Here is a 72089-nt window from a genome sequence, read left to right as displayed (position 1 = left end):
CACATGGGTCACAGAACATCTTGACGCCAATGCAGTCTCATTTGGTATTGATCTAGTGCAAATACCATTGTTCTTTTTTTTTTTTTTTTTTGGCAGTACTCATCTTTATTTAACAGAGCAGAACCAGAAAAAAAGTTTCTGGGGTGCTCAGCTTTAAACATCACATAGGCTTTTTAATTACAAATGAGTTGTGACAGGTCTGCTGGGTAGCAACCTGTCCCATTTTAAGCGTGATGCTAGCTGACAGCTCGGCGCTGTTCTCAGAGCGCCGCAACATGTGGAAGAAATTGGTCTTTTACATTTCACAGCTTGTCACTTCCTCTCTGCCGTGAACTTTGACCTCCCACTGTGCTCCTAACACCCCACATGGGAAGTGTCCCCATGCTATGGCACTCTGGGAGAGTTGTGTTCTGCTTTCTATACATGCCAAAAAAAGGGAGGAAGGAAAGAATAGCATGAAAAAGAAGCAGGTATCGGACAAACAGAGGAAAACTCAATCTGACTCGAATAAGTGATCAAAAGGTGTCCCTCACTGGACATCACATCGTCAAACCGCTGAGCAGAGATGACGTTAGCATAAGGATCAGTTCAGGTTGCATTACCGCTACACACTCTTATGATATTCAGATGGAGGTTTCCCATCAAGCGAGAGAGCGGGATTGGACTGACAACCTCACATTACTCTGAAATGAAAATCAAATTCAGTGAGGAAAAACTGCAAATAGAGAACATCCAACTTTGGCTAACCACAGACTAACGTTTTTTTTTTTTAACTATGGTAGATTTATCTGGCACCTTTATTGAGATGTGTTTTTTGGAGGTGGTGGGCACTAATATTGTTCTATATAATTGAATTATATAATATTGTTTGATAGTTTTATGTTTAAAATTATTATTTGTTTTAGCTTGACTTTAGTAAGTACCTTCCCCAATATTTCTTTTCATATTTTTTGTGTGTGTGTGTGTGTTCAGACATTTATAACAATAATAACAACAGCAATACTAATAATAACACACTATATATCTATGTCTCAGTTCATTCCAGTCTTTTTCTTTCCAAAAATCAGCTGAGAATACAGGTATATTCCTTGTCATTTTTGGGTATTATTGTAATGCTCAGTCATGTCAAATAGGAGCACTGACAGCTAATATTATTTTCCCTCATTTCTATGTTCATTGCAACATATGACGTAGCTGCAGGCGTTATGAGTTAACTGACCTTTCACATTAAGTGAATGATCCAGTTACACTAGGTCTGTTTGAATTCAAATGACTAATTAAATTAGACCTTTCTGCTTTGATCACCCTTAGTGGATCTGTAACTGCATGCAGTGGGGCTTTTGGAAGCTGTGTTTGATTGCATCCTGCCCCTTAAGTAAATGCATCGTAGTACACTCGGCCCTTCAGCACAATGACAATTTCCAAGATTTGCTCTTGGAGTGTTTCTGGAACACAGCCGTGCTCTTTTATATCATTGTCCCTGAGGGGCCAGTCCCGGTCACTGCAGATAACCCTAATACAGGATCATACTCACTAAATCACACTGCATTTTTAACCCAATTAATTTACCACTGCTCGTCTTTAAATGGATGAATTAACCTTGCTTACATCAAACTCGGTTTTTAGTTGATGAGAAAACATAGCCTCATGTGGTGAGTGTGATAGAGTCGGACAGACATTCCCAAAGGCTGCTTAGCTTATGTGAAGAAAAACAAACTGTTCTGAAGTGACAAGCTTTGCATAATGCAGATTTTTAAACATGATATCATTGTAAATGCGCAGATACTTGCTAAGTTTCAAATATTTGAAAAAGCTCACAATTCCCACAGTCATGAAACCTGGGAATGACTGTAAAATAATGCTTATGTAAGTCTATAATAATTAAAGTATAATATAATGTCATGTTATATAAAATGCTCTTTAATAATTAGAACATTATTTTTAAATAAATGATATGATGATGATAAATTTATACACTGTAACAAAAAAAATAAATAGTTGAGCCAACTTAAAGGCTAAGGCTATGAGGCAGAACTAAGGCTACGAGTTCTCAGATTCTCAACTTTTTGTTGTATAAACTTAAAACAACAAGTTGAAAATATTCAAAAATCTGCTGAAGCTGGTTGCCTTAAAATTTTAAGTTGGCTCAACTTTTTTTCTTTTTTTTTTTTACAGTGTAGTTCTAAATTATTTAGTACATTATTTTAATTTATATGTAATTTGGTATTATATAAATACACACACACACGCACACGCACGCACACACACACACTTTTGCACAAAAAATGTTCAATCGACCAAAAGTTGCTCCTTGTTAGAGCAATATTTTTAAAAAACCTTATATATTAAAAATGGTATTTTTCATAATTTATTTACAAAAACAAATGTCTCTACTTTATTTGCCTTTGTTTTGATTATTCCTATTACATCGGGCAATTATGAGAGTCATGGATTATGGTCATGGGTAATCAATAATTCACTGACCTTTGATTTTCGGCAACTCTGGATCCGACATCAGGGCAATTAGAAACTTAGGTGAGCGCACAGGTCCCCGCCGGTCACCCAACCCTTCAGGCCCGGTTCCTACTCTCTGTGCGTTCATGGTAAGCAGAGGATAACAAGCCTCTCTTATTCACCCTGGGAGAACATGGGTTGTGGCTGCATCACTCCAAGTTCATGGACATAGCCTACAGCTGTAAACGCTGCACTAATTCAGACCCAACACCATCTGAGCATCAGGCTGGAGGAAGGATAATTAAAGGCAAAGTTGCAAAGTTGTGTTGGCTGGCCCATTAAAACATGCATGATCGTGGTGCAAAGGCAGGCAGAGTGCTCTGCTGACAGGGATTACAGTCTCTGGACGCAGAACAGAGGTGGAGGGCAGGCTTTTGCTCCACATCGCTGCAGGCCGTAGATTGTAACAGGCTAAACCTTAGATAAAAATTCATCCACTGCACACGGCAGAGATAGGGGTCTTTGGTTTATGTAAGGCTAATGTCTTTATTACTGTGTCAGTATCTTTTTTTTTATTCTGATGATGCATGTCGAAAGTATCATTGTTGGGAAAAAAATCCATTTGAAGGCAAATTGTTACATTCTTTTCTTGATTTAAGTGATATATAACCTGAAAACTGCATTGCTGTATGGTGCTAAACTTTTGCTAAACTTGTCAGTCTTCGTATTGGTTACCTTTTACCTTGGAGATGTAACACCATTGTTGAAACTAATTAATGCATCGCTGCCGTCCGTACTCTTTAATGAGCAACATGTTGGACAAAATAATAATATAGTGCAGGAAGTTTAAACATTGAAAAGAAAATAGGCTATTAACTCCCCTGGTACAGAACTGGAACAAACTGTTGTAAGCAACCATGTGAAGAAATTATTACAAAACCACTATGAACCAAACACACCAATATTGAATGGCAGAGAGCCATTGGGGCCGGTCTCATAATGTGAAGGTTTTGAATAAACCTTTTTTACATATAACTCCATATGGTTTCGTGGGTCATTAACTGTGTCTCTTCCAAGAGAAAACAGACTGACATATCTGTAGAAGACAAATTTCCCCTCCAACACTTTTTGACTTTTTCAAGCTTCAGCAGTAGAAAATGACTGCAATTTGTTTCCATGTCTACGGTATTTCTTAAGGCTTGTCACTACAGTGAAAAAACAGTGCATCAGAGGTAAGCCATGCAATTGAACGTGATTATGCATTCATTATAATGAAATAACCACCCATATTTATGTTAAGATAGGGCAGATGTTATGCTTTCACCTGTAGGCATCTCAAATGTTTACTGGTATAACTTGTAATTAAAACCTACATCTGCGTTCAGATTAAATGTAATATCAGTTCAAAAACAGCACTGAGGACATACCAGCCCTGAACGCTCCTGCTATTAAAACCTATTTGAGTCTTCTGAAGCCTTCCTGATACGTTGCCTATATTTAAAAGTTATTATTACTGATATATTTAATCCCGCAGCAAGAGAAAAATTATATCATCTGGGAAGTTTCCATATTTATTATATAGATGTGACTGGCTGAGGCGAAGAGAAAAACGCAATGAAAAAAGTTTCTCATGGTAAAATTTTTACATGCATCAAGCTAAGGTTTACTTAATTGGAAGCTCCAGGCAATGCAGGAACCCTCTTTTTAAATTCTGTGAATGTTAATATGCTAAATAATGCAAAGCTCCTGCACTTCAAGCATGAGACACACATCTGGCAGCTTACCATTTAAATTACAGACGGAGAGCGAGAGAAAACACTTCAAAAGTAATTTTCCAAAGGAAGGAAGAATGGCAAAATGTATTACAACTAAATTTAATTTTTTTGGGGATTTTTCATCATGTCTAATTGTGTGCATTAGAGCAATGAAAAAAAAAAGAGAGAAGAGGTTGGGCTCAGAGATGTTGATGATGTGTGTGAGGGAGAGAAATAACAGAATATATGTGAAGAGAAAGTTTCATCACTTTTTCTTTAGCTGTACATTTCATTGTTGTTGAAAGCCTACAGGCATTTAACGTTCTGTGTTAAATTTATATATATATAATTTTGTTTTTCACTTATTTCATTTATTTTAAAATATGCTGAAATTATGTACATTTGCTTAATTTATTTTATTGTATTATATTCAGGGTTTCTGCGGGGTCTTAAAAAGTCTTAAATTTAGTTGTATCAAATTTAAGGCCTTTAAAATCTTAAATTGTACAAGAAAGTCTTAATTATTGATTACAAATGTGATTTTGATTTTATGCGACAGTTCAATAAACAAGAAGTTACAATTAAGAGACTTACCTTTTAGACACCATATTTCCTGCTTTTGTTCTATTTCTCCAACAAAAATAATTCCAAACAAATGACGGGGATTCGTTCCTGAATGAATCAACCTTTTAAACGATTCAGTTCAATCGCAATGACTCACTTGTTAACAGTGACTCGCTGCCTCCTGCTGGCGGTTTTAATTTCACATTTAAACTATCTAGTGCTCTCTCCACCCTCAATACCACGACTGAGGTGCCCTTGAGCAAGGCACCGAACCCCCAATTGCTCCCCGGGCGCCGCAGCATGGCTGCCCACTGCTCCGGGTGTGTGTTCACGGTGTGTGTGTGTGTGCATTTGTTCACTACTCACTGCTGTGTGTGTGCACTTGGATGGGTTAAACGCAGAGCACCAATTTCGAGTATGGGTCACCATCACGACTTTACTTTACTTTACTTTACTTTATCTACATTTTTAAAAATAATTTCCAATTTCAGTTTTCAACGTTTTATGTTTCAAATATCAAAACATTATGTATGCATTTGTAACTGCAGGTTAACATTCTGTGTCCCTCTGAACTGCATTAAAGTGTGTGCAAATACATTTAAATGCCACTTCAGATGCATTGCAAAGATACATTTTGTTGATACTGATTTCATTTGCTTGGTAATAGCCCAAATGCAAGAATTTGACTCAAAAGATGATGCAGATTAATTTCAAAAGATTAATTTCTATCGCTGCTGTGAACTGACCTCACAGAATATGAATAATATAAAAAAATTCAAGAGTCAGCTGTGCATGGTAATCTTTAAGATACCAGCACAATAACACACTCAGCAAAATATCGTCTAATTATTGTTATCGATACAATCCCAGAAAATATAAAGATAGCATTTTTTGTCAATTTTGCACAGCCCTAATTCATGTTATTTCATTTTTATGATAATTGATAATAATTAAAATCAATGTAATTAAAATAAAATATAATCTAAATCTATATGTAAAATATAATTAATACTTTTGACTTATCCATTTTCTTAAAAATGGTTTAAAGGTTGAAATGTAAAGTTTATCATTTTATAAAACTTTTTGTTTTTGTGAAAACTTGATGCTTTTGACAGTCGTTTTACAGTTTAATATGGTACTACAGACATTGCCCTACCCTGCTCATATGGTATTAATTTTATTTGAGCAGGTCTTAAAAAGTCTTAAATTTGAGCTTAAAAATCCTGCAGAAACCCTGATATTATATTTAATTTTATTTTAGCATTATTTTATTTTACCTTACGTTATAGGTGAACTATACCAAAGTTTCTGGTTTCGTGCTTCATCTGTGAAGTTGGAGATTATGCAATCCTCATTTAATTAATTAAACCATAAATCACTGATCATAAGTTATTGTCTGCCTTACAAGAACAAAGGTTCATTTGTAATGTCATTGCAGGTAAGAGCCCCAGTGGAGCTGTGTCAGCCTCTGAGCCCAGCAACCAGACAAACTGCCCCATCGCTGAGAAAACCAAGGCCGAAATTCATAGCAAGGTAACTTGAATGAGGAAACGTTCTGACCTTGAAGATGGGCCCCCTCTCTCTCTCTCACTTCTCCTCAGAGGCACCATGCCCATTCAAACATTTGGAAGATTAAAAGCGTGCAAGCTTAAAAGAGTGGGGAAAAAAAGAAAATAGAAAGAAAAAAAAAAGTCGATAATATTATTTTGTAATAATAAGTAGGTAAAAAGTGTTTGAATTATTACACATTCTACTGTACTATCATACTATTATTGCCATTGGTATGCATAGCGTGCAAAAAAAAAAAAAAAAAAATCTGTGCATGGAATCTCATAAAACTCATATGACTTTTTTCAAAAAGAAAAAAAAAACACTTTACTAGCAAGTATACTATAGTACTTGTTTAATTGTAATTGGATTCACACACACACACATAGTTTTTATCTTAGGTAATCATGTGACATGTTTATTTCTTTAGTCATGTCTTATACAGCCCAAGGCACACAGTGAGCCAGGACCGCCACTGATGCCCCCTTTACAAAAAAAAATTAAAAAATGTGCATGAGGCCCCTGCTGCTCCTCCCTTTTACCTCCCTACTCCCCTTATTATCTGAGATTTGTCAAAATACATTTCACACTAACAGGTATTTTTCAGGCTTCAAAGCTAGTTTTGATGTGCTCGACAAGCCAAAACAGCTCAGATTCTGTGAAATCAGCAGTGCCAGCTCTCTCTCTCTCTAAACTGCTCTCAACATGCCTTTTCCTGCGCTCCACATGACTTAAGCTAAATTAATCAAAGCTACGTCGTTACCTGCCACACTTTGAAGTGGTAATTGCAAAACGACTTCTCTGTGCTGATTTGGTGCTGCTGTCTTTTGTGTGTTCTCTCATGCCACTTTTGTCTTTGTTGTTACTGTTGTCATGGGATGCCAGGAACATGCAAACTCACTGCTATTTACATGCATCTGCAGATTAATCACAGGAATGGAATTGTGCACATTGTATTAGAAATTATCCTCATTATCCATATTACATCACTATCCACAATTAAATCTGTTTATTGAGATTGTGTTGTTTGAGTTGAGTATTGAGTTGTAATGCAGACGTCATGGGTTTGATTTTCAGGGAAAGCTAATCAAGTCCACGTTGATGTTGTTTGTCAATTGTATACATGGCTAAAATTTTATTTAGATTTATTTTACAAAATATATTATTTGTGTCTTCAGGCCATGCTTCAACATACCTTTACCATTTTTATACTTCTCCCCTTTAAAGTAACTATTCTATGATATATAAATGACTTTGTCATATTGACAATATCATCCTTTCAAGTGAAATCTTCAAATCAATGTAAATTTGAAGGGGATGATCTTAAAATGAAAACTCTTGATACACAACTGATAATAATAATAATAAAAACTTAAATTATTAAATTTGAAGAACATATTGCTTAAATACTTTGGTCCCACGTTTTTTTACTATGTACTTACATTTAAATTAATCATTTAGGACAATGCAATGATTGCGTATGTACTGTACATGTTTTTACATTGTACTTATATTTAAAAAAAATATCTATATAAAATTACATCTGTAATTCATTTTTGTAATTACATTTATAATTACACTATTCACCCATGCCTTACACCTACAGGCCACCAAACCTGTCCCTAACCTTACTCTTATCCCACCTCAATAGCAGCAATAGTGTTTTACAATACAATATGAACACAATAAGTACATTGTACTTATTTTTTGATGTAAGTGCATAGTAGTTAAGGCCACCTAATATAAAGTGTGACCAATACTTTTTCTGGACTATATTTAAAATTTGATGGTATATTTATATTCCTGCCTGTCTTTGGCTTCTACTTCAGCTATTGTTCACCAGTAGTCTAGTGATGACATGAACAATGTCATACCTGCCTAAACCTGGAAGCCAGCCATAAAATTCAACATAAAGGCATATATATCCTGTTTTTTCTCCTTCTTATTCTTTTTCTCTAGCTATAATGTTCTTCTCTGTTGTGTTGTTCTTCTCTGTAGTTTGCTGTATGTGGTCCAATGTGTTTTTCTTTTCTGGATTGGTGACAGTGATCTTTCATACGGGGGAACTCATTGACATGTAGATGCAGGCAGTATCTGTGCTGCAGCAGCGCGTCTGAGCTCACCCAAGGGCGTAGTGCATCAGACTGAATGCCAGACTAACAATATCAGCACCCAGTGTTTCTCTCTGCTACAGCTCAAAATGACTTCTGAACTCTAATGGACTCCAATTATGACAGGACTGCTCTAATACACTGCTGTATGCTTGAGCTATGCGGGGTCAGAATTGGACCACTGTTTTCGCCTTGTTTTGCTCTATCTACCCCTGTTCTTGACTCAAATTCTCTTGGTGGTGTTGATTTTATTTTTGGTTTAAAAGGTTTGAATGTGGTTCATTATGAGGGGATGTCTGGCTAGTTCTAGCTACCTCTGTTTCTGTGTCTACAAAGCCACAGTATTTTAGAGGAACTGTGAAGAATTATTGTATTGCCAAACTACTGCTACATTACTAGTACTTAGTGTGTCTGGATGAGGGGGATCTTCAAGAAAAATTTGCTCCAGCCCTGTGAAGTTAAGCTACTACCCTGAAAGAGGAAAAAACATAGAATATGAGTATAGGTATGAAATACATTACATGAATCATGTAAATGATAAAGGCAATTCAATTCAAAAAGCAAAATAGGACAAAACAGCTGAACACATTGCATCTCTGGATTTAATTGTCTGTCATTTAATTTTTAAACACCAAATGCTTACGTACTTACCTCTTTTAAAACTTAATTCTGAAGCTTCACGCTTCAAGTTTGACTTCTGTAAAGCTCTTCTTTTTTATTTGATTGGCCATCTGCCAATGTTAGACCTCTGCCAGACCACCGTAAAATTTAATTTAAAAAATGTCATCCTAACATTAAACTGAGCGGTCTGTATTTGGCCATGTCTGGAATATTGGGAGAGTCCTTTAAAAAAATTATAAATAATAAATAATATTTGAAAACATGCACACATTCACTCTTATTTATAGTATGTTGAAAATGGAAAACGTTTCTTGTCTAGTCACATTCAGTTAGGAATTACATGAATCACATAGATAATAGCTAATTTACAATTTTTGAGAAAAAATTAGTAGTTTGTATCGCTGGAGATTACTGTCTATCATTCTATCAGTCATGTTGGTCTATCATAAAACAATTGTCAAATGTTAAGTCGTGGCCTAATGGTTAGAGAGTCAGACTCGTAATCCAAAGGTTGTGGGTTCGAGTCTCGGGCCGGCAGGGATTGTAGGTGGGGGGAGTGAGTGTCCAGCGCTCTCTCCACCCTCAATACCACGACTGAGGTGCCCTTGAGCAAGGCACCGAACCCCCAACTGCTCACCGGGCACCGCAGCATAAATGGCTGCCCACTGCTCCGGGTGTGTGTTCACGGTGTGTGTGTGTTCACTGCTGTGTGTGTGCACGTTGGATGGGTTAAATGCAGAGCACGAATTCCGAGTATGGGTCACCATACTTGGAAGTATGTCACTTCACTTAAACGCTTTGCTCTTACCTGTCTGTCCTTCATTGATAAAACTGATACTGGAATTTATGCATTGATCCGCCTACTTTGATTCTAATTATTGTCCCCCTCACTGTATGTGGTGGCTACAGCTCTGGGCTCTGGTGGTGGTGTTGATTTTATTGTTGATTTAAAAAGCTTGAATGTGGTTCATTACGAGAGGATATCTGGCTAATTCTGCCGATAACGTTTCTGACTGGTGTTCACAATGACTGGAGTTTTAATGGATAACTGGGTAAAATTGATTTATATTTTATATACAATTATTTTAAATCACTGAATTTCCTTTTTATTGCGTATGACTCTTCTGTACTTTAAGTGATTTCAGCCGTTTGGCTAACTTCTGCTATTTTTCTAATCCCAACCACATGTTCCTCAAAACACCCTTCAAAAGCATACAGTATATGCAAAATAATTGACAGGCAGAGACTTTCTGATTTGGCTTGTTCCTCTGACTCACAGAAACACCTGACACCGATTTTGTTCATATTTGTCAAATATTGGCAAGATTTTATGTGGTTAAAAAAAAATAAAATAAAAAAACTATAAACAGCTTTCATATTGTCATCCTCAGGTTTCCAACAGGCCAGTCAAAAGAGGTTCTGTGGCAGAATATGTTGTCGGATACAGTAGTACAGTATAGAGTATATAATTTTTTTGGTCCCACTTTATATTAGGTGGCCTTAACTACTATGTACTTACATTGAAATTAATCATTTGGTACGATGCACTTATTGTGTGCATACATGTTCTTACATTGTACTTATATTTTTAAAAATGCCTATATGTAGTTACATCTAAAACTAATTTCTGTAATTACATTTATAATTACACTTTTAACCCATCCCTTACACCTTAACCCACCCTTAAACCTACCCATACCACCAAACCTGTCCCTAACCTTACCCGTATCCCACCTCAATAGCAGCAATAGTGTGTTGCAATACAATATGAGCACAATAAGTACATTGTACTTATTTTTTTATTTAAGTACATAGTAGTTAAGGCCACCTAATATAAAGTGTGACCATTTTTTTTTACAGAAGAAAAACGTGTTTGTTGCCAGTTCATATTTCACATTTATTCTTTGGATATATTGCTTTGATTTCATTGCATGCAGTAATTCTTGTGACTGTAGGGCAGCCCTTCATAAATGACATATAAATGATATGAACTGTCTTCCAAATTCTACTCAGCACCCAAACATGCTCTGTTCAACAACCTAGAGAGCTACCTACATTTTAAGTCAAATGGAAGTTCATAAATGGCACAAATTAGGAAAAGTGTACACTTTACCATGGGAGACTCAACTCAAGTGAATAACTTTGCTGTTAACATGTTGCTAAGTTATCAACACCATACTCTAATAAGCAAAAAATACATAAAATAAAACACTTAAGTATTGTATAAAATATACTGATTTAGACTGGTTTAATTGTATTGAACTGGTTTTGCTGCTACAAACTGTTTTTGCTGCTACTTTTCGGCATTGAATGAAGTACTGTTTATAATCATCATCTTTTGCAAGAAATGGGCAAAATAATATATCTGGAGAAAGCATTAATATGATGCTTCTCTTTTGGAATATCCTTTGAGTTGGAAACACACTTCTGGTGTTTTTTACATAGATTCATGACTCGTGACTTCATGATTAATGATTTTATACAGTTGAATTCAGTATGCCAGGTGTGTTGTTTTAAACATATAATTTCTTGTTTTTGTCTAATTTGTTGTGACTGCCTTTCTTTTCATTTCATCCAATCTCTGTCTTTCCGACAACTTTGATTAGATGTTGTCTGTAATGTGAATGTCATTCGTTTCCTGTACTGGTTGTTTTGTGTGTGTGTGTGTGTGTGTGTGTTTGAGAGATGATGTCAGGGTGAAGTGTGCCGCTGTCATTGTATTCCCAAGATAAATCACTGCAACTGTTTCCTGCTATGATTACAAACGACATGCACATGTGTCTCTCCGAACAGAGCGGCAAGCAGAAGAAGATAATCGAGAGAAACAGTGAGGCGCTCAAACCTCTCCCTAAAGATCAGCAAGACCAGTTCACCTTCTCTGTGAGGTAAGTGTCATTTCTCAAGGCCAGTTTCATGTCTATGGGTATATATGGTTATGTTCAGAATGAATACAAGCATACTTACTCCATAATGCACAAGCAGGCATTATGCCAATATAAATATTTTAAGCAGAAATACATTTGTTGTCTGATAGCGTTTATGATTGACCTGATTGCAACATGACATGACCTGATTGCGACTGTGTTTAAGTTACCATTTTAAAAATACTGTGCAGTGTGTGTGTGTGTGTGTGTGTGTGTGTGCGTGTATGTGTATATATATATATATATATATATATATATATATATATATATATATATATATAAAATGAGGTGCCAAACAGGAAATAATTATATAAAAATCTGAATATATAGATGTAAATTTTGAATATACAGTTATAAGTCTGAATATATTGTTGTGTCTGAATATATAGAAGTAAATATTCATATATATATGTAAATATTCATATATGAATGTAAATTGTGAATATATAGTTATAAGTTTGAATATATTATGTCTGAATATATATAAGTAAATCTGAATATATAAAGGTAAATTGTGAATATATAAAGGTAAATTGTGAATATATAGATGTAAATCTGAATATATAGTTATAAATCTGAATATATAAATGCAAATTGTGAATATATAGACGTAAATCTGAATATATAGTTATACGTCTGGATATAAAGAAATCTGAATCTGAATATATAAATGTAAATTGTGAATATATAGACGTAAATCTGAATATATAGTTATACGTCTGAATATATAGAAATCTGAATCTGAATATATAGTTGTAATTCTGAATATATCAAGGTAAATCTGAATATATACTTATAATTATATATTCAGATTTACATTTATATATTCAGAAATATAAGTCTGAATATATAGAAGCAAATCTGAATATATTTTCACAATTGTTATTGCTGTTCATAGTAACCTATTGACACTGTAACTAGAATATTTTAATTTAGTAGCACAGCTAGAATAAGCAAAGTTATATCAGTTTAACTGAGAACTAGCAAATTAGAATCAAACCAAATCTGAAAATCAGTGTCAATATCAAGCCCTTTTAATTGTTCATACAAATGTAGTGACTGTTATAAACTGTACACAACTGTCTCATAGGTTGTTTATATACAGAAAATAGTAAGAATATATTTCCTATATTAGAAAGGTGAATATGCTATTGTTTTAATTTCTAATCATTATTTCCCTCATTTCCCTGTAGATTAAATCTCCCTCCCTCGCTTGTAAGTACTCTAACTGTTGTGCATACTATTGAAACAATCAATAACTCCAGCTTACTACCGAGTGTGCGACTGGGCTACTACATCTGTCACACTTGCTCTGATGCATCAAAGGCCATTCAGAGCACTGAGCAGCTTCTCGCTGTGAATGGCACATTGCCTGTCCAATGTGAGGTGCTTGAAAGGCCTAAATCTATATATTCACAATTTACATTTATATATTCAGAATTACAACTATATATTCAAATTCACTTCTATATATTTACAAAATACATTTATATATTCAGATTTATAACTATATATATTCAGATTTACTTCTATATATTCAGACGTATAGCTATATATTCACATTTACATTTATATATTCAGAATTATAACCATCTATTCAGATTTACTTCTATATATTCACATTTACATTTATATATTCTGACTTACAACCATATATTCAGATTTACTTCCATATATTCAGACTTATAACTATATATTCAGGTTTACTTCTATATATTCAGACTTATAACTATATATTCAGATCTACTTCTATATATTCACAATTTACATGTATATAATCAGACTTATAACTATATATTAATATTTACATGTACATATTCAGAATTATAACTATATATTTAGATTTACATTTATATATTCAGAATTATAACTATATATTCAGATTTACATTTATTTATTCAGATTTACTTCTATATATTCAGACGTATAACTATATATTCACAATTTACATCTATATATTCAGATATTTATATAATTATTTCCTGTTCGGCACCTCATAATATATATATATATATATATATATGTGTATATATATATATATATATATATATATATATATATATATAAAACCACAGCATACAGCAAAGTATGGTATTCTGAATACCGTGTGACAGTTTGTGGATAAACATTAAAGACCTTCATATCACACGCACACACACACACACACACACACACACAACCCCAATCTTTTGAATGTATCATGTTTTATACTAAGATTATATATAAATCACAACACCTAATTTTCCAATATTTTTTGAAAATTGTTATTGTTGAGTTGTGACCCTACAACACTGCAGCTTTTTCTCAGTGCATATATTAACATACATCAACTTGCGTGATTTATTTGAGGCTGAATATGAATGTCGCTGTCCGCAATATGAATGTCGCTTTATTGTCAGATTCAATGTGTGTTTTTATTGAAGGGATCAAGGTAACATTAACATCAGCAACACATAAAACCTTGCGCGGTGGATAATTGCTTTTTCTCTAGTGATGCAAAGTGCACAAGCAGGCCTACGAATGAGTGTTTTCTGCGTTTTATTGTGGCTTACAGCATTTGATATTAATGAGAAAACAGGAGTGAAAACACACCGACACAAACAGCAGCACCGAACAAATCTTATAAACGGCCTCGTCAAATTGCATTTCACAAAACACTTACCTAAATTTCACTGCACGTGCCTGCGATGAAAGCCGCTCGCCTAAATCCACAGAGGGGAAAAAATTGAGGTGTGTGTTTTTATTTTGATTTTGCCCGAATTATTGCCAACGCTGTATATTTCTCTGAGAAGAAAGAAAGAGCGACTCATTTTATAGGATTTAGAGCTGCCTACCTCTGCTCATTTCTGAAAATTGGTAATTTGTTGCCGCTGGACTAGTATTAAACAAGATCAGAAGCTGTGCTGCTGTAAGTATGAGAGGAAATCAAATGAAACTCAGGCCACACATCAGAGAAGAGAGGGCTGGAGCACAACTGCTAACCCAAAGCAGGATAAAGGACTTCAAAACGTAAAGCCAAACATCGACGGGCAGAGTTTAGTCTCACTGCCTTTCATGTAAGTCATCTGAAATACAATTCAATCGACTGTTTCTTTGTTTGTTAATATTGTTTTGAAATGCAAATCACATTTTATAAAATTCTCATGGCTCTCGCACAGCCAATCCTGCGGCGATCATACTGACTTTAGAGAAAACTTTTTGATTCATTTCACTGGATGCAAACTCAGTCATGCCATCATTAGGGTGTATTATTAGTGTAATGTGTGTGTGTGTGTCATCTTCAATGAAGTGATCTTTTCTGTCTCCCAGGATGATTTTAAAATAACCATGAGTTGTCAATTCTAATTTGATTCAAATAATGTGCATTAGATTTTATGACTTTTGGTTTAAACAATAAATGCTTTAAATACACTCTTAAAAATAAAGGTGCTTAAAAGGTTCTTCACAGCGATGCCATAGAAGAACCATTTTTGGTTCCACAAAGAAACATTCAGTCAAAGGTTCTTTAAAGAACCATCACCGTTTGATATGTGAATGAGTGAGGCATATTACTGCCATCTAGAGAATCAGCAGAGACTCTGATGTTGCATTTGAATTTATTTTTTCTGCTGCTGTGAAATGCGTGCGGCTCAGGCAGAGGTGTTGACAGTTCACAGCCAAGAGTTTATTGATAACTGCTGTCCCATTTGTTTGCATGGAAAATCCGTATGAGTTGGTGCTCAGCCCGCTGGTATGACCTCTGAAAGTACAATGTGTGCCGACTAAACAAACTTCAAACAAACAGGGCTGAGCCTGCTGTATTACTAAGTAAACTGTACATTATGAAACTTTAGTTTTATTATATATGTAAAGTATTACTTGAGTAGCTTGTTGGTTAATATATTTAACACATTGGCCTGGAGGGTGATGCATGTGTAGTGTCTGTTGTGCAGTGGCGCTTGTATATTGAGATTCTTGAAATGTTACAAATTGAGCATGTGCATGAATTCTTTAAAAATAAAATTGTAATTAAAGAAAAAAAAAGAAAGAATGAAGAAGGTCAGGTGTCCACAAATTGCATTCCTTCAGTACTATTTAAAAAGGATCCCAGGATGCACCTCATGATGTAATTTAATAAAATGGCTAGAGTTTGCTATTCTATTTTAAGCTATTGATATTGATAATTTTACTATTAATGAAAAATGTGGATGCGTATACACACCTGTAAATGGGAAGAAGCAGAAGATTAAATTTGTAAACCAGTTTAGAAACATCACAAGTTGAATTTGATAAGTGCATAGAATGCATAGCAGTCATATCACATATATGGCATTTATAAATACACTTTATTCAAATAAAAATAAAGAAGCTCTTCAGTTCTGTATAAGCTTCCAGTGTAGACAATGTTGTTTATTTTTAATGGGAACTTTTTTGGGGGGATCCACAGCATAACGCTCATATGATGTAGAAAGTCAAAAGCGCCTCAGACAAAAACAAAGCTCAGACAAAAACGCGTGTCTCAAGGCTTGTGGTATTCAGTGAACTGGGAGAAAGGAATGCTGATCGCTCAGAGAGCTGTTTATCTGAATGGGCAGAGCTGCTCTTGTTCTTTCTCTTTGAGTTCTATTATCCTCCTCTCATTTGATCCTCTCCCAGATTTGCATATCAAACACCTTTGCCAGAGTAATAACCTTAAACCATACATTACAATTTCAAAGAACAAACAAAATGCAGCAAAGCGCAAATATTGATAAGTGTGCACTCGTTTCAAAATGAGAAAGTATGACAAAAAGAGTTTGAAGACCTTCCACCTTATTTGATCTGGTAGTTTGTTTGTCGTCTCTTTTTTCTTTCTTCCAGATACAGAAGAGAAAATTAAATGGCAAACGCTAGTTGGATGCTAACCAAGAAAATATGCGCAAATGGCGTCTGGCTAAAATCCAAGTCATAGTCACATTTTTCCAACACACACAATCCCAAAACGCATCCTGTAAAAATGGTGGACAAAGTTGAGAGAAATGTTGATTATAAATACACTTGTTTTACATTCGGTAATATAAAGTCTCTTTAAACATGATTTTTTTTTTCTTTGCATTGTTTTCATACTTATTAAAGGTTATTAGCTTATCAACATGTAGACATTAAAGTCTACTGGAATTAAGTCTCTTGCGAGGAGCACTTTACGTGTTGTGTGAAGTTGCTACCTATATGTTGATCATATCAAATCGGTCACTTGTGATGTTTCTTGTTGGTAGGGATACTGCTTTAGAAGAGATCTGCCTACAGCGAGGCAGCTATTGTTAATGACTTATTTATTCTGTGACAGAAGTTTCTGTCTTGTTTTTTCCTTTGAATATTTCCTTTGAATGTTGCCTTGAGATATAGTTTTGCAGTTTCTCTGCAGATAATTCTTGTCAAAGATTCCTGTCTCATGTGTGTGTTTAACTTTGCAGTCATTTCCACTGCATGCAAGTGTTTGTTCATTAATTACTCTGCATATTTATGTTGCGCTGATGTCATCCTGTCAACTAAATATTTTCCCTCTTATCTCGTTTTGGGGAAACCTGTTTTAATCAAACTCAGTCTCACACAACAATTATATCTAATTAGCCCAATTATCAAGACTCTAATTACACTGAAATATACCCCCAAATCTCATATCAATTATATCTGTGACTTTTCCTGTCCTAAAAAGAGAAAGATGAGGGGTCTGTGTTTCCTCCTGAGGATGAGCAATGCTTCCAAAATCTGTACAATCATTCCCATCTCCTTTCACAAAACTCCTTTCCATCCTTTGACAATGGATCTCTTTTTTTTTTCTTTTTTTGTTCCAATTTTTTTATTTATTTTATTTTTTATTTATTAAGTTGTGTGGGTTCTCTCATTGGCTACATACACACTGCAGCTGAATATGGCTGTTATTTTCTATTAAACCATTTGACTAGAGCAACTTTCTTTCCTGTGTTCTCTTCTGAAAAAAGGTACACTAAAAAGAGTACTTATTACGAAAAAATAAACTTTAAACTTTTAAATGATATACTTGTGTGCGACCTGAAATTATTTGTTTGTTAACTGCAAATAAATGAAAATGTTTTCATAATTATAAAAAAAAATCATAATTACTTCTATTGTCTTTGAAATATGGTAAAAGTGTACGTATTGACAACCATTTATGGTAAACTGAGATCTACTTTACTGTATACATTTCATATGTAATTACACATTGGTAGGGATGAAGTTGCAGATAAGTACATTTAAAATATATTAACTTTAAATGTAATGTTGAATAACACTACAAAATTATAATCAAGCACTTTACATGTGATTTAGTCAACGCATCAAAATACCAGTAATACTTATTTATAAATAAAAGAATATAAAAAAAAATATTTGCAAGTAAAAGTTTTACTTTGATATTTTTACCAAATGCACTTTTCAAAAGAAACATAGTCACAAGTGTACTTTCACTTAATTCAATGGTTTGATGGTTCGATGGTTTCACAAATATCAACCCAAAGACATTTTTGTTACGCTAATTGTAGATCTCAGTAATTATCTTACGGCGCTGTTTGCTGTGAGTGCCGAGGTAGCCATGTGTGAGCAGAGCATGCCCGAAGTTTCACATCCCACGTTCCTCTGTCTTCGAGTCACAGGTCAATCAATTCTGATGTAATACTGTGGGTAGTTTTGTCTGGAGGTGTATAGAGTCACCTCAGGGGCTGATGGGCCCTTTCCTGTGCTAGGAGGCTCCTGGGAACCATCAAAACACCGCACACACACACACACACACACATACATATATATATATTTATATATATATATATATATACGCTACTTCATGACCAGGTTTGTATAGATGGCCTCTGACTTTGCGAAAATCAGAACTGTCAAATCTGACGAGCTGTTGGCCTGAGAGCGGCTGACCGGTCGTGGTATGGTGGGCGGCTGAATCGTGGTGTGTTTGTGTTGTGTATTTTCCCATAGCCCTAGTTTCAAGTGCACTTGAATGAGGTGTCCATCTGAATAGAAGGCCATGAACTGAATAGTCAGTATTAAACTTCCAACAACATGTTCAGGAAGTCTCAGGAGGTTGCTGCACTAATAAACAACTAGACAACTCAGATTAATATATAATTGTTTTCCCAAAATTGTAGCCAAAAAATAAACAGATGTATCTGAATCACGTTTGCACAACAGAACATTAAAAAAAGAGGGACATTTTAGTGAAATACGTATTTAGTGCCAGCAAAAACATGCTGTGCAGCTTTAAAGTAGTATTTCTTGCCTGTGTAAATAAATGAATATATCTGGCCCTATGAATGAGTTAACTGACAGAAGATTTTATCACAGTTTGAATTACCCATGATGCAAAGTGTGATAGTGTGTCAGTTCCGTGAGAGCCCAGTTTAGGTGGTACAGTCCTTTTAGTTTCTCATAGTCAGGTTTGCAAATTTAAACATTTACACTTGAATGACTAATGATTGACTAATGTGGATTTAATGTGGAAGTTTCTCTTAGCAGATGCTTGATTTTTATCTATAATTAGGCTATTTATTATTAGGAGTTATTTACATAACCAGCTTTATTTAGATGCGTGCAAATTATAATGTCTTTTAATTTCTCTTTAGTTAAAGAAATATAAAACTAGAAATTGTACAACCTCAAGAATCTGACAACATTCGGTAGTTATGAAGGTTTTAAGTACAAACATTCTAAAAAGGATGAATTCATTAAATTAATATTTATAATATTAATAATTAGAAATTATAACTGTTTCAGTAAAGTGTCAGAATACCTTTTACATTTTGAATAGTAATGTATTGTTTTATCATTTCAAACCTAATGAAGCTTTTTAGTTAAATATTTCGCATGAAATGTGTGCAATATTCCTTTAAAATAAATGACACTTGTTTTGATATTTTAGCATTCTCTAAGCCTCCAAGTACGTTTTGTGGCCAGTATATGTGAAATGAGCTTGGTTCTGAAATTGTTCATGTTTTCTGATGTTCTTGTGGGCCACACTGGGTCTGGATTTGGTAGTATGGAGCAGGATTTGCAGCGACAGCAGTCTGTACAGATTTATTCAGTGAATAGTGGGTCAAAACCTGCAGCTTTTTTTGGTGGCATTCTGACGTCCCTTTGAATGTCCTTCCTGTCTTATGCATCTGTTGGGTGACTGCTATCGGGTGCAAGGGCACATGGTTCTATGTTTGAGTAAGAGACCATTTATTTTCAAAGTGTTGAGTGGAGGTTTCTTTGAGTGCCTTTATTTAACAGATTAGCATTACTGTTGTGCCTTTGGATGTCAGAATCAGAATGCACATATTATTTATAGAATACTGTCGTCAAAAACGCCGTTTGAAGCTAAACGCAGACGTTTAAACGGACGGACTAATGAATGAAACCTGCTATGATTACTTTTAAAGCATAAATTTGATTTAAACAATTGGTCTATATAATATTCACATATGCAGTTCATAGGGAACATATTATATTTGCCCTACAGTTACAGCATTAAATACTATTTAAACCTATAACATTTTACATTTAACGTTGCCTATTTTGTCTCACAATTCTTTTTTGAGACTTTTTTTTTTTCTCTTTCAAATGCAACTTTATACCTTTATAACTTGATTTAACTCAACAATAGCGAGTTTGTCCATTCTGAGGGGGAAAAAAGCTAGTAGTGTGGGATATAAACTCAAAACAGAGAATGACGAGTTGATTTTTCTTATCAGAATTGTGAGATATAATCTCGGAGTTGCGAGAATAAAGTCAGAATTTTGAAATATAGACTCAAATTTACCTTTTTTATTCTTTTATTCCATGGTTTCCATAGACCGCCACTTGAAAACTGTAATTTTCTGCCACCAGATAGGCTCCGCCCACAAAAAACGTCATCACTGTTTGCAAACACCAAATTGGTCTATACAACATAACTACCAGCAGCAGGGGAGATGAGGTTTTATATTCCTTCATAAACCACAAACAGATAAATCAGATAAGTTTTTTACTTTTTAACAAACAATATGTGTGGCAAAAGTAGCTGTACCATTATCAAACTTAAGAAGATCATAATATCAAATTTAATAAAAAAAAGTTACCATCTTCTGTGGCTGGTAGGGCTTACAAATGTATACAAAATGTTTAACAAACATTGCTGTTTCATGTAAATGTAAAATTTATTTTTTTATATATATAAAGGTAGGCTAATCCAAATATGTACACACCACATAATTGATTATTTATTTTTTGGGTTGTGGGGTCTTAGGTGGAGTTTATGGCCTAGTTGCATGAAGCCACTGTTGCAAAATAGACACATTTCAGTTTAAAGAACTGAAATTTTCTGGTTCTGGGCAGGATTTAGTTTGTTTATTTGCCTATTTCAGTGATTCGAATGTTCAAGATCCCATTAATTGATGACTCATTTCCTGCTAAAATCCACCATTGCAGCACTAGGAAGCACTGAACTCATGCTATGAAAGTAAGAAATATTGTGCCCAGGTTCTGCCGAATAACCTGCTCATAATCACTCTCAGTGGATCCCAGGTGCATTCACAGACTTCATGTTTCCACTGTGTTTATTAGACTCAGTGGGTCTGGGCATTACCATGTGAGATTCCCTACCGACAGACGCAACCGGCCTATAAACACACACATGTTGCGCTGGCTTGAACTCGGCTTCCTTGCGTACATGGGGTGTGGAAGTGTGTTTGGACCTAAGAGCCAGAACACTGGAGGGGTGAATCAGTGTGTGAAACATTCACATACTCCATGTTTCAGTTTTTATAGAGACTCGAGCACTTTTCTCATATGTAGGAACTTCACTGCATTAAAAAAAGGAGCGGTTAGCTATTAGTCAAACGAGATCTGCTAATTAAGTGGAACACATTTTTTTTTTTTCCTGCTTTCGATTAGGTTAAAGTACCCCAGCGCCCATCTCCCCTCTGCTCTCAGCTGCAAATAATTCTGATAATTTGGCAGTGGCAAAATTCCTATTCTAATTATGAGCCGTATTCCAATTCTGCGGCAGTAATTCTCTTTTACTACACCCCGAATCTCCTCTTGCTGCCTTTTTCTCAATGAAACACATTTATGTGCATCTCGTCCTGCCAGAAATGGGGAAATGGGCTTTCTTATAAAAGCTTGAGATGTGAAGATAATTATGGAAAAACAAGGCAAGATATAGATATGCATTGTATTGTAAAATATTTGTGGAAAACAGGATGCAAGCGGCCAAAGAGAATGATATCCAAATTGCGCTGAAATGATCTGTGGCTTTGTGGGAAAAGAGAGTGTTGCTTTTAACAGCATCTGGAGACTGTTGGTTTAAACAGCACAATGATTATTGATTATTAGGCTATTTATTATGTGCTGGGGGCATTATAAGATTTAAATTTGGTTACATCACATCCAGTCGTTGACACACTAAAGCATCAAGTTACAGTGAATCTTACTGATGCCCAGCCTGATGTGACCAAATTATTACGGCATGCATTATTTTGCTTGCTGTTTCAGCAGTCCATGTTATTCAGTAGCTGATTGTTGTGGCATCCTTATCACAAACAGCCTTCATTTGTGATTGTGCACTGAAAATAGCTTGGTTTCAAAGGTACATGTAGTTCTATATGAAAATAGCCATGTGAGATTTTGTTGTTGGTATAGAGATATGAAGATATATGAATGTTCTTATTACATGTCTGTAGTGCTGTTCTCTTCTCTATGATAACTCCTAACGTTCAGAATAAAGGCCTGCTGTCTTTCTGCATTTCTGCATTGCTTCAGATCATCTGACATCAAAGCTGCACTCCTCACTCTAAAGTGAACGTTATCCGCTTGCCATCAGTTGTGTTAAACTCAACCCTGTGGAAAAGGTTATTAAGATATACACTTTGACTATACCAAATCTTACATTATACTATCAATCACCACGCACAGCTATTTTCTACCGATCACACATACATAAACAAACCAAGTTCAGCTGGGGTGAAATAAAGAGTCTCTGTTGGGCATTTCTGTATTAATGCTGTAGAATACAGAGACGTTAGACTCATTCAGAGCAATTTCAGGACAGATCTTTACACGAGCATTAAATAAAAAAGAATCAGCTCTGTGCTGTCATGCTAGCAGGTTTTTTACAATTATATTTTATAACAGTTGTATTATTATTATTATTATTATTACTGGTATTTTAAACAAAATATTACAAATAATTATAATAATAAAAATAATTATAATAATATTATAATAAAAAGTAATACATTATTGATATATATTAATATATATTGTAATTCTTAAGATTGCTTTATCTGTGAAGGATACATGTAATAATGCTTTGAAATTGTTTATCTTATAAATTCAGCATATGGTTCTTTTTTTCTTTCCTTTTTTTCACCTCTGGTTTCATTTTACTCCTTCTTTAACACTTTATGTGACTCTATGAGGTCACTGATGGAGGGGGTTGAAAGTGGCTCTGGCACATTTACAAAACAATGTCTTTAGTCCAAATCAGAAAAAAAGTGACAGAAAATAACTTAATTCTGCAAATAAAGAAGACGTCCAGCTTTTAAGTGACTCCAGATTTTGAATCTGTAGCTGAAGGCACAGATAGTTCCCAGGGTTTCTGTGCTTTGCCTTACAGGCATCAGGCCATAAATCAATCCCACCCAACTGCCCGTCCATCCTGCCAACACACGTAATGACCTGCTCCTCTGTACGTCACACTTAACACTGCTCTTATCCTACAGTTTTTTGCAATTGCTTAAACACATTTTCAAAACTTTACACACAAACCCAAGAATTGCACGCACAAAATGTCACGTCACATCTCTTGCAAATTGAAGCGCTGCTTTCAAAATATCACATACACGTCTCAAAAGAAATCATTTGTCTTATGTTGCAAACTCATTTGCCATAATATTATATTTTTGGATATACATTGTCATTCAGAACCTAAAGCTCTTCTTTCATGAGCTCCTGGGATGTTGAAAAAAATCACTGTAAACATGACAGCAAAATTGAAACCAAACTTGTCTTTGTTTTTTGTTTTTTATACTGTAAGCATTTGTGGTTGTGAATAAAGTGTTACACAGTACGGAAGAAAATAAATATATCAACCATGTGTAGATGTGTATTTATAGGCCTATTCTAAAGCCATGATTGGTTGGTGTTAAGTAAGCAATGAATGTTTGCACATGTGAGGAGTTAGTGTGAGGCATGATCTCCTTCCCAAAGTCTCTATGATAATCTGACCTGTAGATGTCACTTGAGTTTCTCCTTTGGTGTGTGTGTGTGTGTGTGTACTTGTTTATGCTACATAAAAAAAATAAAAATAAAAAATTTGACATTGTGGGGACCGGCCTGCGGTCCCCACAATGTCAACAATCCCCACAATCCTTCTTATTTGATTGCTTACAAACGAAAATTGCACATCTCAACCAGCCATAATTTGTGATAACACTCATGTCCATAATACAAACATTGAGGGATGAATTACAAGCCAAAGTGTAATTAAAAGTAAGACCACAGATTAATGTAACACATTACCGTCTTCTTTTTTGCTTCACATTTCAAGGACATGCTCTCATGTCACACTTTCTTTAAAACAAACCTCAAGAGATGGAGCTAAGGCAATAAAATCAGTTTTGTGGCAATAACAGATTTCACATTGCATTAGACATTCTCTCTAGAAAAGCCAGTCTGCGCAGGCGGCTAAAAATACATCTGTTCATATATCATTGATACGTTCATTAGAGAGGGATGCAAGTCAGGATTTATTTGCTGCGGTGGCGTAATGCGGCTTGACAGGGATGCGTCCCTGACACGTTAACTCTGTCTAGTGTGTTGTGACTATACAGAAAGGCGTTTTTGTGTAGTGTGGATCTTTTTGTGATGTAGATGTTGATGTTATATTTCATATTTCAGCAAGTTGTGATTGCTTGAATGTTGCACTGAAACTTTGTATTACTAGCACTTCTCATGTTTATTGCATTCTTAAGATGAATTGCTTGTTATATTCCTTATTCGTAAGTTGCATTGGACAAAATAATAATAATAATAATAAATGTAAATGTAGAAATATTTAAATCAAAAGCTGTTATTTTAAACTTTCTCTTCATCAAAGAATCATGAAAAAAATGCATCACATTTTCCACAAATATTCCATGAAAAAATAGTATATTGAGCACCAAATCATCATATTTAAATGATTTCTGAAGGATAATGTGACCTGAAAACTGGAGTAATGTCTGCAGAAAATTCAGCTTTGTTGAATAATTTGCATTTTAAAATCCATTAAAAGAGACAACATATATGACAACATATATTTCAAACTATATTATTTTTAAATATGACACTTTTTGCATATGTACATACTGTATATATGGTCAAAATTGTGAAAATGAAAATTACCTTAAAATATATATAAAAAAAAAAATTCTCCTTTCAGAAATGCATCATTACCACTAGACATTGTCCATATCACAACTAACAAAAAATAGCCAAGGGTTAATGAACTAACCACAGACCTGTATTATGTAATAATTTTGTCCCCAAAACCCCATGAACACTCAGTTCAGTTCATGTTTATTAGTATAGCCCTTTTAACAATACATGTTGTTTCAAAGCAGCTTTACAGAAAATGTATGTTTCTTACAATATAAGGAGATGATGATGATTAATTTTTTTTTTTTTTTATTGCATAAAAGTTTAATTTTAAGTGTTTGCTCTTAAATTTCATCAATTGTGTAGTATTCATTGTATGGTGACCAAATATGATAATGAAGTGATTATTGATAGTATATATTTTATCAATAACGATCACACTCTTTCAGTCAGATGTATTAAATTAAAAATAAATAATTTAGTTTTTCAAATTAATTTATCTAAATTTGTCCACATTAACAGCTCATACAATATGTGGGGAAATGGGAAAAACTCTATTTATGCATTTATTTGATTTATTTTTGCACTGCTTACAGAATCACCCATATGTGTGTTGTCCCCAGATCTCAGCACCACAATCTGCACAGGACTACGGCTGTGTGCTGTGGGACGCGCGAGAGAGCACGTCTGGCAGTGCGTCTCCTTCCGTCACTGCTCGGTTTGTCCTGCCATCCACGTCCTCATCTGTCTCAGATCAGTCTGACCATTCTCCTGTTCGCCGTAATGTGGTTTCCCCGTCTGTACCTTCACTACTGCAGCCAGTGGCTCTTTCTGCAGGCTCAACACATCCCCATCAACAGGTGAGATATACGTGACCCTCCACACAGAACAATCATTCGCAAACACACAGTGTCAAGCTCATCATTATTCCAAACACACAAATACATGCAGAAATATTCCAGGAGACGATATGCTGACCTTTACAAATGTCTACTTACAATAATTCACTGGAAACACACACTCATACGCACAAATATGCATGCAGGTGATTCATGCGCTGTTGTCGTATGTCATGTGCGTGCATTTATATGCATGCAAACAAACGCACACACATGCACAGTCTTTTACAAGACTTGTCTAAACTTTAACTACCTCGTGAGGGGAAAGTCTGTTGATTTTAACATGCGGGGGTACGGGCCTTTAAGTGTGCATTATTTGGAAAGAATTTATCTTCTCTTATTGTGTGGACAGCGTTTTATCATAAACCCTGTGTGATACCTCAGCGTGGTTCTATTTTGCATGTGGTGTTAATTTAATTTATCATCCAGGAGTCATTCAGTGAATATTCTTACGCACCAAGTTATGTTGTTGCCAAACAAATCCGATCATTAAATTGCAGAAAACGACTGACAGAAGATAAGAGGAATGCAGAGAAGGACAGATGAGGAAGAAACAAGTGGAAAACACAGAGCTGGGGTCATAGGCTCATGACATGTTCCACATGTCTGTCCATTTGTCCGCTGCGAGCGTTTCTCTACAGGGCTGGTGACCACAGTAGCGGTCAGAGATCAGCTGCAAACTGACAGCACACACACACACACTCGCACGCCCCGCAGTCATTAGCGTCTTTCTCTCTCACTCTACCCCACGCACATTTCATTACCCCCAGCATTCTCACAAATACCACCCCCCTCCACTCCTACACACAAACACACTCCAAAATCAGCAAACAACCTCACAGTGCCAAATGAGTCCCACCCGTCTACACAACAACATGTGTTCTGTGGATTTTATTGCACCACAAGCATGTGGAAAAACTCTTCATTACCAACACAGGTCCTGTTGTAAACGTTGGAGTGAGTTGTGTTAGGTGGCTAGATCTGTTGACGTAATTTAGAAAAGTTGATGTAAAGTAGAAAAAGTGCTTCAATCATATTTGACAATGGAATACAATTAGAGATCTGATTCTGTCACATACAGAATAAAAGTAAATCAAAAGAAATTGAATCTTGAATGCATTGGAATCAAGCTGAATCTTGAGTCAAATCAAACTGAATCTCAGACTAAATAAAATATAACAAAACTGAGTCAAGTTGAATTGAGTTTAATTGAATCAAATTTAAATTTGACTATCAATCAAACATATCATCTTATTAAAAAGAGATATAACATACAGCGAGTGTTGGAAAGTTTCACACGATTTAAATGCTTGAGAGAATGCTAGAATATCCGGTGTAGTGAACATGCAGCAGAAATTGGCCGAATAGGTCAAATGAAGAGTGCAAAAGATTCTCAGGTAACAGTAGAGAGGAATTAATAAACAGAGAGATGATGGTAGATTGGGAAAGACATAAAAGTTTATGTAACCCCCCCCCCCCCCCCCCCCCCCAAAAAAAAAACACACTACACATCAGTTTAAATTCTGAGACATTTAATTTTGCTATATTTTGTGCGGATGTTCAGTAACGGTTCTAGGATTTCATCCTCAGGGGAGCTTAGCCCTCGGTGAGAATGTTTAGCAAGATCATACCATTGCCTCTTTGTAAATTGGCACCACTATATTGCTATAAAGTCAAAAGTAGCATAGCACTAAAATTGCTACCAAGTCAATATAAACATTTTATAAATGATACAATGATAACAGTCAGATACAAGTCTGCAGTAAATTTCAAATTAGTACACATGTAGGCTACTGTTTGACTAACAGGAAAAAGGTCATCATATTGTTGTTATCAACAAGTATTATTGTTAACTAGCTAAAAACTTAAAAATATTGACTCAGGACTCAACATTAAGGAGTTTTTCCAGGCGATCAGATATTTTACTTGCCCTGTCAAAACATTCACTGGCCCTGCCTAAATAAATAAGTAAAGTTATTGCTTTCATTATTTTTTTACCTATGCAACCTTACAATACCAACATTTTGGATACCAGTGGAATTTCACTGTTCTCGACTCCAATTTAAGATAACAACAAATACTAATACTAGCCTAAGTAATATGAAGTTCAAACATTAAAAACAAATAAGCAAGCATAAGATAACAAATTAAAAGCAATATCACAAATAAATACAATACAACAAAGATACAAATGAAATAAATAATTAAATAAATAGTACTTGTACAGAGTGCCTGTGAAACCTGTATTACTGTATGAAGTAAATACACAGATATGTATTACAGCTACAGAAGTGGTTTAGTTAAGAGCAGTGAGTAAACCTCTCTTTTTCTTTTGTTGTTTGATTAACATTATTAACATAAGATACAGAAGGTATATGTGGTTGTTGTCACTTTGAAGGAACACTCCACTTTTTTTGAAAATAGGCTAATTTTCCAACTCCCCAAGAGTTAAACAGTTGAGTTTTACCGTTTTCAAATTCATCCAGCCGATCTCTGGGACTGGTGGTAGCACTTTTAGCGTAGCTTAGTATAGATAATGGAATCTGATCAGACGTTATCATCTCGCTCAAAAAATATATATTTTTCTATTTAAAACTTGACTCTTCTGCACTAAGACGGAAAATGAAAAGTTGCGATTTTCTAGGCCGATATGGCTGGGAACTATACTATATAAATATATATATATATATATATATATAAATATAAATATACGGCAGCAAAATTCCTTGATTATTATGCCGGAATGAGAGTATAGTTCCGAGCCATATCAGCCTAGAAAATCGCAACTTTTCATTTTCCGTCAGTCTTATTACATGATGTAACTACAGAAGAGTCAAGTTTTAGGAAACAGGAAAAATATTGAAACTCTTTGGTCATTTTTGAGCGAGATGCTAACGGTCTAATCAGATTCCATTATCTATGCTAAGCTAAGCTAAAAGTGCTACCACCAGACCCGGAAATCGGCTGAATGGATTCGAAACCGGTAAAACTGTTTAACTCTTGGGGAGTTGGAAAATGAGCCTGTTTAAAAAAAATGGAGTGTTCCTTTGAGATCTAATGCACAAATTTGTTTATATTGACACGATATGTGATATTTTCACATTGATATTCATGAAGAACTTTTTGGTACTCGCATGCTGTCTGAAAGGTGGCTTTATTTGCACGCACAGAAAAATTTGTCAGGGTGTGTGACTACTGCATTGACTTTTCTTTCATGCCATATTGTGCTTGAATGGCTTAAATCACTTGAATGTTTAAACTGGTCAAACTTAAAAATATGTGAAAATTATAAACTTTCTTTAGGAAGCAGCACTGGCCCGATCGTTCAGTTATGGTTTTAGACTGATGGGGGTCGAAGCACCCTTAAAAAGGGTCTAGAACCGCCCCTACCAATGTTTTTCTTTTTTTTCTTTTCTTCCTTTTTTCCAGCTTCATCATTACCGTTATAAATGTATAAACCGATAACTCAGGTTTACTTTACATCCTGCCTAACCACAGCACATACTGTAATTTTGCATTACTTTAGTTCACAATAACTGTCAAATGCAAATTTCTCATTTATTTTTTATTTGATTATCTTACGTTGTAGGCTAAATCAACTTCTCATCATCTCTCTCTTGGCAGATTTGGGTTGGGTGCACACACGGTGGATCTGGTCTATCAGGGTTCGCTGCTGTCTACCCTGGAGGAGGTTCTGCTGGTGCTGCTGGGCCCCCTGACCTTGAATGCAGCTACGCTACTGCTGCTCCTGATCAGATGGGGCTGTCAGCTAGCGTTTGGCTCACCGCCCTCCTTCCTGTCAAAGTTTATCATGGCTGCGGCGGTGTGGACAGTGCTGGACCCTCTGGCGGTCTTTGCTGTGGATGCCGTCCTGGGGGTAAGTCACTTAAAATAACGTGGACACTTCTGCACTGTAAATAGAACTTTCACATTATCTTAGCAAAGTCACTTTACAAATAAAACTGAATGTGAGGGCAAGGATGGGATAGACAGATTGTAGAGAGAAAAGATTATTCAGGATTACAGGTGTATTTTTGGTTGGAAATGTTAAATACTACACTATACATAATTCTGAATAACAAAATATAAATAAAAAAAAAACTAACATCAGACATCACAAAGGCTATTTTACAGATGTTACTAGGCATGGACTGAAAAACGATTTTGACTGTTTTATAAGAATATGTTTTAATCTTCTTAAACCCAACAAATTAACTGAGACAATAATATGATTTATGGAACTATTATATACTGTATTATGGAGTATTTGCTTATAATAATATCAATGTAATAGATGGTACTTAAAGAGAGTAAAATTTCATGAAACACTTTTAAAAAATTAACTTTGTAACAAAAATTGCACTTTTAAATAAAAAAAAATAATAATATTTTAAATGGACTAAACTTCCTGCTGGCCTAAAGAATCATTGTATGTGTAATTTCAAATGTATTTAAATACATAACATACAAATTTCAATAGAAATTACATATATATTTTAGTTTCTCATGATTTTTTTTTCACTTTAGCCATATTTCAAAGACAATAAAATTATGAAATGTGGGTCAAAAAAAGATCATTTATATAATGCATTTTCATTTATATAGCATGCAATAAAAGTGTCTGCATTGCATTCAGTTCACACTTAATATTTTTTAAAGCATATTTTTTTGTATGCACAAGTGTACTTCTTTCACAAGGGTTAAAACAATGCTTCCCCACAACATCATATTGCAAGTGAAAAAACAAAACAAAAAAAACAGTCATTTTGGTACATAAATGATACTGCAAGACTTTGCATTTGCTCACAACATGCTTAAAAAACAATAAATGTGGATGTTTATACTCTGTATATATTTAAATTGAATGAATAAATAAAGGGACAAGCATGATAAATTAACAGCAAAATAAATAATCAGAAAAATAAAACAAACATAAGTAGTGTGAAATGTTTAGATGATCAGAAGTTCGGCTTTTTAAAATCATGGAGACCCCAATTTAGATCCCAAATGGTAATCTGTTTTTGAGTTGGATGTATTTTCTTACATTTATTGCAGAATTTATGGCTAAAATGGGCCAACCTGAACATGGCAAAGTTTTTCATTTTCTACAAATGATATGTTTGTATATTTATGTTTTATATGGGTGAGACAGTTGTGATTTAGTGAAACCTGTTTTGTTTGGTCAGCGTCTGTCCTACAGTGCAGAGGAACCGTTAGCAGATGCTGCTAAGCTGTACTGGCATTTCTTTCGGACTGAGCAGTCGGGCACAGCAGGCATCATCATCACACTCTTCTTGTACGGTGTCCACTGCATCCTCTCCTTCACCTTCCTTTATGTTTACTTCCTCAGGTACAAAATCTTAAAAGCAATCTAACAAACACAAAATCAGAAGTTTGTCAAATTTATCCGGAGTTGTATTAATGTTTCAACTTTAATTTGTAACAACTTTATGTCACTGCAAATCATTTTACATTTTGCTGAATTTTGAGCAACCGCCTTTGGTTCTGGAACAATTTTTTAGTGGCTATTGAACACGTCATTTCAACTCTTCATTAAACACTAAATCATTTCTAGATTCATTTTAGTTTAGGAATATAATTCTTTCTAGTAGTGTCATCCTGGATGAGGTCCAAATTTCATCAAACTGCAGCAGGCAAGCAGGCCAGGACACATACATTGAAGTGAAGTGACATACGGCCAAGTATGGTGACCCATACTCGGAATTTGTGCTCTGCATTTAGCCCATCCAACGTGCACACACACAGCAGTGAACACACACACACCATGAACACACACAACACAATAAACACAATCAGAGCAGTGGGCAGCCATTTATGCTGCGGCGCCCGGTGAGCAGTTGGAGGTTCGGTGCCTTGCTCAAGGGCACCTCAGTCTTGGTATTGAGGGTGGAGAGAGCGCTGGACATTCACTCCCCCCACCTACAATCCCTGCCGGCCCGAGACTCGAACCCACAACCTTTGGATTACGAGTCCGACTTTCTAACCATTAGGCCACGACTTCCATCATCTATTGATGATGCAGTGTAAGTGCTTTAAAAATAAGCAAAGTTAAGTGGGATAGAAAAAAAGCACCTGATGACATGAGCACAAGAAGTGGCCGCAAGAAGATCCTTTCCTCTGAATAGACCTAATTTAAGGGCATTTATTTTATAGGGGAACTCACCTGACCTTAACGAGGCGTTCTTCATTTGCCAGTTTTAATTGTACAAGAGGGAGAGAGGAAACAGAAGGCTGCTTTCAGGGCAGCCAAGCATGTCAGCTGAGGGATATATTAACATACAACATATATACCACAATTTAACAGAAAGCAACAAACATTGTGTTATAAATGTAAATGACTTGACATTTAGAGTTTTGAGTAAGGTAGGGGAAAGATGCTGATGTTGAGAGAAAAGATGTAAAGATTAAAAAGATGGATGGAAGATGAGAGGATGAAATTATTTTGGCACAAGATTTTATTTTTTATTTTTTTCTGCATGCAATAAATCATGTCCATCTTCAGAAATGGAATTTCACAATAAGAACCAAAATGCAGTTTTCTCTTTGCTGTTATTTTTGCTGTCAACTTGAGAGTTTGTGTGTGACCTTCCTGGTGGAAGTGTCAAAAGTGTCACAACACTGCAGTCCACACGGTTCAGAGTCTGAGATTATGGCAGTGTATTTTTGGACAGGGAACCCCTGAGGGACATCCAGCCAATGAAGTCCTGTCCACCAGCAAATAAGCATCATAAACAGGCCCTATCAAGAGCTTTCTGCTCATTACCGTCATCTGACAGCCAAGTGTTGATGTAATGCAATTTGATTTAATACTCTCATGAAATTAAAGAATAAATAATGAGAGAAATAACATGAAGATGAGCTGAAATCACCTTCACAGGGTTTGTTAATATGCATGACAGACATAATGAACATTGGGGTTTATGATTATATTACCAGGAACCAAATTGTGATGTGTTTTGAAATAATGTCCACTAAGGATCATGCACAATAAAGGATGGGGATTTTTTTTTCTTCTTTGTTCAAATTGTTGTTACTGGGCAAGAGAATTATGCACAAAATCATATTAACAAAAATGGAAAACCTTTGATTTTTAGGCTAAATTTGGACCAAGAATTCAAGAAATGAATGTGTCAGATATAGATATGGAATTGACTGTTTATGGATTTCTTTTCATGCACCATCCCTGTTTTGAATATTTAGGTCTTTAATCACACAGACTGTAGCTTTAAGGACTGGAATTAAAACAAAGGACCCAAAACTGTAACAACCTGATTTTTCACTAATCAGTGTAGAATGGTCTCAGAGAAAGAGCTTTCATCTTATTTCTCAATGGCTGGGCTTTTATCCCACACTGGATGGTCGACATTAGGTGTCAGCCGTAGAGGCGGGTGATGTCTCATGCCAGTGCATGGCTCTAGGATGGCAGGGTTGGCGCATGTAACGTGGGTTAAAGCTGAAGGGTGGCTGTGCTGTGTGAATGTAGGCCAGCAGTCTGATTGTGAGTAGGCTTGCGCGTTTTTATGGGTTATCTGCTTCTATTTACTGTGTGGAGAGAAGCACTGACACAGTGCCTGACCTATTTCTAAAATAACGCCTGAGGCTACACGTATAGATAGAATGAACTGTTATCCGTTTTTAATTACATTTTAGCAAGCCCTGATTCACTCCCTGCAAAGCAGGAAAAAGGCATGTTTTGCATTTTTTTCATTCCGTTTGTCAGAAAATATATAAACACAATCAGACATTTGATGTGGGACCACTGGTGAACTTGTTATTTTGAAATAAGAGGTGAATAGTGGCACAACTAAAGTGTCTGTTTTAAAGCAGTGAACAGTGAATGAACGGTTCTCCTCTTCAACATCTGGTCGGTTGAGAGGCTTTCAGGCTGACAGTCTCATTGGTTGAGAGGTAGATTGATACAAGAATGTGCTAGTTCTTCTGGTTCTTTGTTTGATTCCTGATCCTTACATTTCTTTGTGTTGAAATTTTGGCAGGAATATTTTATTACAGACAATTTCAAATGGTTAATGGCAGGATTATTCAGTCCTGCTTCCATCTTCAGAGTTCGGTATCTTAAACACTTGCAATTTTTAATGAACCCCAAAAACGTATTATCTTGTTCTGTGCTTTAAAGCAGGATTGGAACTGAACCCTGATCTACAGAAGCAGGACTGAGCACCAGTGGTTCATAGGTTCATGGTCTTGGTTTCTCATTTCATAGCTTTATATAACATCGGAACAGTCCTTTAACTGTTGACTAGACAAAACAACTGACAACCCCACATTCTCTGGATATTATTGGACTGCTTGTACACCTTGTCATTAAGATTTATTTGGATGTCTTAAGTTATAATAGAAAAGTACACATGAAATGTACTTATAACTGTTATTGCTGCATGAGCAAGCTTTACTGATAATGGTCCAATGCCATTAAGGTCAAATTGACTAAACACAATCACCCTCATACAAATTCTACAAATGTGTCTTAGGATGTACCTCCTTCTGGGTTGTTTGACACAGTGTTGTGATGCTGGGCCTTGGCTCACGTTTTGAGCAGGTGGGTAAGAGTGGGGTTGCAGAGTTCTGCTGAAAGCATATGGTGAGGTGCACCTGAAGCTGTCCAGACAGCACATCTGGAAATGCTTGATGAATAGAAATGGACATTTCTCACTTTAATTTACTTAGGGTTCAGATTTAGGCCTAGAGTGGCACAGTGGAGGTTTAGGACAACCTTCCATACTCATAAAGACTACAAAAGAGCACACAAGCTACCATGATCCTTGGAGTCTGGATGAGGCCATCAAACTGACCTTTTTTCTGCAAGGCAATGACCATGCTTATAGAGTGATGATAGAGTTTACTGGGAGAACCTTTCAAGGATCTCAAACTGAGAAGGGTCATCATCATGGGGCTCCTATGACCTTCCAAGATTAACTTTGTTGCCATCTCTTCTATGAAATAGATGGTATAATATAATGAGTATAATGTTATAATGGTTAATAAATATAATGTTACTAAAACATATGCTAATGCAAGTGCAAATAGTGTTCTACATTTCCTGGAATTTGTGTAAACATAAAATGAAACGTGAATACACATTGGACTATTTTCCTCCTCATCAGAATTGAAATTTTGCAAGTTTAAGGCTAGATTTATTAACTTTTCAGGCACCTTGAGCGACCCCACCCCAAGAAGCCAACTGTGTAGACTGTGTCAGAGGGCTAGGCCAAAAAGTTCTTTAACACCCTGCAAAGGCTACAGCTAATGACCAACTAGCCATTGATGTGAGAGGAAATAACTGAAACAAGTCCAAGACCTTCTTGGACAACATTATTTTAGTTTCTGAGGCTTGTCGGTACAGCCTCACAAGTCCAAGGTCGGTTCAATGAGTGGCTAAGAGGAACAATGCATTCAGTTAACAAATTAAAAACAATATAAAATGCTGACAGCAGACAGAATGTAAATACAACGTAACAATGACATGAAAGTAGCGTATGGTGCCTTTTAGTGACATTTATAATTTTTTTTTACAGGCTTTAGCTCCATTGAAAGTAGTTGGCCTAATTTCAGAAGACCTGGTGACCCTCCACTGGTGCCCAGGTCACCTTGAAACATACCAGGGCTGCCACCAATACAATGACAACACCTGACCCCACTACTTTGGATCGACTGCCCCTCTACATAGTCTAACTTCGACTTTGAACAGCTAATCAAGGAGGGGAAAAAAATCTGCTTTCAAGCTTAGGCCCCATACACATGGAGACACGTTTAGCTGTATACATAAAAGATTTGTATCGTATCAGCGTTTCGCCCAGACGGATCCTGCATTTTGGAAGCCTGAAACTACTATTGTGTGAAACCGGGTCCCAAAGTGGAAAAATCAGAAAATGACACCTTTGTGTTTTCGTGTGTACAGCCAATCCGTATATTTTGTGAAACACTGATGTCATCACCCCCACGTCTCAACCCTAGTCAGACACCGCTATGTCACGTTACAGCAACAATAACAATGGCAGACTACATACTCGTGTTCGTGCTGCAGAAGCTACTGAGCCTATTAGCTGTACTAAATTTACTAGCTTTTCTTGTTGTTGTGTTGGGTTTGTATACAGTCCACAATATTTATGCGCATGCTCCAAGTCTTTGTCTACGTTTTTGGTGTGTCTCTGTGGCAGAATTACAGCGCTATGGTCTGGCAAGTATACTACATCGTTTTGAGCCGGTTTCAGTGGTTTCATGTGTACGCAGATATTTCTTGAGACGACGCCATGCTTATGGAAGAACGAGGAAAAAAAAGATAGGATAGGAAAAGCTCTGCCTTTGTGTGGATGAGCCCTTTGTCATCTGAAGCCAATTATTGATGTATATCTTTATTTAAAAAATACTTAAGTTCATCATGATTCTACATTGTTTATTATAAATCCCTGACAAACAGTAAGAAATATTACTTTGAATACATATTAATTCACATTAAGAATTATACTAGGTATATAATAGAATATGTGTACTCTGGCAATATTTTTTTTTACTTTGATCATAAATGAATGGGTTATCGTCATTCATGCATAACATTGGTCATGTGTACATAGCATAGCAGAGCATCACCCGCTTTTTTTCCCTTGGTAGAATGATGGATCGTTACATTTCATAAAGCCATACCGCTTTTTATCCTTTATACTTTACATGGTAGATGTTTCATTTACTGGAGTGCTCATTACCCTTTTGAGCGAGAAGAATCTTTTTTTTTAGCAGTGGAGGGTCAAGGCATTTTGAAGAGAAGCCAAGCTGTGGGTTTTCACGGCTGTTGATTCATGCACTGAATATGAGTGATGTCTGAGGAGGTGCCACCTTAAGACTCAATAATAATAACCACACTGTAGTGGCCACATGACTCACAACTTCCTCACCAGACAGAGATTCAGATACCTCTATAAACTCAGCTTCTTTGAAGAACATTAGGATCTAGGTATGATCTGAAGAGACAGCTTCCCACAAAAACACAAGCAAACAAGCCTCCTACACTGCCTTATGATTTTAGAATCCAACATTCAATGCACCTTCTCTGTGATGAGTGAGAGAAGAGGCTTTATTTGATATGCTTCAGAAGCTTAAGACCCACTAGAGGTCCAATATGCCTGTTCATCCCAGCTTTTATTTGAGTAGAATGTAGGGGAGAAGAAAATACCAGAATTAGTTAACAAAGGTGTCAAACCTTTTCAGTTATGCGATCCTTCTGTCGTAGACTAGAGTCGTTTCTGTTTTGCCGGTTGACATTGATGGGTCAGGCCTGCTTTTCTGCCGAGCTGAAGCTCATCAGAATTTCACTCTGTTGGAAAGGTCAGATGAGCTGCTCGTCAGACGTTAACAGCATTGACAGCAAAATTACCAGGATGTGACAAGGTGGCATAAAACCCATTTGAACTCTGAACTTCTTTCCTGCAACTTTGTGACAAACCAAGAAATTGTTTACTGATCATCAGGTCATCGTTACATGCATTCCATATCATCGAAACACCTTAATAGTTGTTAAATTATAATATTACGTGATAAAAAGATGGAGAATTCTGTTAATATTCATTGAGATCTCTCAAATATAATTCACACTTGTGTTCATTTAAAAAATATATCACCTTTAGGAGCAGAGGACCAAGATTAATATCAACTATCGGTTCCTTCATGTACCTGACCAATTAGGATTTAAAACATAGTGTATTTTGTCTTTTTTGGAGCTTGGTGCTATAAATTCACAGTTCTGCATAACATTTCTTAACCCTCTACTTCTTTTAACAGACTTCACAATGATGGGAGACTATTAGATATCTACCAGCGGCTCCACAGCAGTGATGGAGCATTTTTCGTTCCACATGACATGGAGATCTCCAACCAGGAGCTCAATTACATTGTAAAGAAGGCAGAGCAATGGAGAGGCTTCAATGGAGAGAGACGCAAGGTAAGTCTGAGGAAGTTCTTACCTGTTTATAGTGGTAACAACCAGCACTGAACACTGGTCGGGAGAGAACATCTTTTTGCATCAAGGCGATCCAGCTGCCATGGGCTGCATTGCCACACAACGTTTGACTGTTGCAAAGCTCTACTCAAGTCTCAGGCGCTTAATTGGATTAATGGTTGTTTTAAAGGAGATGGGCAAAATGGTAGTTGATACTAATCCATCAGATTGCCTCTGCAAAAGATTTCTGTCTGTCTGATGGCTCATAGATGCCCGCTAGCATTTGTGAGTAAGAAAGCCTTTGTGATGGTTTTCAGAAATGGACTGTCACATTGAACTGTTCACTGAGCTTTCTAATATGCATTATAATTAACATAAAATGGAATAAAAGGATATAACATTATTATTTCAAATCATTCTGTTTTCTTTAGTTACATTTATGAATGCCAAAAATTTGTCACAGAGGTTTTTAGCTAGTCTAATTAGTTGGGGCTAATTATCCAAAAAGGAATTCGGCTTGATTAATCCACGGAAATCAATTTCCAGCAATATTTCATTAAGAAAAAAGACTGCTCAATCAACAGTGGCACGCATGAGGACACACACTCAACACACACACACACTGAGTTCACAACTTGGGTGGCAACTCCTCTTTTAGTGCTCTTGATGAAGAAATGTTATTGGTTGTCAAACAAGTCATTAAAAAGGAATTCTGCAATTCCTAGCTCAAATCGTAGACCTTTGCAAATCATGTTATTTTTGCAGCCCTTTGCAATGACCCTGTTTATGTTTTAGATTCAAAAAGTACTGTTACAGCTGTGGAAATATTAGTAATGAAGGTGCTACTAATTGGATGCAGTTGTTTAGATTGTAATTAAGAAAACAGCATCGTTTAGCCAACACGCTTGCAGAATCTTTTTCCATTCCAGAACTGCAGTCATAACCTCCTCTCTCATATTGGCCCTAATTTGCCGTTATTGAACTGATAAAATGCTAACACATTAAACACATTTGCCAGCATGATGAAAATTTAGGGTTATTGCATTTCACAATTTTTACATTATTCAGGCTGACGATTTTTCATTTAAATAAGACGGGCTAGGCCATTATTTCATAATTATTGTGGCAATTTCTCTATGCAAAAAGGGTCACTTTCCCAACTCAGCAAAGACATATCCCTATTAAACTAATTTGCCTAAATGCAAATTTTTGTCATTTTTCCCTCATTAACTATTTATCAACACAGTAGAAAAAATATATGTTGGAGGGGAGGGAGCAGCTAGACAGTGCTGAAACTAATATTTTGCAACTCTAATGATTTTTTGCATCCTTAATTAGATAGAATATGCTTGATATGATTAGGTCAGGATGTAGTAGTTTTCATTAAAAATTGATTTCAGAAACTGTATTCCAAATGTTCTCTCACAATTAAATAATGAATCCGGCACATTCCTTATTATGGACCCAATTAATATCACGGAAAGAGGCGTGATTTTAATAACAAGAGGCCACGAGGCCTTCATTAGCAGAAAATGGGGGTGAAGAGAGCATAGAAAACATTTACAGGTACAGACAGAGCCACAGGACGCTTGTAAACTTGAAAAGTTTTAGCAGCTTGTATGAATGCCTGTGGACAATACTGTACAGGCGCTGATCATTGCGAATTATTATTGCAGTGTTGCAGAAACTGCCATATTTAGTCTTGGCCTCAGTAAATAGCCTATATCTTTTTCTAATGTTTGTACAATACATGCAGAGCTCCTAATTATGAGCTTATAATAATTAAGATGGAATACTTCTCTTAATTTTTAATTGTAATTTTTTTTCAGACAACAGGATCTTATTAATGGACGGCAAAAAAATGAGTTTTACTCCGACACTGACCTAAAATAAACATTCAAAATACATTTTTACCTACATCTGCGTCCATATAATTTGTCATCTAGCCTATATAAGGTTATTAAAGCTAACAATTTGCTCATTTTAAGTAACTTGATTCCTGATATGAAGCACAATTTTCTTTATTGAGTAAAGAAACCGTTCTGACACTAAAACAGTTATGGGTAATTCATCATTAATGTAAGTTTCTTCTTCCGAGCACTACAAAAATAAAACAATCCACAATAAATAATTTTGCACGTGGCCTGGTTTTATCGTTATCAAATTCTGTATGTTTCATGGGACGATCACTTGCAAATGCACTTGCATTTAACAAACGCATACATCGTTGGCTACATCGTAGGTTGTGGGCATTTTTCTGAGAAACATTTCTATGATGGTGTTTACAACCACATTGACTTTATGTTCTAACTGCACTCCTATAGTGTGTAGCCTATGTCTAGCGAAGGGGCCTAAAGTCAAAGTGTGTGGATAATGAGCTCATTAATTATGTATAGGCACTGCTGCAGATGGACCTCATTAATTGCGTGCCGTCACCTTCTTGATTACTGTACCTGGAAGGGAGGTGCTAATGTCTGCCGTGCTTAAGCAGGTAATGCAAACTGTTTTGTCACCGGCTGTGTGACAGTGACAGAGGAGTCCGGCGTCGCCGTAATCTTCTCCGTAATTCACCAGAACGTTATGTTAATGGCTGCTGATAGCCCTGGAGATGTTTTCGCTACTGAATCGCATCGAGATTTGCGCTCTGTCGTGCTATTTGTCTCCACATGTCTCAGTAATGTCTTTCCACTGGCTGAATTTAGGGAACACCCTAGGTGCTTTGCAAAACAACTGACAGGGGGCCCAACCTGTCGCAGGAAGGAGAACACACGCATTGAAGATCTAATGATGAGCAGACTGCCGCTCTCTTCCTGTGCGCCCCCCTCCACTCATCTCTCTGTCTCTCCATCTGTAATTATTAAGACAGAGTTACGTGGGACCTTTTCATGCTGTTGCTTTAGTCCAAGTCTGTGACAGCAAATTCATCAAATAACTCGCTCCCAACTTGCTCCCTCTACAGTTGCCTTTGTACGAATGATTAAATATTGTCACCTATATGTAATATTTAAGAATCGGAAAACAAATATTGCTTTCACAATTAATGTCTCCCTACCATTATGTTATACTGTTGAAATGTTTGGGGTCAGTACGAGTAATACTTTTTAAAATTATTTATTTTACCAAAATGGAATTATGCTGCTTTGCATTAAAGGAATAAAATACATTTTCATTGAATTGTAATTTGACTGTTAAACTGGTAAATTGCACTATTGTATTTTTGATAAAGCAGAAACAAATAAATTCAGCCTTGTTAAGCATGTAAGATACTATATAAAAAAAAAAGTCTTACTGACCCCGAACTTTTAAAATTGTAAATCTATATTAAACTATTACAATTAAAAACTGTATTACCCAATAACCGCAAATTTAATAATATTAATTTACTAAAAATTCAAACATTGATATACATTATAGTAAGCAGAATTTTGAGGATTATTTTGAGTGCTTCACTGTCACGGTTCAAAAAATCCTGCTTTTCCTGGGAATCAAACCCAAGAATTTGGCATGAATAGCTTTATTAAATTAGAGAATTAATCATTTGTTTTACTTTTTTTTCTCTAGTCCCGCATACAATTTATGGCTTTTCCCAAAATTATCAGCTTTAGTTCCTACCTACAAAAGCTGACTAGCGGCCCATGACCAGCAAGTTCCGGAGACACTGTCAGGCAACAATGGGCCTGAAAAAGCCCTGGAAAAACACCCAAAACAGGAACATAAACACTGGAACGAAGGGGGAAGCTGCCCAGAATCTGCCCTGATATAGGAAGGGTCACAGGAAGGCACCTGCAGCCCTACCCCCTCCACTTCGCCGGCCTGTTTGCTTGCATTAGTTCTGAAAGCTGCTTCTTCAATTACAGGAGGCTATTAGTGGACAGTGCACAGAGGCTGCAGGGCCCCAGGCTACAGCGGCACAGCCACACAACAGAGCTCAATATGACATGACTGCAGAGGGGACACGCCTGCCATGCAGAAAAGGTCAACGGCTTTCGGTGGGCAGCAATGTGTGAAAGTGTTGCAGTCGCACAATGGTTTGGGAAGAGAGAGATACTAGTCTGGATTTGCGTGGAAGCCCCTCAGATTGTTCTCAGATTGTGCTAATTTATTGCTTTGGTGTGCTTATAAAGCTTGTATCTCATTCAACATCTTCAGTTTGGTCACTTTTTTATGGTCACGGTTAAGTCAGTATTCTACGATGGATGGGTCAGTAAAAACAGCATCTTAGCAAGAGTTAATTCGCTCACATGCTCTGAAAACATGGCAGCACTGTGATTGTTTTTATACAGCGCTTGTTTTCCACATACCAGGTTGGACGTTGGTTCTATCAGAGATAGGCGTTTTTATTTTTATTTTGTCCGAACATATTGCACATGGTCAGCTGTCAAAACAATTGCAGCTGGGAGTTTGAAATTGAGTCCACATGTTTAAACTCATATAGATCCTGTAATCTCTCTCTCTCGCTCTCTCTCTCTCTCTCTCTCTCTCTCTCTCTCTCTCTCTCTCGTTCGCTCATAATGTAAAACAGAAGGAACAAATTGGATGGTCAGTAAGTCAGTGAACATTGTTTAAAGTTGCAGCACAACAGGGATTTGTGAGAATATCAGGTTTTTAATATATATTTTTTTCCCTCTGTGACCAAACAAAATGAAATTGTTTTGAGGCAACTACTTCAACTGATTGTATCTCCCATGCAACAGAGGCTGAAAACAGAGGTAGTATATTGCTAAAACAACAGTCAATTTGAAGTAGGCACATATATGGAATAATGCATGGCTAGCTGTTCATTAAACGATTTTAATGCACAGTGTGGAGGCCAAGAACCACCCGACGTGGTGGGCACGAGAACAATCTGGAATCAGTACAGAATAACCATAATTTATTTACTTATTCATTTATTAAGACTGACACTTAGGTACTGCTCTTTTAAAGAGATTGTTATGCCTCTACAGCAAATGAATGCAAGAAGAAGCACACTTTGCACAAAACACAATTGCAACTAGGATTCTGTACCAAGAACTGATTCTTATTCAGATCAATTCAGTACTGTTTATATTATACTATTATATTTTTAAATGTGTTTTTATACATGTTTTATACCCTATATGTCTATATAGTTTTTATTCCTTTATATTTCAACTTAGTTTTAGTTATTTTAGCAACTTATTTAGTTATTACTTGGCAACTGCGTTAAATATAAATTTATTTATTTGTTTGTTTATTTGTTTAATTTTAGTTTCAGTTAGCTATAATAACCCTTCCTTGAATAGCATTACTGTACAGAATAATTGTTTAATTAAATTATTATTTGTAACAAATTAACTTTACAATTATTTAATTAACTTAAGTATATTTTACCGTATTGCTGTTCCCACTGCTTTAACATGGTCTGCTTTGTGTAAAGTTAGTAAAATCACTGTAATGCACAGTCATGAGTGCTTATTGCTTTAACAAAGTATTCATGGAGTTTCTTATGAAACAAAGTGAAGTTACATTTAACACACTTGTACAATTCGTAACTATTTTAAGTTTTAGACAATTGGTCACTTTTGTATGATTTTATATTATATGCTCACACCCCAATGATGCTTAGGTTTAGAAGCAGGGTTAGGGGTGGGCCTTAATTCGCACAATTTTTTTTGTGTCATGTCATGTTGTACAATTTCATACAAAATTGCCAGCTGTCAGGGTACGTTGTGGTAGTCAACAAGCACAAACGAAGGATTACTATAGAAACAGTCTTTAATCAATGAGCCAAAATACTCAGGAGAATAACAGGAGTATTAAAAACCACAACTGACAAAGAGTCAAAACACAGAGCTGTATATTCAGGAAACAAACAAAAGTAAATAGATTAGACACAGGTGAAACTAATTAGCAACTAACAAGGGGTAATCAAGAACTAAACTGAAATGAAACATAGGAAACCGAATGAGAGGAACGAAATAGCAGCTAAACGAAACATCACCCTTACACCACCTTGTAGTTATTTTCTCATGAGATCGTTTGTTCTGTTGAAGATCTGATCCGTAAATTAAAACCCAACTGAATCACTCTGATCGGCCTGAGTTTTTAGCCAGTATTTTGCTGATGCACAAGTAAATCCATGAGCAGATTGGTGTATGCAAAACCTTTTTAATATGAATGTAAATATCCCTGATTCTCTCCCCTCCAAACAAACCTCGAAAAAGTTTCACTTCCAGGCATTAGTGTTTCATGCAAGTCGCCATTTCCGTTCCAGAGTTGTTTATGGATTAAATGGGCTTTTTAAGCATTTATAAAAGCAGATTAGTAACAGTGAATTATGCAGATGCATGAAGCAGATTATCCTGAGCTCAGATACTATCTCCTCTTTATCTGTCTCTGCTTGGAGTCTGAAGTTAAATATTCATGCCTGTTTAGTTTATAAATCTCTCTACCAGCCCAGTTTCAGTCAAGCACACGTCACAGTAGATTGGCGTTACATTAGCATGGATTCATTGAGGTAAATGAGTTGTGCTGTCAGAAGAGCGCTCACTCTGTCCACCGCTAACAAGCGATACATAAACAATACAAATGATCTTGAGATGACTCATTTTGTCCGTCCTGATGTTCAGCAGTTGTTTGTCAAGTCTGTGGGAGCAGTAGGGCAGATATAAAACCATTCCACAGCCAAATCATGCTCGAGCACTGCAGATTCATGTTGCCCTAATTACGCAAACAACATGCTCCACCATGCATGCAGTAATAATGCACATCTATGAACATGCAGCCAGAGAAACCCATTCAGAGAAATCACAAGGAATCTGCATAGAGAGAAGCATTCAGGTTTTGGAAGTATTCCCATAGGGTTTGTTTGTTTGTTCATTTACCTAGTTACCTACAATAACTTATAAGCTTTTAAAGATAGATTTTTAGATTTTTTCTAAGAATTCCAACTTTATATATCAGGGCCCGTATTCAAAAAACATCTTAAGGCTAAAAGTAGCTCCTAACTCGCCGATTTAGGAGAAAATCTTAAAAATAGTGAGCGTGTCAGTCCTAAATTTAGGACTCCTGAATTTTTAGAGTATTTCACAAAGCGTTTAATTGCTAAAACTAGGTCCTAAATCTGTGAAATGATGACTCCTAAGTCACTAAGACCAACAGCTATCCTAAAATGGCTGTTGCCGGCAATCTGCCTCAGAATATAAACATTTTAGAAACATTTGACGATAATGAGCCTATAAAATGGTATCACCCTTAAGGTTTGGAGGTTATCCCAACTCCAAACTTTTCTTTGATTATATCCTTTTCATTAACCAGTTGGGCAAGAAGTAACAGATGTTATTGCGTCCATTTTGGTTTTCTTTTACGTTTACATGTCTTACTATCAGCCATGATTATTCTACTCTGTTAATTAAAAGGTGGTTTATATGCATCCACTACAAGAAGCATACATGTAAGAGACTGACAATTAGCTGAACATCTATTTGTTTAATTAGTGACACTTAAGGCCAATTCACACCGCACAGACAAACGCCAACAAACAAGATGGCTCAAGTTGGCCGTTGGATTTAGAATCTTATGAAACATAACTGTCATGTTCACACTACACCAACAGACACCGACCAACTCTATATCTATAAGCATGTTCAGTCGAGTGAAAACAAACTCCAACCAACGCCAACAGGGGTAACACACTGATCCAACAAACTCCAACAGACTAGTTTGTTGGCGCTTGTCTGTGCGGTGTGAATTGGTCTTTAGCCTGCATGTTAAAATCTTTATTTGAATGTGGCAATTAACATTATTTTTTAAACCTTTATTTGGATATGGCAACATAATGTTGCGCTCTACAATATTTCTATGAATACATCTCAGACAGAGACTATCAGCCAATCACTGTGTGCATAGTTAGCATGCTGACATCATCCATAGCAACGAGGTCAACCCCAACCTCTTACTCTTAGATAAAGACTTCTCTCTATTCCTTAGTAAAAGTTTGTCTCGCAGCTTTGTGAATAGGTTTTAAGAGAAAACTCTTAGCTAAAGACTTTTACTGCTATTTAGGAGAACCCTTAGTGGTAAGATAAAATGTTTTGTGAATACGGGCCCAGACTTGTGAGATATAAACTATGAATGCAGAATTCTGAGTTTATATCTGGTAATTCTGACATTTCATCTGATAATTGTGAGTCACACATGTGTTATTTTTTTATTATTATTATTATCTATCTTATTTATACATAAAAAATATAAAATATAAAAATACACAGAAATTTTAAGGCAACCAGCTTCAGCAGATTTTTGAGTTTTCTCAAGTTGTTGTTTTAAGTTTATACAACAAAAAGTTAAGAATATCCTACAAAAATAAGTTGAGAGAACTCGAAAATCTGCTGAAGATGGTTGCCTTAAAATTTTAAGTTGGCTCAACTTGTCTTGAGTTTTTTTTTACAGTGTACACACATATACATATATAGAGAAAGAGAGAGATCTGCTCTGTGATCTGCTTTATACAGATACAACAGCTTTCAGTAACCTTCCACTTTCTGTGTATGAGTGTATGTACATGTGTCCAGCTTGTTATTTATTCCAGTCACTGTGGCCCTGTTCTAAACCCTAGTGTCTAGTGTCTGTTTCTACATAGACAGCTGTTTACCAGGGTATAATGTCGTAAGATTTGTTAGAACATGTTGCTAAAAACTAAAAATTTGATAGTTTAGCAACAAACATGAGACAGAACACACAAATTCGGTAAATAGTTAATTCTTAATTCGACGTAACTAGTTTATTACAATTTTTGCAATGTTGTACTAATTCAGTAATTAATTATTATTATTTGTAGTAGTAGTAGTAATTGTAGTATCTTTCACTGAGCTCAATACAGTGCATTCTGGGATTGCTTTCTCACCAAAGGATACATGCACTTTGTGAATTTTGGACCAAAGTTTGTATATTACAAAATCTTATAACATAGCATATTGGTGCTTACCACTCAAGGATCCACATCTGTGTGTATCTAAGATAACTAAAAATCCTGACTAAGTGGGCAGCTCACTAGTTTATGTAGAAGAGCTATACAGCTCAAGAGCACTTTTCTGTTTATATATAGTTGTGTATTTTTGCATTGTAGAACAGCATATCAGTATCACGTCCCCTGGATGCCCTCACTGGCCCCACATTCACCCTACTGTTTAAACCCCAGCTGCAGCTCCGCCTTACTCTCTCCCATGATCTTCTGCTGTAATCTGCCCATCACATCATACTATACCAGGCCTTCCATGTGCAACTGCCACATAAATAACCCAGGCTGTCCGCCGCACACACACACACACACACACATGCACAGGCTCATTCAAATGCACCTGTCAACTTGATGAAGCACTCGCCCGCAGGGAAGCATTGTTTACATTTTCACTCCACTCTTCGCAAAAGTGAGATTCTAATTATTTTCCCACTGTAAATTAAAGCCAAGTGGGACAGAACTGAGAAGCTGCAGATTCCAGCGGTGGAGCGGCACTATATATAAACCGCTCTTAGGGAGTAGGGTGGGTAGAGCATGAGAGGAAGGTCAGTGGTGTTTTGTCTTGAAAATATGAGAAGAAAACAGCAGAGGTGCTTGTGGTGGGGAAAGCTAAAAATCTATGCTGGGCAAGTTACTTTGAACCTGTGTGTTTGCCAAGTTACAAGCTAGTTATAATTCAAAGAAATCTACTGTGTTTGTAATGAGAGCAGTATTTATAAAGCCCCAAAACAGTGAGCTTCTCAATTAGAGTGACAGCTTTAGAATTTGAACAAAATAAGTTATACAAAATACTGCTAAAGAATAATTTACATTTATGCATTTAGTTTTTAGTTTTTATTTGAAGCAATTTTAAAAGAGGAGGAACAAAGCAATTTGTCAAAGAGCTAACGATATTTGTAATAAACAATGCCAGGTATATATATTAAATATATATTAACATTGTATGTATTATGATGTGCTTGTGCTGTATTATTTATCACCCCAATGCAATTAAAAAAGAGGAGGAGAGATTAGTCTTAGAACTTAGTCCAAACAACTTAGTCCAAAAAGCGAGCTAACATACAAGAGCAAGACTAAACCTTACTGTCTAATGCTTCATCTTAAAGTTAGGACGGAAGGAAGGAAGGAAGGTAGGAAGGAATATAGTACATAGCAAATTTGCATGCCATACAAATAGCACTTAAAATGTGACATGACTTGACTAATTCTTGAAGAAGTTAAACATTAGCATATTGCTAAGCTAACAGGCATATTCTATTAAACTTTTAAACTATACAGCACACCCTAATTTGGGGTAAAATAATACTATGTATTGATTGTATTTGATATTAAATGAATAATAATAAACACGTTTTGTTCAGAGTCATGTTGCAATGCAGTTCACACACTAGGGTTTACACTGTCAAAGAACAATATAAAGTCATTGATTGAAGGTGGGTAAAAGGGGGAAAAGGGTTATGCTCCGTCATGCTAAATACATAAATGCTCAAGATAAGTGCTGAACTCAAGAGTGTGATGCAAATTTGGGCTTTTATCAGGTCTACAGAAATGAAAAAAATAAATAGCTGCAAAAATTGCTTAAAATGCCCAATTGCTCAAAAATGAAAGAAAGTTGTGGAAGACTGCAACATAGAGCCTCCCTGTTGCATACTTACATGTTTATAACCTGTGGGTTATATCTGTTGCCTTTATTCTTAGACATTTTATTCACCCTTTGGATATGTTTAGATGTGTACTTTTTACAGTATAATTAGCAGTTGCATTTTGTTTTACACAAGAACTTTTGGATCCGTTTGAAATCGCTGAATAAATTTGGCCCTTTTATGTCAGTATTTAAAAAGCTGCTCTCCTCGGACTCTGACTCGGCACTGCAGTTATTACTCCATTAAACAGCAGCTTTCGTACATGCTGGCCAGCGTATTAGGGTTGTCGTGAGGAGGCACCCGCACTTAAATAATGCACTTATCAAATTTCAGATATCCATTTTTACAAATATGGAGATGTGTAATCTCATTTGCTTGGGCACAGGCACAGGCTCATTTGGAGTTGAATGGAGCACCAGTCTGTATTTTCACTTCCTGTACCCCCGTCTGTCTGTCCGTTTGCCGTAACGCCTGCAAAATCTGAATTTATGTTGTGGCTGGGAGACATGGTTTAATGTTTATAGTCCTCAAAGAAGCAATGGCTGTCTCTCCAGATTCAAATAAAGAGACTGATATGGACTCTATCAGATTTCTGAATACAGACATCCACAATAAATCGAAGCTTGATTGGTTAGAATTAGGTTAGCTCACTTGAATGCTATCTGCTTAACCCACAGATGGGTTCCCTGAGAACAGCCAGGCATTGAGTCTGAGTCAAGCACTTACCGCCAGCGCGAAGACGGCGCTGGAGAGAAGCATCCACCAAGTATTCCCGCGTTTAAGAAAATGTTCAAAGGAATAACCATGATGCAATGCGTGAAATGCTCAGAATACAGACTTTGTGATTTCTGACAGTGGAATTACACATGCAGATTAACAACACTGAGTGTGAACAACCAAGATGAGATGTCGCTAAAACGACAAAGAGCCGCAGAGACACTTGAAACATCACGGCATACGGATCGCTAAACAACAGTTTTCAGTATCTGTCCAGACCACACATGAATCGTTCAGAGAACAGGCTTTGAGTGTTGGCAATTTGCTCGCTCATGTCTTTCCGATGACGTTTGATGTGTCCTGTGACAATGCTCAGTGCGGACCTTCTCTCCAGGCACTCTGTATTTAAGAAGTGTCTAATTATGTGCTGTAATGACTCTCAATTTCCGACCTACCAGCACGACCTGTGTTTAGTCAACAGTCTTAAGTAGTTGGAAAATCAAGACGTGGGTACACAGTGAAATTAAAGTTCTCCTTCGCTCTGACCCTGCCTGACAAGACCTATGTTTTTCCAGAGGAGTCGTAATTACAGAGCCAATTAAGGGGTCACCTTGAGTTTATAAACTCGGCTGTGGCCTGAAAAACTTCCTGCTAAAAGAGGGGAAAAGGGAAACAGAGAGAAAGTGAGTCATGTGGTAATTTGAATTCAGGCCTGTCTGAGCCTGCTTGCTTCTTCCAAATGCCCCTCAAAGTGTTTCCAGTCTCAGAGGATGAGGTCCTGTTTTCTTCTCTGCATTCGTCTTGTTGGCCATCCAGACCTGCTAGACTGAGTTTTCATTGTGCTTTTTAGCCAAAAATTTCCTCTATATAGTGCTGCACCCTGGTTTCCTCAACAAAAATCCAAAAGGATTTTTCCGTTTTGGATTATTGCAGAAAATAAGCTCACATGGTCAAGAAAAGCTTATGATTCCTACACGTTTTATTCATCATGATAATCTTTGCAAATTAACACAACTTTCATGAATTCAACAGAAGAAAGAGCTAAATCATTTATAATAGTTTGCAATTATAAACAGTGAGGCTATAAATGCGGGAAAATACATGATGATGTTTAAAGTCCCCAGCAGCCTCTGTATAGTCTCATTTAGCTACTTGTTAGCAACTGCATTTTTCAAGACAAGTAAAAGCTTAAAAAAATCACAAGTGAAGTGAAGTGACATACTTCCAAGTATGGTGACCCATACTCGGAATTCGTGCTCTGCATTTAACCCATCCAACGTGCACACACACAGCAGTGAACACACACACACCGTGAACACACACCCGGAGCAGTGGGCAGCCATTTATGCTGCGGCGCCCGGGGAGCAGTTGGGGGTTCGGTGCCTTGCTCAAGGGCACCTCAGTCGTGGTACTGAGGGTGGAGAGAGCGCTGGACATTCACTCCCCCCACCTACAATCCCTGCCGGCCCGAGATTCGAACCCACAACCTTTGGATTACGAGTCCGACTCTCTAACCATTAAGCCACGACTTCCCCAAGGGGGTAATACTAATGTATTTTATATTGTAGAATAAGATGTGAATATATCTTGAGCTTGTGTTAACCAAAGACCTTATTTCAAGCATTTAACTACAAACCCATTCAAATAGAATACAAAAACCCATGCCAAAATACCCATATGAAAATCAAGTCACCATTATTTATATAGCGCTTTTTACAATGCAAATTGTGTCAAAGCAGCTTTACAGTATTAAACAGGGTAATAGTGTATCGAAATACTGTGCCGTTCTCCTCTGGCCAGACGAAACCAGCAGTTTAATTCTAGATTGCAACAAAGTCAGATTGTGCAGAGGACTCATCTGGTTTCTGTGGTCTTGCCCCAATGGCTGTCTAGGTGATGATATCTTTGGAGGGGATCTGTCGCTGGGGCTCATCTAGTTGATATGGTCAACAAAAATATGTTATCCCTCCCATATCACTTTATTTTTCCTCTCATAGTCACAGCTTACATGTGCATAAAATATATAAAATTACATGTAAATAATTAATTTCAGGGTTATTCAAGACTCTCTCCACCATGTTGTAATGCCGCCTCTTTTTTGATAGAATTAGAAGGTAATATTGTGGCTCTTTGATATATTATGTAGTTCTAAATAATATTCATATTCCACAGTATTTTCATGATACTCCAATGTACATGTCCACAACACCATGGTAATACATTCAGACCTAAAATGAATGGTGAGTCTTTGCACATAACCTGCTGTGACAGCGTATTCACACATATGTTTGAGAAATGATGAGTATATGTATAGTGTGCGTGTGTGTGTTTGAGGTCAGAGGGGGTGTGTGTAGCTGTGCTGACACTAGTGTGAAGCTGGCCCAGTTGGGTGAGAGGCGCTGTGATCTTCACACACCAATGCGTCTGAGATCCATGACCTATATAGCATGTTACACGCTCTGCTTTTCTCCTGTGTTCCTCTGATAGAGCAGGGCAGTGCATTACAGGTACAACACACACAAGGGACCCGTATACTCGGATCAGAGCCATCCCTCATGACATCAGACCTGCTGAGACACTTAAGATATGATTTAATCACAACATCTGATTTATTTTCATCTTGTATTTTCTTTTTTCTTTTTTTTTTCTTTTGTATATTTGTCCGTTGTAATCTCCCATGAGCCTTTGATGTTCAAAGCTCTGCCTATGTTCTGAATGAAACACTAGCATACTGTTTCTTGCATAGTGTGTAATATACTGTACATTGCCCACTGACTGCAATTTGTAAAAAAAAAAAAACAGTACAGTACAGTATGTGAAACAGAATGTTGTATGCAACGATAAACAATATTATGCATATGTAAAATACATCGAGAAGAAAAGTCATTTTAGAGTCTGAACACGTTTTGATCATTTTTGATCATTTCATCTTCTTTTGTGCACAAGAAGCATGGAAAAAGTGAGCAGAATGCATGTTGAGGTTGATACCATTTCTGGTTTCATTCATCCAGCTGTAAATGCAAGGTCAAGTTGAGCAGACTGTAGTAAAGTAGTAGGTCTTCTGAGTATTCCACGCATAAAGAAAATTTACATACTGTGCAAAAATAGCGCAAATAGCATGCTATTCCAAGCATAGCCCTTAACACCAGTATTAATGAGTGATACGGGCCAGTAGTTTCTTTGTTTTTCCTTTCCCTCGTTTAAGGATTAGGTTGAAGCAGGTTATTGTAGGCTGGTGTGTGTTAGTGTCGTGTCAGGGTCAGAGGCTGCGTGAGTCATGCAGAAACCTGACACGCTGCATTCCTGTGTCTCTCAGCCAGAGCTCATCACCTCACAAGCACAGCTGTAAATTACAGACCATTACTGTCAACTATCCGAGTTTGCATTCATCTCAGTGAGTGCTGAACTGTGGCCGCAGGTAGGGCAGGTAATTGCGTTAGGGTAAGCATTCGTGCAAGCATGCAGTTGCACTCAGATACACCCTTGATCTGAACACACACACAAACACATGCAGCTACATGAACAAAGTGTCAAAGTGTCTATTTTAATTTCTTTGTGTTAGCATACCAGTAAAATTTCATGAATTACAAAACCACATTTTTGATAACATTAGGCTGTTTCATTTAAATTAATAAATCAAAACAGTTTTCTGGTTTCTGCATTCATTTACAGACGTGGCCAAAAATATTGGCACCCTTGTTCTTTTTTTTTTTTTCTTAATCCACGTCTTCCAGAAAACTACTGAAATTAAAACATATTTTGGAATCCCCCTATATGTGTGTCGTTAGTGTTCAGAAAAAATCTGAATAATTACAAAAATGCTGAACTACACTTTTACTTACTCTCCTGCCATTACAATAACTAGAATAAGTCTTTCTTCGATGAAAAGCAAAATATATTTTGAAAAATGCTCTACAGCGAAAGTTTGTGGGGTCCAGTGTTAATTTGGGCACTAATCATTCACATGCAATCTCTGTAGAACATGTGTGCATGTTTTCATGTGTGAGTTTTCATTAACAGTCACTCATGTAGCAAACTGTGTTAGTACTTAGTATTGCAATACTTTTTAAATACTTTAAAGTCGTCTCTAACAATGTGTGTATATGTGTGTGTGTGTGTGTGGGGGGGTGTATGTGTCTCAATAGGTGGCGGTGTATGACTACATCTGGACGGAGGAAGAGCCTGTGGTAGGATTGGCACCACCTTCGGGCATGCCCAATACCGGATGTGAGACCAGCACCCATTTATCCATCTACACACTGCACTTGAGCGGCCTGCGCCAACATTACAGGCACTTCCTGAGACAACCTGATGGAGCCATTATAGAGGTGCAGTATCCTAAATTAAAAAAAAAAAAAATGACTCAGAATACTTTATATGCACACCACAAAAATGGGGATCCTCAAGTGAAGTTCACACAAAACTCCACTCACAATTGATTTCAAAAGAACCTGACATTAACATGTTGCTAGGCTAACAACACAATGCAGTAAGAGGAAAAAAAAGAAAAAACATTCTGGTATCGATACATTCTGGTATCGGTTTACCTGTAAAGAATACACACATGCTGCCTTATGTTTTAGCCAAAATGATTTTTAAAGACAGCATGTTGCTTTTTACCTTGTGAAACACCATGTCTAATGATGCCTAAAACTGCTGCCTAGGTTTTGGAACAGAGCTAAAGAGTGTAAAGAAGGGAATATTGTCACCTTCACCACAAGCAGTCAGTGCATTTTGCTCATGATTGTATCCCTCACACCAGGACTAGGTGCTAATTCTTTCTTCCTTTGGTTAATCTAGGAATCTAGAGCGGGATATATTCGCTAACCTCCGCCCATGGCTTCACACGTTATTAAACGCAGAAGAACAGCAGGGCGCAGACTGCCGTCCAGATTGCTGTCTAATTAAATGTACCACTGATTCTACTTGGTAACAACTGCAAGCACATGAATTAACTCCCATCCCCCCCGAGAACAACCTGGATCATCCTAACAAAATTAATATTTTAGAACTTCCGTGTCAAAAACAGCAGATTTATGGTGCGTGCACGTCGACGGCTCGCTCGCAGGCAGTGAGGTCGGTTAATGGCGTCCTGAGTTGTTTTGTGACTGATGAGAGTACCATAGAATGCGACGCATATTTATCAGTCTGAGGGGCGGCCCTGAAGAGCCACAAACACATACACATCAGTGATGATACTAAACAATAAATGACTTGAGAAGCTGTCAAAAATTTCTGAACTTTGTCCATGTTTGGAAGACAAAAGTCTGTATACCAACCATTCAAATGCAATAAATCACACAAACTCATACATATACTATAGATACAGGTTCCGCATATGCTAGTAATTTAAATTTCACTTTTGCAAAGATTCTGTGATTAAGACCTATGTCTATAAGTACGGACTGTTTTTTGGTTTCAATTTCAATATAAACTTGTGGTGAAGCATTATTTTAACCCTTGTGAAAGAATACTTTTGCATACTTTTAAAAGAGTACTTATTATGGAAATAATATGCTTTAAAAAAATGAGCTGAATTAAATGCTTTCAGACACTTTATTGAAGTGAAGTATTGTGACCCATACTCGGAATTCGTGCTCTGCAGTTAACCCATCCAACGTGCACACACACAGCAGTGAACACACACACACCGTGAACACACACCCGGAGTAGTGGGCAGCCATTTATGCTGCGGCGCCCGGGGAGCAGTTGGGGGTTCGGTGCCTTGCTCAAGGGCACCTCAGTCGTGGTATTGAGGGTGGAGAGAGCGCTGGACACTACCTCACTACCGCAACCTTTGGATTACGAGTCCGACTCTCTAACCATTAGGCTTCCCCAAGGCCACGACTTCCCCATGCTATTCCATGCTATATAAATTAAAATGTATTATATATTAACTTTTGGGACCCACGTAGGACTTCTACATCTACTTCATACATCTTTATATGTAATTTCTTAATTACTTCTGTTATCTTTGAAATATGGCTAAAGTAGAAAAGCATTCATGGGAAACTAAAATATACATTAATGTCATTTCTATTGAAACTTGTGTCATATATTTAAATATATTTGTAATTACACATTTCTAATGATGCTAAAGTTTAGTCCATTTAAAATCGAAAAGGTCAATTTTTATTACAAATATGTAACAAAGTGTATTTCATGAAAGTTTCCTCTAAGTACATTTTATTTCATAAAATATTATATTATTTGCAAGTACAGTCTTAGCAATATACGTTTTAAGATTTAAAGTGTACTTTTTCACAAGGGAATACATAATATATATATATATATATATATATATATATATATATATATACTTTTTTTTTTATTTATAAATCCTATTATTATCTCAGTTAATTCTTTGGGTTTAAGAAGATTATAGCATGCTCTTATAAAATAGTACATTTTATCTATCTGTCTATCTGTATCTGTCTGTCTGTCTGTCTATCTATCTATGGTAACATTTTATTTTAAGGTGTCCTTGCTACACGTTAAATGTACTTACCATTATAATAACAGTTATGCATAATTGCATGCAAGTAACCCTAAACTAAACCCTAATCCTAACCATATGTGACCCTGGACCACAAAACCTTAAGTGTCTTAAAAGTCTTAAGTGTCAATTTTTCAAAATTGAGATTTATACATCATCTCAAATCTGAATAAATAAGCTTTCCATTGATGTATGGTTTGTTAGGATAGGACAATATTTGGCCGAGATACAACTATTTGAAAATCTGGAAACTGAGGTTGCAAAAAAATCGAAATATTGAGAAAATCGCCTTTAAAGTTGTCTAAATTAAGTTCTTAGCAATGCATATTACTAATCAAAAATTACGTTTTGATATATTTAGAGTAGGACATTTACAAAATATCTTCATGGAACATGATCTTTACTTTATATTCAAATAATTTTTGGCATAAAAGAAAAATCAATAATTTTGACCCATACAATGTATTTTTGGCTATTGCTACAAATATACCCCAGCGACTTAAGACATTAAGACATATATTATTATTAGCTGTAATAGTAGTATTTAAATGACATGCACCAATAAATTATGGGCAAAAAATAATTTCTGATTTCATGTGTACTTCAGGACTGAGTGACAATGATTATTTTAGGAGGGGGTTGTGTGTTGTGTTTGTGACTGGCTCAGCAGAGGGAAGTGTCAGGCCATATCTGGAGTGTGTGATCGGTGTGGCGATGGGCAGGCTGACACACGAAAGACGCTGATAGCATTAGTGCCGCCCACCCCAGGGCACAGGTGACAGCCATGCCAGCACCCAGACAGCACCGCAAATCTACACCACCACCTTATCTAAATCTCAATCTATATAATATAACATCAAACAAATAAATACATTTTAATTCAATGTTTCCCGGAAATCTATATAGAAGCAACCAAAGGTCCAGAACAGAAAGTGATCAGACGATGTATTATTTATTATGTTGGACACTGGGATATGAAAAGCAGTGGTTTAAATTACTTTCCCATATTGTTTTGGGAAATTTGTACTTTTTTCTTACGTTAACTTAATATTTGTACTGAAATGATCTGAAGATTTGAATATTTACCCAATTTCCATCATGGCCTATAAGAAACAGTCAACATATCTAATATTTGTTTGTACATCTTGCATCTAGATGACAAGCTAAACGTTATAAGAGATAAAAGTTGCTTCTGTGATCTTGAATAACCAATAAAATCCATTTCCTTGACTACAACTATAGCTGTTCAGCTTCACTTTAATCATTGGACGAAACACACATTGTTGACAGTGAGTTTTCGATCAGTCTGTAAAGAACTGTGTATACTCAGCTGTCAAACCACTGTGTAAAAAATATCTGCTGCTGAATTTAAATAAACAGCTTTTTCTACAAAACTGGTATGACTGGAGTCATCTTCTTATCATTTATTTAGGAGTAAAATGCTTTTACAAATTTGTATTGCACCACCAAGTTGATTAGATCGAAATATATTTCTGTGCACAAACCCCTCACTACAGGAGATTTAGGTTTGACTGAAGAAAGCTTTGTCAGCATGCAACAGAAAAGAGTGCAGTTTAATCAGTTGCAGTTCTGCGGCAACTTTATGATTCTCTCGTGATGCTTCTATTAAAGTTATAGATGCTTTAAAAGCAAACATTACTTAAGCAGATGTTTACCGCTCTCTGAGTAACTACAAATTGGGGCAGATAATAGCTCAGATTTGAATGCAGCACCAATAACTTTTTCATTTCCGATTAGGCCAACATCCGCCTCATATGTGGAAACAAGATGGCGTTGGACATAAACGTGTGTGAATTCATTAGGGCGCGTGCTAAAACGGCAGTAGGTTTATGTGCGTGAGCGCGTCTTTCCTCTCGGGCTAGCGTTTAAGTGTTTGCGGCCTAAGAAAGCAGCGCTCTGGCCAACTGTGCTGCATCATCTCTCGTTCCCATATGCCGTCTGCAGCATATGTGAAGCCTGCCGCCACTTCTGTAAAACTTCCATTAAAAATGCACAACTACAGCTCCAACAGCTTGAGTATTACCTCCACACAAATTATTAATGCTCTGCAAAACCGCTGATGAGCACCCAGCACGCATTAAACACACTCACTTACGCCAGCCTGTTTTTGTCATGTGGCTTTTGAGGTTTTGGAGCATGCAGCGCTGTTTGTGTTTCTGTGTGTCCTTTGTTTGTCCTTGAATGCAGCAAAATCTTTAAATAGACACCGTGTAACAGTCATCTGGTATTGAAAGGTGCTAACGATTGACTGCTAGTGACTTTAGCCTGAAAAAAAGATACTAGTTTTAAGTGACACAGTGATGCTGGTTTTTATCTAATGCATGGTTAAAGATAGTGGAGACAAGGGCTAGTTGTGACTCCCATGAATACTTTCAGGGTACTTTATTTGAAAAAAAATGGTTTGATTAAAAAATTTAAAGTAATATACAACACACAATCACACAAAAATGTTAAAATAGTATTTTGCCCAACAGAAAGTGTAATTGATGAATTATATAAAATTTAAAACTAATGGAAACTACCCTGAGCTGCAGTTTCATTTGTTGAATTTTTATTTTTTTTTTCTGTCATAATTTACTCTCATGCCATGAAATCTGAGAGTTTTCTCTTTCTGTCCCTTCACTGAAAAACTTTGACTCATAAAAAAGTGAATAATAGAAAACCATATAAATCACGTGTTTTAATCCAATCTTCTGACAAGGCATGATTGCTTTTTATGATGAACAGATTTAATTAAGGCTTTTATTCATATTGTATATAAACACTGAACAAGCACATGTAGAGGGTCCAAATACAATGTTAAAATCCAAAATGGCGCCGCTGTGTTCGGATGCCGTCCAGGCCGCTCCGCTTAGATTTTGCTTTAATTTACTTTTTTACTTACTTTTACTTTCTCTTTTTACACATCTCACGTCGGCACTGATCACCTATAACATAGAAACACTTTTGGACATTGGAAACCGCTACACTAACCTGTTCCAGGACACTTTGGCCATGAATCCAGCATAGCCTCTGGAGATTTTTTGGAACGCGGAGATAAACAATAACCCCCCGAGGCGACGGATCAAGAAACACCTCGGGAAACGCGCTGGGATTCGAGACAGACTCAGGAAAAGGGCTCACAGTCCTCCTCTTCCGAGCATTCTGCTCGCACATGTCCAATCCTTGGAGAATAAGATGGACAATCTTAGAGCCAGGATTAATTTCTAATTATAAGGGCATAAGGGACTATAACATCCTTTGTTTGTCAGAAACATGGCTCACGCGCTCGGTCCCGGACACTGCTGTAATGCCAAGTGATAACTTCTCTGTTTTTCGGATGGACAGAACAGCAGAGGCCGGTAAATCCAGGGGTGGAGGAGTGTGTTTCATGATCAACAAGAAATGATGTGATCCCAGGAATATCTCCATTCTGTCACGTTCCTGCTCCCCTCATCTGGAACATCTTTCCATTATCCGCCCATTTTATCTGCCCCGGGAGTTTTCATCGATCGTTGTTACTGCTGTGTACATTCCACCACAGGCAGACACCGGCTTGGCTTTGTCTAAGCTTCACGATGTGCTCTGCGGCTACATTAACAAACATCCTGACGCTGCATTTATCATCGCGGGAGACTTTAACAAAGCCAACCTCAGGCAGGTCATGCTGAACTTTCATCAACATGTATCCTGTCCAACTAGAGGACCAAATACACTGGATCACTGCTACACTCAGTTCAAGAATGCCTACAAAGCCCGCTCACTACCGGCTTTTGGCAAATCGGACCATGCCGCCATTTTCCTCACACCGGAATATAAACAAAGGCTCGTTCAGGATCCTCCGGTGAAGAGAGTAGTGACGCGCTGGTCCTCCCACTGAGAGGCGGCTCTTGATGATGTCGACTGGGACATGTTCCGGGCGAGTTCTTCTGATGTCAGCGAGTTCACGGATGTAGTATTATGCTTTGTAAACACGCTAACCGAGGAAGCTACAGAAACAATAACTATAAGGACATTCTCCAATCAGAAACCGTGGGTAGACAGAACAATCCGTGCTGCGGTTAACACACGCACTGCCACTTACAGTGAGGCTCTTCTGACCGGCAATATGAGCGAGTACAAAGCATCGTGCTATGCTCTCCGACGCGCAGTAAGAGCCGCTAAACACAGATACAGAGAGAGAATTGAGTCTCATTTCCAGCTCAATGACTCTTGATGGATGTGGCAGGGACTGAAGACCATCTGTGCCTTCGAAAACAAATCCTCCGCAGTGGTGAGAGCAGATCCGTTGCTGGCCGACGAATTAAACATCTTCTACGGCCGCTTCGATTGCAATGGCGGCGGCGCATCTCTACCGTCCAGCGTGTCAGGAAGCACCAGGTAAGCGATGATCCTGTAATCACCGTGTCGGAGCATGAGGTTCGGAGGGCGCTAAAGAAAGTGAACAGGGCTGTGTCCTGAGTCCCCTGCTGTACTCTCTCTACACGCATGACTGCGTGTCCTCTCACAGCTCCACATCTATTATCAAATTCGCTGATGATACTGTGGTTCTGGGCCTCATCTCCAACAACGATGAGACCGCATACTTGGATGAGGTAGAGAGACTCACATCATGGTGCCAGGACAACTGTTTCTCTCTGAATGTGAGCAAAACTAAAGAGCTGATCATGGACTTTAGGAAGAGACAGTAGCGGCCCTACACTCCTCTAATGATCAGTGGGACCCCTGTGGAGAGGGTGAGTAGCTTCAAGTACCTCGGTGTAAACATCTCCAAGAACCTGACTTGGACTACACACATCCAAACACAGGTTAAGAAAGCCAGGCAAAGACTGTACCATCTGCGACAGCTGAGGAAATGCAGGGTCTCACCAGCAATCCTGAAAACTTTCTATTCAGGGACCATAGAAAGTGTATTGACTCAAATTTAGGCCCTAGCCCGGCCCTGGCCCGAGACGCTCAGGCCCTAGCCCGGCCCACGTCCGACAGCTTATCCGAATTACCGGCCCGAGTCCGACCCGAGCCCGTCTTTTTTTCACTCTTCTCCTAAAACTGTTTTGGCTATTAAAATAGTTCAGTTTTGTGTGTAATGGCAAAATTATTATATTTTGTTTTGTTTTTTTATTAAGTTAATTTAGAAAAACGTTTGGAGCATTTTTGTTTGTTAAATAGCCTATAAGTTTTTGTTTTTTAAAGTAACGACCAAGCGGCCAGCGGCATGAGCTGATCATAGCCTATGTTTGATCAATTTAGCCTTCTCATATCATCACGACTTGCCTAAAATAAAATCTATAGATATACTAAAACAGTTCAAGTATATAACAATGTTTAAACGTTAAGCCTGTGCTATAATAATAATGTGCGCTAGCCTATATCTAAGTTTGTGCGGAGACTGGAAGCTAAAGCGCGCTCTGCAGGACATGGAGGCACCAGCTTTGGATTTTTTTCAGTGGAAACAAATTAAAATAGCCTATGCCGTCATTTTGTATTTTTTTTGATAAAGGTAAGAGTAATACACTGTATTTTTAACTGTACACTCACAATACCAACAAAAGGTAGTTATATAAAACAAAGAAAACAAACACAATGCGCTTTTGGCCGTCTTGAACAGGAGCGCTTCACAAAAATGAACCGAAGCTGAGCAAATACATGCCTCACAGACATGATAAATATATCTATAGAAAGCTTTAAATTATCGCTTAACGAAATAAAAATAATCGAAAGCAAAAACTCTTTTATTATAATCTCAATCATAATCAATAAAGATGCATTTCTCTCTAAAGGCACGTCTAATGAGGAGACGGCGAGTCAGGATCAGCAACTTCATCCTTGCGACACAGACTCAGAAAACATTAGTTTATTAGTAAATAATTCAAATATCTCCTTACTATTTCCAGCAGACACATTCATGGTTATGTTTGCTGGGGTTTTGCAGCAAGCTTTAGCCTATTGCATGCATTTGAACGCAGAGCTATTCAGCTGCTGCTGCTGCGGGACACTAAACACCATCGAGCTGCTCTCAGTCGCGGCACGGTCTCGTGTTGTTTCCACCAGCGCGGCAATTTTTTTCATCACTAATCGATAGACGTCTACAATATAAAATAAGGAGAAACCCAAAACAGGCCTGATGCCTGGCCCGCCTCTGAACTATGACGTGGAAATTGGCCCGAAGCCCGGCCCTAGAGGCGTAAACAAGTCAGGGCCCGTCGGGCCCGGGCCGAAATGCAGGGCTCTAACTCAGTGCATCTCAGTATGGTATGGAAACAGCTCCAATCAGGACTGAAAAGCACTACAGAGAGTTGTGCGCTTAGCTGAGCGCATCTCAGGGTCTGCTCTCCCCTCTCTGCAGGACATCTACCTCAAATGCTGCAAAAATAGAGCTGTCAAAATCATCAAGGACTCTAATCACCCTGGTAACCGTCTATTCACTTTGCTTCCATCTGGTAAGCGCTTCCGTAGCCTGATGGCAAAAACTGAGAGACTTAGGAGGAGCTTCTTCCCCCAGGCCATCAGGCTCCTAAACTCTAACTCTGTGTCATAACATCACTTGACTCCATATAAATATCACCATATCAATAAGCTATTCATAATTTTTCTCTACCTCATATTGCTGCTATTTAAACAACTTTTTTGCTAATTTTTTTGCACATTCCTCTTATATTACTATTTAAGGGTGCTTTCAGACCTGTAGATCGTTTGCTTTGTTCCGAAACAGGGATTAATTTGTTACATTGTTGCATTTTCTTCTTGGTTCGGTTCGCTTTCACACGGCAACATTGCAAAGCGTACTAAACTGTGGCTGTATCCAAAATCGCCCCCTATACCATCAAGTAGTGCACTATTTGAGGGGACAGCCATTTTAAGTGGTGTTCAAACCATAGTGGATGTTCTCGAGTGCACTCATTTAATCCCACAATGCACCGCAAAAACGAGTGTACAACCGATGTACACTCAATGGCTAGAGAATCCCCAGAATGCACTGCGAGAGTCGCGCGCCGAAGGAATTCCCGCGTCTTCCAGAAGATGGCGCCCGCAGCTGAATCATCCATTCATTGATTTTAGAAGCGTTCGTCCACGGCGTAATACAGTGTAATACAACATAGGTACAAAATTAATTGTAAATTGACTAGTAGGGTTTATACATAATTTCCGTGACAGAGTTCAAGATAAATCCTTCAATCTTACTACTGGAGCTGCCCGTATCAAATGATTATTAAACAGCAAGCAAACTATGCAAAGGTGGCATTCCTTCCTATGCACTCAGTGTCCGAATTCACTCACTCGTTTTCATTCACTCCTTCAAGTGAACTGAATGAGTGGACTAATGTAGGGAATAGTGAATGAGGGTATAGGGGCGATTTCGGATACAGCCTGTGTTTATGCAAGTCACATGTGAGTAAAGCTGTCCTCTTATTGGTCAGAGCTCACTTGTTTATGTTCCTCTGTGTCATTCATCAAGATGGATTGACAAGTTTGCTCCGCATGCTTATTGCGGCTTTATAGCTGTCCTGGCAAACGCAAAACAAATGTAGCTGTCATTCCTCTCTAATATATCTATCTATATATAATTATATTTTCACTACATATATATAGAGAGAGAGAGAGAGAGAGCGAGCTGGGTATAATTGTGTATGTGACAAATCTTGAATCTTGAATCTTGAATCTTGAATCTTGAGCAGAGGCTCAAGTGTGCATGCATGAAGTGCAAGAACCAATGAGATTTCTTCTCACATTTTTGATGTGATCTATGTATGTGTGTTGATCAATGTTTGAGAAAATCCTGAATGAAATCTGTTCATCATAGAAAGCAGTTGTTTCTTCAAAAGGTTTGGGTTTTAAACTGATGGAACTGAAAGTCATAAGGGTTTGGAACAACTTGAGTGTGAATAAATGGTGACAGAATTTTCATTTTTGGACTATCCCTTTAAATACCCTTCCCCTGATGTTCAACAGACTCTTGAGTAATGTATGCTAGTGCAGTTTTATTGCTCACTTGATGATATTGGAGTTTTAGTTTAGAGGTTGAATTTATCAAAAACTCCTGCTATATGCTTACTGACTATGAATAATTACTACTGCTGCTGTTAGAGAAAACAACCATTTATGTAACTGAACTTTTGATTCACAAGTTGATGCGTGTATGCCATCTTATCACAGTCACCCCTTTATCATTAGTTCTGAGTGTAATTGAACCAAAGCCTTTTCAAGGACCTCTTTTCTAACCTGCGGTGATCATTTGCTCCCAGTCAGTGCGGGCAATGAGGTAAAAACCTTGACATTTTATGTATCATATCTTCATTTGGATAATAGTGTATTAGATCCTCTATTAAATTCTTACTGTTCAGCTCATATTTATGAGTCAGAGCTCAGGACAGCTGACTGAAGCCACATTGACCCAGTTTAGCATCTGGATATGAAATACTTAACCTTTAAAATAATCCCGCAGCTAGAATCATTGACAAATGACCTCGGTTCCTCTTCTCGTGTCTGCTTATAATCACTGTTCTGTATGTTTGTTTGCCTATGTCTCATATGCCATGAGGTCAACAGAAAACAGAAAAAATATATAGTTGTAATTAACTTTTTTTTCTTGCTTAACTGGGCTAGATCATTCAAATCTGTGGAATGCATATTAATGTTATTTTGTCTGTTTTTCCATAGCAACCTTAATGATGAGAATTTTACAGTTATCTTGCACTTTGTCCTAACCAGGTGTCTCGTGATAAAGTGATAAACACTCTTTCATGTTAATCTTGAGTTTTTGTTCTGACAGCCGTGATAAGCAACAGGACATTTTGCTATTCTCTACACTCCCGCTGTGAAATTCATGGGTCAAAATTCCACATCACTTTATTTGCAAAATGTTCTTATTGGCCATGATTGAACATTTTTTTCTTTTCAGTCTGAACAAATGATTTATTATATGATTTATCTTTTTCCTCCGCAAACATAAATAAATTCAATTGGTCAATGCAATCATTGAATTAATAATTGATTTTACTTTTTATTTATGCTATTTGTGGCCCATAATTCACACATTCGTTACAAATGGTCATGCCTACTCGTATACTAAAAATTAGGTGGATACACATTAATTGTGGAAAAATAATTTCAGTAGTATTGAACATCTTCTTACATTATGAAATTAATGAACTAATTTGAACGTGTATGGTGTATTATTTACAGGTGATGCATTATTCTGACAGTAAAGAGGTTCAGAGATCAGAGGCGCATGAGGAACATGGGAGGATGAAGAATGTGATGCATCTCAGAGAGAGGAAGAGGAGAAAACCTGCCTGGCGTGAGTTGCAAATGGATGTAGATTAAGATGTTAAATGATCATGATGCTACAAATTGTTATTTGTTTGTAAAATTGTCATTGTTTATGTAAATGTGTGTTACAGGATCACACAGGGTTGAGCCTCTTGTTGGAAGTGCCTATGACTCAAGCAATGGAATAAAAGAGCCCAGCCCATAACCTTAAGTAGCCACACAATAAAAATAAAATAAATGTCTTTCAGAACCCAAGGATCCTTTACGATACATTTGAATATATATACACCAGTGTAAAGGGCAAATGTCTAAAAATCTACTAAACAGCAGATTCAAAGTCATTTTGAAAAGTCAGAGAAAGAGCTCTCGCAGCATTTGGTTGAAGATGCTACTTGGTTTGATATTTTAGAGCTTTTACGTGTGATTTATGTGTCCATTTACTTTTTGAGAAACCTGTGTACCTGTATAGACCTGTAGCAAAAACATGGTAGCAGAACTCATAAAGGACTCTAGTCAAACTTGCACTACCATGGATTTGAATGAAATTTGAATGCAGCTTTAATTACATGAATCGAAGGGAACATCAAATCATATTATGACTTTCATGGTTTCCAGCTTTTGGTGTCAGATCTGGAATTCAATACCAGAATGTCAAAGAAAAGTACAATACATAAATGCAAAGCAGTTCATCACTCAGGAAACAATGTAAAGTAACAGTTCTATGAAGACGTGAATGTGGGTCGTTTGGTCTTCACTGCTGCTTCAACACCATGAAAAATGAAGATTCTAAAAGTCACTTTTCAAGACACAGTGATAAAATATCAATATCGGGGCCACATTAAACAGGATAATATTCTGTCTGCCTTGATTTGTATTGAGTATGTGTCTGCTGCCCGGTGCTTGACGTAATGAACTCGCCCACAAATCAGGCCTTAATGGGGCCCTACTTATATATACTGCTTAATTAAAGGTTGTGGGCTTATTAACATGTGTCAGCGGTGGCGGCCGAGAGAGATTGAATCTGTTCGTACGGTGCCAGGTTGTAAAGGTTTTATAGATAACCTATCATTATTAAACCCCATTGCTTAATATCAGATCTTAATAACCTGTCATTTTCATTGATGATGATTTTCTTTATGGGAGGCCATTATGGCCCAAAGTTGCGGCTGTTTGGGGAAAAGCTGTTTGGGACTCTCAGCGCTTATGACTCTCGTGTGCTCATTGAACTTTCTGTCTTTTATGCGACGAGAGAGCATCAGTGAGTAGTGACCAGAGGGCTTTTAGCTCAGAACAGCCCAGCTGAGATGAGCGTTCAACTGTTTTTCTCTGTGTACAGTTCAAGAGAGCTTCTTCCCTGACCAGCATCAAGAAAACACATTCAGCCCATCAAACGCATTCATATCCATCATGCATTCCTGGATTTTATTAGAACTGATTGTAGATGGCATACATACAATATACTGAACCACATGTGTGTGTGTGTGTGTGTGTGTGTGTGTGTGTGTGTATACAGTATATATATATATATATATATATATATATATATCTACATGGATTTTTTTTTTTCAGTCATACCACAAGACTGTTTAGAATAGAATTACATTTATAGATAGGTTAATCAGAAATCAGATTTAACTAAAGCTAAATATGCAAATGTACTCAAGACATGTAGTTTAGTTGCTATTCAATGTGTTCATTATTTTTTATAACTATAATAATTAATTAGACTTCATTTGTGACCCTGGACCACAAAACCAGTCTTAAGTCGCTGGGGTATATTTGTAGCAAAAGCCAAAATACATTGTATGGGTCAAAATTATCCATTTTTAATTTATGCCAAAATCAGTTAGTAAAGACCATGTTCGATAAAGATATTTTATACATTTATTACCATCAATATATCAAAACATTATTTTTGCATTGCTAAGTAATAAGTAAATATACATTGCTAAGAACTTAATTTGGACAACAAGGCGATTTTCTCAATATTTAGACTTTTTTGCACCCTCAGATTCCAGATATTCAAATAGTTGTATCTCAGCCAAATATTGTCAGATCCTAACAAACCATACATCAATGGAAAGCTTATTTATTCAACTCAATTTCAAAAAATTGACACTGGTTTTGTGTCACATATGTTAAAACGGTAGCCTTAATAAAAACAAAAATGTAGTATGGATTGCATACTACATTAAGCACAACAATTATACCATTATACACAACTGTGTATAATAATAGTTTCCAAATCAGTATATTCTCAGTATATTCTTATAATTTGGCATCACAGGAATGAATGAAGGAATGAATTACGTTATTTGTGACTGCACTTTTGATCAAAGAAATCCAGCCATGATGAATACATGAGAATCTTACATTCAAAAATATTACTGACCACTTCTATTATGATAAAAAAAGTGTTTCTGTTTTACTGTATTGAGCGCTTGAAAGTGAACTTCACCCGTATTCAGCTGTTCATTGAAGGTGAAGCTAGATAGAAAATATACCAGCACTTCTAATATTTGATTGCTAATGACAAATACTATTTCACATTGATTTAAAATTCAAATGGATCCCTAGCAGCAGTTATTTCTGTGAAAGATGCCAGCGGGTTCTCTCTGCTGTGTATTTGCTGATTTCAGTGAAAAGAAAAGTCAAACTATGATATGGGAACTGCAACTTTTTGAAGTATCTACACAGTTCTGCGGCTAGTTAGAGAGAAACATGAAAAGAAAACACTGTATGATTTCACATTTAAGTAGCCCTGCCGGTATTGAATATAGAGAGAGATGGTGATGGGTTTAGTGTGTATGACAGAGGCCATTCTGCAGGCTGGCTCTGCTCAATCGAATTAAACTACACAACGGATTTAAAAAAAAAAGAGATATTTGACTTTAGGAACTCTTTACACTTTCTCTTTTTAAGATATGTCAGCTTAAGAGCATTAAAACAAGTGTAATAAGATTTATAGAAGTGTGTAGAAAAGCATTCTTAAGAGATACTTTTCTCATTTGAAGACAATAACACAATAATGTTTGTCCGGTAAGGTATAGCTGTATCGTGCTCTCAGTGAGGTCTGCTGCACAAACAGGAAATGCTAAAGTCTTCTGTCACATCACACTCTGAGCATCTGGATGTATCATGTGGATTTTGCTAATTTATTTCCTGTTTTATTTATTTATTTCTGGAGTGGCAGAGGCAGATGTCCTGTTCACTGAGAAAGAAAAAATATTTGCAAGGAGAGGAAGGAAAAAAAATATATGAATATGCAAATCTTGTCACAACGTGGAACTTGTAGTGACGAGGAACGTTCTCTCGTATTCATTAAGCAGAGGTCAATGCCTAATGTAGGCTACTCTCTTACAACTACTTTCCTGCCATTAAAACCGAATTGCAGTGTGGAATAGTGAAGGCAGAGACCCAAAACACACACACACACACACACACAGAGCTCAAATAAGAGCAAATGCACCAGTGCATCAGAATAAACCTGATGGAGGTGCATCCATCCCTCGCAGGCTTTTCACCAAAAAAAAAAAAAAACCTGCTTGTCCTACTGCTGTTTTACTTGTCCCTTCAAAACGCTCTCTCTCTCTCTGGCAGCAACATGTCTTTGTGGCACTGATCATTAGGTAAAACCGTCTTCTCTTCAAATAATCCTGTGCGTGAATGCTAAAAATGTAATGAACTTCACGCTCCATTGTATCTGACATTGCTTAATTAATGGGTGCATTTAAAGTACATAGGCTCTGGTAATTGATTTATATGCATGATTTGCACATACAGCTGTTGGTTCCTGTAGGAAAGTCATCACTCAAAGTGTGCACGATTTACTGATGGACTAGAGGTGCTGCTAGCGCATCCTCTGCAGCACAGATTTATTATCATACTTTCATTAACGCTAATGCCGGCAATAAAAACAAAAGACACTACAGAGACATAACTATCTTTCAAAAGAATTCACAGGATCTGTCTAAAATGAAGGGTCCGAAGGCCGAAAAAATTATAATAAATAAATAAATAAAAAAAGCTGAGAAAAGTAAAGCATACAGCATAAAAGTATAACGGTATATACAGGGTATACATATTGTCAGGGTACACAAACACACACACACACACACACATTTTTCTAAATTAACACTGTCCAAAAGCAACATCAGTAATACAAAGACAGGCAGCATCTTTTTTTGCCTTCTTATGAGTTATGTTCTCACTGAGGTCCTGTACATGTATGCATTTGGCAGACACTTTTATCCAAAACCACTACTGCATTCAAGATGTACACTTTATAAGTTCATGTATTCCTTGGGATTCAAACCGTGACCTTGGTGTTACTAGCACCAGGCTCTACCTTTAGAATGGCATGAATGTGTGGGAGTGGCACCAAATTTGTCATGTGATTGCATCCATAAGTCTGTGATTGGCTGAAAAACTTTAGTCAATGGAAAAATGCTCACCCATATACCTTTGTCAGCAGGCTTTAGGGATATAAGTACAGTGTGTTCAGCTGTTGTTTAACAACATATTGGTTGTTCATCTAAAGAAACATCCAGTCAGCCTGAATGGTTCAAAATGAGAATAAATATAATAGCGCACCAGGGCATGACACCTGATTAATTATTATTCATTTCAAATTAATCTACATATTTGGTTAATTAAAACTTTGATGTGACTTGATTTAAATACATATCATGTAAATAAAACAAATATGTTATAAATATATACACATACGTTTGATGCATGCAGTTCAAATGGGATTTAATTTTCAAATATAGTTGGCATTTTGATATAGGAAAAAAAGCTTTTTTTTATTATTCTAATTATCTAATTCTAATTCTAAAAGAAAAAAAAAAAACATTTACAAAATTGCTACTCAATGCATTTGTGTTGTCTAAATAAAGCATTGTTCAGTGATGTGATGCTATAATTATTGAAGTACTGGTGAGTGTGTGTGTGTGTGTGTTTTCTTCTGAGATTTGGAGGTCGGTGGCCTCTAACCATTATTTGGAGCTTGGGCAGATCCTCAGCGGAGCTCCGATCAATCTTTTACCTGGGGAACGAGTGCTGCGTATTTCTATCACCATTCTATTGATTTTTCCATGTGCACAGCCCTTATGTGAGAGAGAGAGAGAGGTGTTTTCATGTGGACACCACAGAGGAAACGCAGCCTGCAGCACACACTCATTTATTTATGCTTGCAGACACCCGTCGGCGCAGACTCCTGCAAAATGCACACATCGGCATATTTAGCCGATTTTTAGATCTCACATGTACAGGTCCATGAGACCTAACATATGAACACATGCTTTTTAATTCAGAAACATTCTGAATGCAATGAGCGCTTCTTTACCTTCGCTTCACTTCCCACAGATTCACTTGTGCATAGAGGTGATTTTTTGGTACCCCAGTGCTCTTTAGAGTTTATTACAGTGATCAATATGAGAGTCATGATCCACTCAGGTGATGTATCATCATGGCACCTTCTCTTTGTGAATGCCAAATTGATTCATGACAGTAAAATGGTTGGTTCAGCCAGAAAATTTAAATTTTGTTATTATTTACTCACTCACATTGTTCAAAACCTGTATGACTTTATTTCTTCCCTGGAAAACACAAGGAGATTTTTAGCTGAATGTTCACACTGCTTTTTTCCTTCCTGACCAGGGGGCCAAGTTCTAAAATGGACCATTAGTACAAGAAAACCCAATAAAAATACAGTTAAAGTAGTCCAAATAACTGATCTCTTTTGAAGGAATAATGCCAAATTTAAGTTGTCATTCATGCAAAATCCTCCTCTCCTTCAAATCTCTCAAATATCATTCACACATGCACATATGGGATATTTGTGTGTTGAGATGTACTGTGCAAAACACCAAAGGTGTCAAATTTCAAGACCACGTTTTAAAAAGTAGTACATGGGACCATAAAAACAGTGTCTGATAAAGATTGATGATTAAATATTACATCTGTAGATAATGTAGTCCAGTTAACCAAGATATGTTTGAATTGCATTGTCTCTTCAGTTTATGTGTATTTTATTCAAGCAATTGTAATTGCCCTTTAGTCATTGGTTGTGAGTTTGTATCTAGAGCTTTTCTCATATTAGTGAGAAAAAAGGAAGAAAAATAAAAAAATAAATTGGCACTGCATGCTTTCTTAATACATGCATGCTCCTGGTTGAGCTGTGCATGATTCATCAGTGCACATTATTCCATTGGGGAATAAATATCTTTCCAACTTTTTTCTTAAAATGTAATGAGCTGATTTGCCTCTTATGTTGTTCTTTCATATCGAGAGAGTTTTTCAGCATCCAGTCAATTCCCCATGGATAAAAAAACAAACAAAAACAACAACATGGCCCTATATGGCATTTTTCTTTTCACTCAGAAATTAGTCATATTATGTAAAATTGGTTGTGAATGTCATTTTGTGTTGTCGTTCAACCTCATCTATAACTGTGAAAGGACAACAACAAAAAAAACTTTTAAATTTACATTACTGTACAATAAATGTACGCTATATATTTATCAGTTGAGCAAAACATGCTTTTTGTTGCTTCGCAGCTATCATTTGATAATTCAGTTGCTACTCTTGATCTTTAGAACTATTTGGTATAATTCCATAATTTTAGCACTGTAAAACTGTGTTTAGTACACAGCAAGAGATCGTGTGCAAGCGTACAGTACCAAAGCACAGCGGAATCCATCAACAGCCAATAATCAGTCTCTCTCTCTCGCTCTGGGACTAGTGTTACAGCTGCAGCTGCGATCAATACTGCATT

The 72089-nt window shown here is 36.8% G+C and overlaps 1 protein-coding gene across 1 annotated transcript; it reads left to right on the top strand.

The window, feature by feature from the left end:
- Window positions 1–11818: 11818 nt before the first annotated feature.
- On the top strand, window positions 11819–66412 carry LOC306865110 (uncharacterized protein). The gene is made up of 8 exons (XM_079409484.1): window positions 11819–11937; window positions 25962–26198; window positions 29862–30114; window positions 31424–31587; window positions 38049–38208; window positions 53691–53873; window positions 65225–65339; window positions 65443–66412. The coding sequence occupies exons 1-8, from the start codon at window positions 11822–11824 to the stop codon at window positions 65514–65516; spliced, it is 1302 nt and encodes a 433-aa protein (XP_079265610.1). The 5' UTR covers window positions 11819–11821; the 3' UTR covers window positions 65517–66412.
- The last annotated feature ends 5677 nt before the right edge of the window (window positions 66413–72089 follow it).

The sequence above is a fragment of the Barbus barbus genome, assembly GCF_936440315.1.
Source record: "Barbus barbus genome assembly, chromosome: 46".
NCBI classification, from domain to species: domain Eukaryota; kingdom Metazoa; phylum Chordata; class Actinopteri; order Cypriniformes; family Cyprinidae; genus Barbus; species Barbus barbus.
Note: the sequence above shows the minus strand (reverse complement) of the source record. Positions and strands in the feature narration are given on the sequence as shown.

Excerpts from the sequence above, each read along its gene's own strand:
- LOC306865110 (XM_079409484.1), top strand. The coding sequence starts at position 11,822 with ATGCACATGTGTCTCTCCGAACAGAGCGGCAAGCAGAAGAAGATAATC. Across the intron at positions 26,199-29,861 it reads CAACACATCCCCATCAACAG|ATTTGGGTTGGGTGCACACA; the intron begins GTGAGATATACG and ends CTCTCTTGGCAG. Across the intron at positions 30,115-31,423 it reads CTGTGGATGCCGTCCTGGGG|CGTCTGTCCTACAGTGCAGA; the intron begins GTAAGTCACTTA and ends TTGTTTGGTCAG.